The sequence below is a fragment of the Lynx canadensis genome, chromosome A2 (genome assembly GCF_007474595.2).
Source record: "Lynx canadensis isolate LIC74 chromosome A2, mLynCan4.pri.v2, whole genome shotgun sequence".
NCBI classification, from domain to species: Eukaryota; Metazoa; Chordata; class Mammalia; order Carnivora; family Felidae; genus Lynx; species Lynx canadensis.
The window spans coordinates 117204841-117276929 of NC_044304.2; the positions used below are offsets into that span (position 1 = coordinate 117204841).

The 72089-nt window shown below is 42.9% G+C and overlaps 1 long non-coding RNA gene across 1 annotated transcript; it reads right to left on the reverse strand.

The window, feature by feature from the left end:
* Positions 1-20003: 20003 nt before the first annotated feature.
* Positions 20004-49461, reverse strand: LOC115500575. Its single transcript, XR_004343335.1, has 3 exons — positions 49409-49461; positions 36966-37086; positions 20004-20111 (listed from the first exon to the last, which is right to left on the reverse strand). It is a non-coding gene; the product is annotated as an uncharacterized LOC115500575 (long non-coding RNA).
* Between the last annotated feature and the right edge of the window lie 22628 nt (positions 49462-72089).

Here is a 72089-nt window from a genome sequence, read left to right on the forward strand (position 1 = left end):
TGCCCCAGATGGAAAACACGTGGCAAGGAAAAGAATGCAGGTTTTAGAGGTGTACTAATATGGCATATGTGGCCATTCCAACTTAAACTTCAGTCGTAATAGCCACATTTCAATAGCCACATGTGGCTTGTGTCTGCCATACTGAACAGCGCAAATACAGAACATTTCCATCATTGCAGAAGGTTCTAATGGACAGCTCTGCTCTACAGTCAAAGAGCCCACTACCATGAACTTGAACTTCACTCAATATCCTTATCTGAAAAATTAGGGAACTAATAATATCTGTCTCACAGGAATGTTAGGAGAATCCAAAGTATATAAAAGTTCTTTGGAAGCTATAAAACAAATGTTAGCTATTTTGATGATGATGATGATGATGGATGATGATGATGAATGACTTCTACATAGGAAGCCTTCATATAGTTAGAAATCATAAGCAATCTCATGCTTCACTCAGAGTACACAAGTCCAAGTCATGAAGGGTTTTTCTGCCTCCAAATTTATGCTCTCTCTTTCTTCTTCTAAGTTTCTCCTTTACTTCATGACTAAGGACAAAGAACTAGACAATGTTTAAGTGAAAAGGTCCTAGAATCCTATTTGAATACTAATGAGGTATGAATACTAAGCTTAAAAAAAAAACACCCATCAAACATAATTTGTAGTATACAACTTATTTAGTGTTTCCCAAGCTAATGTCGCCAATCCCAAGGAGCCTTTGGAAGTCTAAGGAATGAGCAGAGCAGGGCAGATTAGGGGAAGGGTGCATGGCAGGTAAGGTGGTGTCAGAGCGACTGCCATTACCACAAAAGTTTTCCCAGAAGTTATATGGTTTCCAAGATAAGGCTACCTCGGCCAGTTGACATATAAAGCGTCGGTTTTGTCTGAAATGATATTAATTCAATCCAATAATTTTTGGTGGAACCATAATTTTTTGGTGGAGCCATTGCCATTTTTGGAGATCAAAAACAGTCAAACGCTAACAATTCTAGACGTTCAACCTAGTACTATCTCAATTTGACCCATAACACAGGGGCCAGGAGTTCAGATTTCAATCAACAGACACAACAGGGTTTGAATCTCATTCTGCCACTGAATAATTGTGTTTTTCTGGGAAATTAATAGAATAATGGGAAAAACAAATGCAATTTGCAGATCAAATCTTTCGAAACACTGGGTTGATGAGAAAAGAAAATAATGAAATGCTTTCAGTTGGCTGAAAGTTTGAGACCACAGATATATAACCTTCTCAAGGTAGGGCTATTAATTGGCTACATACCACCTAGTTCAGGCAACTTTAATCGTGTAGAACAGAGAGTAATAGAGATAAGTAAGCAAAAGAGATCTCCTTAAAACAAGAGCAACTTATTAGGGTGCCCGCGTGGCTCAGTGGTTGAGCATTCAACTCTTAGTTTTGGCTCAGGTCATGATCCCAGGGTCATGAGATCGAGCCCAGCACAAGGCTCTGCACTGAGTGTGGAGCCTGCTTACGTTCTTCTCTCTCCATCTACCCCTCCCCTCTGCTTGTGCTCTCACTCTCTTTCTGTCTTTAAAAAAGAGAGAGAGAGAGAGAGAGAGAGAGACTTATCAAAAGCCCTTGCCCCTCCTACCTCAAGCATGATAAAAAGCACCTTCAAGTTTGTCTAAGGCAATTGCACATGAAAAGCTACACCGATGGCAGAAAGACAAGGTATTAAGTGCAAAAGCCAGCAGAGAGATAAACAAAGCAACAGAACTGTCAAGAGGCTCTTGGTCTTGACCTTCTTCATGATCTGACCATATTAGGACATTGCTTCACCATATTATAATAATTTTAATATTATTGAGAAAGCAGAAATGTGTATTGTACTGTCAGGGTATTTCTAAGTAAAAAACAAATCCCTGCACTAAAACTATGGTGCAGATAAGGGTGACCCAATACCTTCTGTGGACCAGGAAGGCCGGAGGATAGGGGCTGCCTCCAGAAACACTTGCCCATCACAGGCACGCGTGATGCCTGGGAGCAGGTCTGTGTCGGCACCGAAAGAGAGGAAAACCAAACCAGGTTGTTCAGACCAAGGCAGAGAGAGAACAGTGGCTAAGACATAGGATCTAAAGTACCAGAAGGAGAAGTTGGAGAACAAGGAATCTGAGAGAAAAAAAAAAAAAAAAAAAAAAAAACCAGAGCAGACAACCAATAAAAGGGCTAGATGAAATGATGAAATGTACATACCTGGGGTGGGTTTAACACAAATGGGCAAACAAACAGGATCCCTTTGAAGGGACAAAAAGGGATGAACTTCTTTGAGCAGAAAAACTCCCAGATAGGAATGCCTCATCTCAAGTCACGGTAACTAAATTCTAGCTCATTACTGGAAATGAAGAAAACGGTTTTAATTTTAAACAATAGCCTAATAGGTCCTCGGACCAGCTGTTTCTGTGATAAAAGAACACCGGATCCAGATCCACACAAACCAGAGTCACTTGGCTCACCGTTTATTAGCTTTGTGCCCAAGGGCACGTGTCTGCATCTCTGTGAACTTCAGTTTCTCATCTTTAAAACAGGAGCAATCATACCACCTTCCCAGCATTGTGGTAAAGACCATACGAAGCCACACGTCCTGGGAAGTGCTGGGGTCGTACTTGGTATTTAGTAGGTACATAAGTAAGGTTTACTCAGTAAACGTTGGATCTCTTCTCTTCTCCACAGCGACGGTGATTTATTAGCAACTGGAACAACGATGTATAGATTTTCTCCGTTACATGTGTGCTTAGTCAGTTATTCCCCTTTTGTACCTGCTGGCCATACATCCCTTCCTAAGAAGGCTGCTCTGTTTACTCTTCCAAAGCAATGTGAATTGCAACCTTCACTTTGAGACTTACTTCGAATGAATATCGGAGCCTTATTTTGGGTCTCAGTGTTGATAGCATCCTTCAGAAGGATGTCAACACCAGAAAGATTTTATTGTCAGCTGACAGTGGCAGGGGAAAGAAATCACAAAAAGCAAGAGTCACCTCCCCCCACACCTGCCAAAGAAACACAAAGCCCAGAGCTGCAGCCCTCAGTCTCCCAGCGTGAGCAGCTGCTCTGGGGCCCAGCACTTCCCCCGGCTGCTTCTTCACCCTCCAGTGCAGCCCCTGATGGGTCGCCTCCTGCCTTTGGTCTCCACACTTATCAGGAGCAGACATCTGCAACCATGTCTTCAGGGACCACCCAGAGGGCAGCCAGAGAACCCTGGGGCTCCCCGCGAATTTGCAGAAAGGTCAAGAGTCACTTGTCAGCCAACCAGCTCCCTGAAAGCATCTCAGGGAGACCCGGTGGAAGGTCATCTTAAGATAGTGACAGGGCACAGCTTGAGGGGGGGAAAGAAGAATTTCTTTTTTAAGTAGCAAAAAGTATGTCTGTTTCTGGCTCAGCTTAGACTCTGGAGTCTGATTTTTATTTCCATGGCATTTCCTTGGCTTTTCCAATTCATGTCTAAATCACAGAATGTGTCCATTGTGCACTTCTGGCCTTGCATATATGTGCCACGAAGCACAACGCCGCAGACGCATTTTCTCACTTCATTAAACGTTGCTTTAAAATGGCATCCAAATGTCCGCTCTTCCCATCACGTCTAGAGGAGGTTGTGTTACCTTCCCCCCACTCCCCCACCAGTGAGAACAGAGGGAACGCCTAAGTCACAAGCTGCGGTGTTGAATATTTTTCAAGTTTGCATGTCCGACTTTGTAGGCTGATTATCAGGACAGCCGTGCCACTGCAAGCGATGGCCCTCGTGGGCCTGGGCCAGGGCCATTGGCCTTGCAAATCTCCAGCCTCCACTGCAGCAGCTGAAACTGGCCTAAGCCCCAGGGAGCCCTTTCCACTTCAGTGGGTGAGGTGCTGACTCCACCTCCCACAGGCAGGCCAGGACTCATTCTGCTGACTTAAGAAGATGCCACGTAAATTAGAACTCATGTAACCATATGGTTCAAAGCTGCAGGTCATATTTTATACACAAATGACTATGACAGGCGGTATTTTTGTGCTGACAAGTTGTATTTCATCGATGTTTACTTAAAATTCATGCTATCATTAAAAGCTGAGCAATAGAACTTTATCATCTATTGATGCAAAAATTTGACTGAGTTTTCTTACTTAGAAAAAGAAAAAGAAAAAGAAAAAATTCACCTGGGGAAGCTTTCACTTCTTCCTTAACTCTTAGCCGGTGTTTGAAGGTATGGTGGTTTAGATGTTCCACAGGGGTTTGGAAGGAGTTCTGGAGCCCTGGCTTCCAGAGTGACCAATGTTGAGTGTGTTAAACAGTTATTTTACTTGGATCCCCAAGTAAGTGCTTTAGTTTACCAACCACCCAATGCTGTGTGACCTCTTAGATACAGAGCCAACTGACTCCAACTTTCTTGCGTCTACCTCCTCTAACATGGTAAGTAAGAGAATCTCCAATACCGTGATCCGTAATCTCTAAGGGCCTAAAAGTTGATAAAGAAAACAATAAACAAAATACTAGCTAGATCATTCCATGGCCTCTGGTCCTTTGAAGACAAACCTTAGGAAAATATCTCTCAAGCTTACTAGAAGTCTGATTAAACTCACAACTCAGTAAGCCCTAGAGATTCTGTGGCTATATTAGGATTGCAAGAACTCAGAGACTTTCAGCACAAATCTTGAAACCAGACTGAAATACCTAAGTCTATATCTGTATCTATATCTATAGATAATTGTATCATTCTTTTCTTTCATTCTATTACTATGAGGTATCATAATGATTGGTTTGTATATATTGAGCCATTCTTACATCCCAGGGATAAATCCTACTTGGTCAAGGTGAATGACTCTTTTAATGCGCTGCTGAATTTGGTTTGCTAGGATTTTGCTGAGACTTTTTCCTCTATATTCATCAGAGATATTGGCCTGTAGTAGTGTCCTTTTCTGGTTTTAGTATCAGGATAATACTGACCTTATAAATGAGTTTGGGAGGGTTCCCTCCTCTTTAATTTTTTGGTAGTACTGGAGAAGGATTGGTGTTATTTCTTTTTCAAATGTTTGGTAAAATTCATCAGTGAGACCATCTGGTCCTGGGCTTTTCTTTTTTGGGAGACTCTGATCTCTGATTCAATCTCCTTGCTAACGATTGGTTTGCTCAGATTTTCTCTTTATTCCTGACTCAGTCTTGGTAAGTTTATGTTTCTAAGAACTTTTTGATTTCTTCTAGATTGTGCAGTTTGTTGTTACATAGTTGTTCATAGAAGCATCTTAATGATGCTTTGAATGTCTGTGGTATCAGTTGTCTCCTTTTTCATTTATAATTTTGTTGATTTGGGTCTTTTCTCTTTTTTCCTTGATTGGTCTAGCTAAGGGTTTGTCAATTTTGTTTATGTTTTCAAAGAACTGACTCTTAGTTTGGTTCATTTTTTTCCCTTGTTTTTTCTGTTCTCCATTTTATTTATTTCTGCTCTAATTTTTATTAATTTTTCTTTTTCTTAGGCTCAATTTATTTCTTAAGGTATAGATCTAGGTTGTGTATTGGGGATCTTTCTTGCTTCTTAAAGTAGGTATTCATTCCTGTGAACCTCACTCTTAGAACTGCTTTGGCTACATCCCACAAGTTCTGGTACATTGTGTTTCCATTTTTTGTTTGTCTTAAGAAACTTTTTTATTTCCCCTTTAATTTTTTATTTGACCCTCTGATTGTTCAGGAGAATGTTGTTTAATTTCCATGTGAACATACATTTTTCAGTTTTTCTTTTATTGATGTTTAGTTTCATGCTGTTGTGGCCAAGAAAAGCTATTTGGTATTTCAGTCTCCTTGAATTTGCTAAGACTTGTTTTATGGCCTAACATATGGTCTATCCTAGAAAACGTTCCATGTTAGCTTGAAAAGAATGTGTATTCTGCTGTTGTTGGGTAGAATGTTCTGGATGTGCCTGTTAGGTACATTGGCCTATAACATTGTTCAAATCCACTGTATTTTTATTGATTCTGTCTGGGTGATCTATGCATGCATTGTTGAAAAAGGGGTATTAATGTCTCCAACTATTATTGTATTACTGTTTGTTTCTCCTTTTAGCTCTGCTAGTGTTTGCTTTATATATTTAGGTGCTCCTATTTCAAATGCATAAATGTTTACAATTGTCGTATCTTCTTGATGTATTGGCCTCTTAATTATTATAAAAGGACCTTCTTTGTCTCTTTCTATCATCTTTCTATCATTTTAAATTTAAAGTCTATTTTATCTGATATAAATATAGCTACACTGCTTTTTTTTTTCTTTTGTCACCATTTGCTTGAAATGACTTTTTCTACCCATTCACTCTCATTCTATGTGTGTCTTTAAGGCTAAAGTGAGTCTCTTATAGGCAATGTATTGTTGGATCTTGTTTTTTAATCCATTCAGCCATTCTATGTCTTTTGAATGGAGAATTTAATCCATTTGCATTTAAAGTAATTATTGACAGGTAAGGTCTTACTATTTCCATTTTGCTAATTGTTCTCTGGTTGCTCTATAGACCTGTTATTCTTTGTTTCTTACCCTGCTGTCTTTTTCGTGTTTTGTGTCTTTGATATAAGTATGCTTTGAAACTTTTATCATGTTCTTTTGTGTAATTACTACAAGATTTTCCCTTATGGGTATCATGAGGCAAACATAAGCTATCTTAAAGTTATAACGCTCTATATTACACTAACAACTTAACTTGAATAGGATTCAGATACTTCATGTGTTTACTTCTCCCCCTCACATTTCAGGTTATTGCTGTTACAATGTACATGTTTTTTATATTGTGTAACTGGTAAGAGATCATTGTATTCATGTTTATTTTTGCTACGTTCATTTTTTTTTAACTTTTAAACTACATTTGTGAGTTATGCACCTCATTACCATATGTCAGAATCTAACTATGACTATATATTTACCATTACCAATGATACGTATGCTACCTTTTGAGTTTTTATGTTGTTAATTAGTGTTCTTTTACTTCCACTCAAATAACTCCCTTTAGAATTTCTTATAAGGCAGGTCTGGTGGTAACAAACTCCCTCAGCTTTTGTTTGTTCAGAAAAGTCTTTATCCCTCCTTTGTTTCTGAAGGACAGCTTCAATGGGTATAGAATGCCTTGGTTGACAGTTCTTTCCTTTCAATATTTTGAATATGGCATCCCATTTTCTTCTGACCTGAAAAGTTTCTGTTGAAAAATCTGCTGTCTTTCAGGGGTTCCCTTGTGTGTAACTTCTCTCTTTTCTCTTGCTGTTCTCAAAATTCTTTCTATGTCTTTGAGTTTTGACAATTTAATTATAATGTGTCTCAGTGTAGCCCAATTCAGATTCAATCTACTTGGGATCCTTTGGGTCTCATGGATCTGCATGTCCATTTCTCTCCCCAGGTTTAGGATGTTTCAGCCACTATTGCTTAAATATGCTTTCTGTTCCTTTCTCTTTTTCTTTTTCTTCTCGTTCTGGAATTCCCATACTGTAAATACTATTTCTTTTCATCGTGTCCCAGAATATTCATAGGCTTTCTTCAATGTTTTCTTTTGTTTCGTTTTGCTCCTCTGACTAGGTAATTTTCAATGTCCTCATTTTCAGGTTGCTGATCCTTCTGCATGTTTGAGCCTACTTGTGAAATTTCTCACTTTAGTTACTGTATTTTTTAACTCTAGGATTTCTATTTGTTTAATGGTTGCTATTTTCTTGTCAAATCTCATTTGGTTCATGCATTGTTTTTCAAATTCTTTTTAGTTGTCTGTGTTCTCCTATAGTTCTCTAAACCTTCTTAAGAGGATTATTCTGAATTCCTTGTCTGACTATCTATAGATATCCTTTTCTTTAGGGTCAGTTATTAGAGCTTTATTAGTTTCCTTTGATGGTGTCATAGTTACCCGACTTTTTTGTGATCCTTGATTCTTTATGTTGATATCTGTTCATTTGAGTAATGGAGCTACTCTTAGACACTTTACAAGTTTGCTTTGGGAGAGAGAGCTCTTCACCAGTCAGCCCAGTTTGGGTTTCTTGGTATGTTTTCTGGTAATGTCATTGGACAAGTGGGGCCTTCTGTTATGGTCTATTTGGGGGGCAAGGCAACTGTTCAAGCTCTAAGGATAGGGATAGGGATGGGGGTTTATCCACTGGCTGAGGGCAGTTAGATGAGTTTTCCTACCCAAGTGAGGCTGTAGGATGCATTCTGAAGTTGCCTGGATTCACTGGTCAGGCATACTAGATGGTTGGGACTGGGTATTATATTCAGTAGTAGATGTGGCTATAAATTAGTTTCCTTCCCCCAGCAGAGCAGCAGACTGGAGCCCAAGACCTATACAGCTCATTGTTTGAGGTCCTGAATCAATCTTGAGTGTGCACTGAATTCCCTAGTCAGGTGAGGCCACCAGTTTTGCTCTGCAGACAGGGGAAGCCACAGGTTGTGCTCTCTGTTGAAGTGCCACTGCACACAGGCCACTGAATGGGCTCTGCAGGTTCCCCTGCGCTCTACCTAGGTTCCCTGTTTAGACAAGATAAAGACTGTGTTCAACAATGAGTGAAGCTATGAATTAGATTCTTTGCCTGGGTGCAACGGGAGAAGCAGCTCTAAAATCACTAATGCTCTTCACTGTCTTAACTCAAGCCAACCCACACCCCAAGTTCCTTGGCTGAACAGGACCACTGGCTTTGCTCTGCAAACTATCAGCTATCTCTGCCCTTCTCTCAACTTGAGTACCACTGGGTCGTACAGCTTGCGGGCATTTTCACAGCGCTTCTTGTCAGATAGGGCCAGAAAGCACTCATCACAGTAGGCATGGCTGTGTTTCAGCCCCCAGCCTGGGTACTCCAGGCTACTCTCAATTTCCCAAACGGCCTTTCCAGTTGGGGAGGGAAAGAGCTACCCTCCAATTTGGCTATGAATTAATCCCCCTATCTGTGCTTAGCGTGGGAAGACTCCACCCTTGGTACTGACTTTACTCTGGCGGTGATCAGCTTTGCTTGCCCACCTTTTAGCTGGGCCACACAATTTCCACCAGTTGTCCCCAGCCCTTCTGGTCAGATGGAGCTGGAAGGCACTCATAATAGTGGACGGGGCTGTGACTCAGCACCTTGCCCGGCTATGAGCAAATGGGGCTTCAGGCCTGGCAAAATTCCTCGTGTGAGGATCCAAATCAAGCAGATCTACACTCCACCAAGTTCCCTGGTCCGTGCGAGCTGCCAGCTTGGTTCTGCAGGTGACCAAAACCACTGGTGGTGTTACTACTTGAGCACTGCAGACGTGAACCCAGTCTGCAGAGACCCATGTGCTCGCTGTTGCAAGTCCCTCCCCGCCTTCTCTGCCACAGCCAGATTCCCAGTGGCCAGGCCCTGCAGATTGCAGGGTAGTCCCCACAGTAGGAGATCAAGTCAAGGGTTTCCTCAAAGCAACCCACAATGCTGAGGGAGGTTGGTTGTCCTCCACTGCTGGGTTCTCTTTTCCCAGAGGAGGAACCAAACATTCAGGGGTACCTCTCTGTGTAGAGCTGTGTGGTCCTGGGGGAGGGGCAATGTGGTCAATGAGAAGCCTCTCTTCTTAACTTTCTAATGCCATCTGTCTTGATCTCTGTAAGGTGCTTCAGCCTTACCCCCATGTTCTAGGATTCTCCCAGCAGTGTCTTCTTCATGAATAGGAATTAGTTGTTCTTGGGATGGGGAGCAAAGTCAGGAATAATTCATGCCACCATCTTGGTAATGTCGCTCCAGCACTTTTCTGATTCATGATTAAATTGATAGAAAGTATTCTGACCGGGGCACCTGGGTGGCTCAGCTGGTTGAGCATCCAACTGCAGCTCAGGTCATGATCTCACAGTTTGTGAGTTCGAGCCCTGCGTCAGGCTCTGTGCTGACAGCTCAGAGCCTGGAGCCTGCTTCGGATTCTGTGTCTCCCTCTCTCTGCTCTTCCCCTGCTCACATGCTGTCTCTCTCTCAAAAATAAATAAAGATTACCAAAAAATATTCATTAATAAAAAAAAGAAAGTATTCTGACCAACCTACTAAAATTATAGTCACATTTAGTTACATATTTTTTAAATGGCTTTTCTTAAAAATAATGCAATTTCTTTTAAATTAGGACTACTGTGAACATTCCAGGCACATACTTGCCAAACCTAAAGCCCTTCCAGAACATTGGGAAGCTCTGCCCCTGTGGTCTAAGGGGCATTTCTGGAAGTTCAGGGAGAGCAGATCACCTCTGTCCAGCCAGGCAGGGTTGGATTTGAATCCTGACCGCACCTCTGACTTTCTTTAAACAACTCCAAAATGCCTCCAAAGCTCAATTTCCTTGCTCATAAAATGGGATGGAATACACAATGCCTGACGCACTTATTAAATGTTTATTTCTTCCTTCTATATCCAGGTGAAAAAACACCTGTGCCCCCCAAAACATTGAGACTGTCCAGAGAGTAGCTGTTGGGGAGTGGGAAAAGTGTGCTGCCACTGAAGTTTGATTTTGTTTCCCTCCCATGCTCCTCCCTCTCGGCATCACCTCTTTTCCCCAGGTGCTTGTCTTTCAAGTCTTCACTGACAGTGGCTTAGGAACTGACTCATCCCACGTGCGTTTTAATGACAGACTCTGCAAAATCTTAAAGCCTTTAGAGATTGAAGGGAATAATTTTTTTAATGAACATGTGTCATTCTATTTTAAAAGTAATATGTGATTACTACCAAAAAAAAAAAAAAAAGACAAATGCAGAAAAGTACAAAGCAGAAGAATTACCTGTCAGCCTGCTACCCAAAGACAAGCACCATTAATATTTTGTTGTTATATTTTGTTATATATATATATATATATTGTTGTATATATATAATATTTTGTATTAATATTTTCTTTTCATCTTTTCTGTATGCCTATTTATTGTAACCTTTATGTGTGTTATATATAATATTTTGTATTAATATTTTCTTTTCATCTTTTCTGTATGCCTATTTATTGTAACCTTTATGTGTGTGTGTGTGTGTGTGTGTGTGTGTGTAAAAAGATGATTACATTGCTGTTTTTAGTTTTAACTTAGAATACATAGATAACTTTGTATCTTTCTTTTCTTCAACATTATAACCCAGGAGGCATTCTCCATATTATTATAAATTTCTCATAAATAATAACTCTTAATGGCTACAAAATAAGGGATACATTTTTTTAGACAGGGAGGGCACAAGTGAGTGAGAGGCAGAGAGAGAGAGAGAAAGAGAAGCGGGGCTCACCTGAAGTGGTGCTCACGTTCACCCCAAGCTGGGCAAGAGCTCACCCAATATGGGTCTCAAACTCACAAACCATGAGATCATGACCTGAGCTGATGCTTAACAACGGAGCCACCCAGGCAGGCCCCCAATAAGACATACTTTTTAAGGGTAAAATCCCCAACTGTATTAGGTCCTGTGGGAGATAAATGTATAAAACTAAACTAAATGTAGATTCTCTGAGGATGGTGATTTTGTCTCTTTTTATTCTCTGCAGATAAATATGTGGAGTCCCAGAGGCCGCGTGTGGAGTCCTAGAGGGCTCTGGGACTCCCTCTGCAAACCAGACTATCCCCTGATTTGCTATGAACTCATTCTTCATAATGACAGACAAGCAACTCTCTCTGGCTTCTTCTATGATCTGTTGCTAAGGCACAAGTAAGAGTAAACACATGAGTCATAAAAATAGAAATAGGGTTTTTTAAAGCACCTGTTTCCTATTTAACACCCTCATAAGCATGTTTTGAAAACTATAGGGAAATCTGAGAATGCTTCAGATTTTCTTAGCATTTTTTAGGAATTAGAAATGCAAGTTATAACAAAGTCATCTATGTGATTGTCTGATCCTCGCATACGTAAAAGTGTTGGAAACTGTACAAACAGATTAGATCTCATTTAAAGCAAAAATAAATCCTAAAAGGTACATCAGTTTGTTTAGTCAACAGCTGATGCCCAAGAAAACAAGGCAAGACTTCGCCCCGCCCCGGTAGCATTTGAGTAAAGTTCTGGCAATGGTCGTATCTAGTTAAAGCTTTAAGGTTTTATCACCAAGCACAAGGTCCCACACAAGGTTCCACACAAGGATCAGTGGTTCCACACAAGGAACGGAAACTGACTCATGGAAAATTTCTAATAAAAATTGGGCAGAGCTGAAAGGATGCTTTGTGAAGTGCGTATACCTAATAGAAGGAGTCCATGAGAGAAAGTCTATTTTTGCTCACCTAAGGGCCACCATTGAACCTACCTTTGTGTTCTCCTGAGCAAGTCTTTGTATAGTGATTCATGTACTCTCATACTTCTTTTCTGCCTCTCTAAAACCTTAAGATATGTACCCCTACACATGTCCACAGACCTGATGTATGAGACAAATTTGATTTTGAAAACAAATATCAAGTGGACAAGAACAATGTTTAAGTTGTACATTATCACTACTGTTTAGTCTCTTACATCAGCTCTGGCAGAGGCAGCCCAAGGAAATGAGGGAAGGACTGAACTACCACATTCTTTCTTCTCTCCCCAACCACAGCCAAGACTATAGGCAACAGAGGAAGGTTCTGAGGCTACAGCAAAGGTGGGGAAGAGACTGGGAGGCGGATCCCCCCAGGGAAGGCTAAAGGAAGGGGGGAGCTTTGATGGGATCAAGAAAGGAGATACAGAACTTTCTAGATTCAAAGAATTTTTAATTATGTGAAAGGATGTTTATGCAAGAGAATGATCTCTTTTTTCTCTATTTCTTCCAGGGTAGGTCAAAAGAAAATGGGCTTAAGCTGTAGCAGAGTAGGTTTAGGTAAGACAGGAGAAGGAATTTCCTGAATGTGGAGGTCGTTAAAAACTGGAATGAGTTACTAAGGGAGTCGGTGGACACTGTTCCTCTGGGGAACATTTAAAAATAAGATAAATTTTCATCTGTCAGGGAGGGTTTAGAAGTAATCCAACCAGAAGGCCTCTCAAAGCATTTTCCAGCCCTACAACCTGAAGGCCAAATTCCCTCCGATTTTATTTCTACAGTTAACTAGATGGGCGATGGACGCCTGGAGCACAGCTCAGGATTTCAGATGCGGTAACTGGAGGCGATTACTTTTACTTCTATAATAAGACACCACTTTGCATAAAAGACTAAGGTCATAATCCTTCCTGGAAGCCGCATCAAGAAAAACATTCCGAACTCAAAACCTGGCAAATGACTGCATAGACACCTTCACTCTCATCCTCCCAAATGCAAAACACCACGCTCTCCTCTCTGCCTTTTTGTTCCCTTAGGTCTGTGGGGCTCACCTTTCCAGTTTTTAAGTTTATCTTTCCCAGACGGTTATTCCAAATACTCCGTTTTACAACTAGTCAGTTTCTCCAAACAGTCTTTCAAAACCTAACCAAATATTTTCCCTGCAATTATTTGGCTAAGTTTCAATCTTAGATATAGCAAGCTAAAAAACAAGGTTTGGAAAAAGTGTAGTCAGGCACATTCTTCTCTTGTCCTTTTCTCTTGAGTTGGAATCAAGCCATGGGTTTGGGGCGGGGGGCGGGATTTCCACCCACCCTCCGTCCTGGAGGACCCACTGCCCTGATGCTCTCTCTCTTGTAATTTACCAGCTTTGTTTGAGCTCCGGGGCTTTCCTTTCTTTTACATGCTTCAAGTCGTCTTTGTTGCCTGGCGAAGCAGGAATGTTCAAAGGAATTGATAACCGAACCCTCCTCCAGATGCCCCGCACCTCCTTTTCATTCTTTCCCTTTTTTTCCCTTTAGCTTCTCCCGCCTCCTGCTCACCCTTCACACCGAGACATTTGTCAGAAGGTCCCTCTGCGTTCTCCAACCCCTTTGTCCAGCATGAACTCTCTGAATTCAAGTGGAAAGAGAAGGAATTTGGCCTAGGTAAGAAAAGGAGAGGCTGGCCAAGGATAAAGGGAAGCACGAGGGGGTTCAGCTGCCCTGAACCCTGGGCTAGATGCTGTCTAACAGTTCTCTCTTAGGCAGGGAGAGAAAACTCCTCCAAGAACTCAGTTTGGCACATCTCCTGGCAGGATTTGGGCAAAAAGAGATAAATGATGTCCAAGGGAGACAACTTGGATTTATTCATTGACAGTGAGTTAAAGTAGATCATATAACTAACACTCTTCATGAGACCATCACCTGTCTACAATTTTGCTCCTGGTTCTAAATTAGAGTGGCCAAATAATAATGACAAAAATTGTTAAATCATCATTATTATGACTTCCATAGAAGCTTCACAGAGAACTTTAAGTCTTGAAGGGGATAACGTGAAGAGGGGGTTCATCTCAGTCTTTATACAAGAGTAAAAGAGGTGTATTCTCTTCTTGTACAAATGGGGAAAACCAGGAACAGAGTGACGACATAATTGACCCAGGGTGGCCAAACAAAGCACAAGGTTCTGTGCACCCATATGTAATATATCCTTGACCAGGATGCCCTGTTAGGATGAAATCTACTTGTATAGCTAAACAGGTAGTAAGGTTTAAAAAAAAAATAAAAAACACGTGCACAAAAAAATATTAAATTGAGTTTATGAGTAACATCTTCCAAATAATAAAATACATCACTACCTAGGTAACACAGCGAGAGAAGTTTACTGACAGTCTGTCTTCTTGGCAATAGTTGGTTCATCCAGGTCTACAGCCCCAAGTTTGTATCCAGGTTTATCTAGAGAGTCGACCAGAACCCCAGGCCCCTTCAGGCCACTCAGAGTCCAACTCTCCTTCATCAAAAGAGAATGAGGGATGGAAATGGAGATAGAGAGAGGGATAGCGATACAGATAGGAAAGTCAGAAAAGATCATTTGCATTGGTTTTACCTCCAGGGACCTACATACTCTTCACCAGAGACAAACTTTCCTTGGGTATTGCACATTGGACGGTTAACCCAGCCCTTAAGTGATAGTCCTGTCCTCCATGGAACAACCCCTGGCCTAAACGTATCCTTGCTCTCTGAAGTGTTGAGAGAGGAATATAAGCATAATTCCTCTCTTTCAGCCCACCATATCCTTACTCTGATTCAACCAACCACCATGCTTGCTAGCAGATGAAAATCTTTATTTTCGCACATGTCCTGAGCCTTCACCTTAATTCCTGAAGACAACCGGCTGGTTCTGCCTTGGTCCCTCTCCTTCCCTAGACAGGAAGAACCCACAAGCCCAGGTCACAGAAATGTGCCAGCATGGTTACCAAGGTTCTGCGAAGGCTTGGGATACCACCGGGTGCCAGATCCTCCACTCAATGTGGCTGGTTCCACTATGAAGAAACAAATCATCCCTTTGAACAAAAAGCTCCAAAACTTGGAGGGAAGAGAACACAAAAGCTGCAGATCTCTGTAAATTACGTATTATCTGCGCCTAGAATGCCCAGAGGGGTCATGAATTTGGAGATCTCAACAAGAACAACAAGCCAATATCTGACACCTTCTGTTCCTAAAACTCATTACAGCTCTGGGAATGAAAGTATAGGGAGACAAAAACAAACAAACAAACAGTGAATAAATTATTTACAAGAGGAAAAGCCTTCATTTTCTTCTTGAGTGTTTCCCAATAGCTTCAAAACCGATAGAGAAAGACAAGTCTTGCCTCCTAAACTGTCTCCTGAATTCAAATTATCTCTGGTCTGGGATTGAAAGGACTCTTCGTGCCTTCGTGAATTGGCCTGAAAAATACCGAGTCCCCCAATCTTAAGCCTTTCTTCTCTTTCTAAAATGTCATAAGGAAAAGCAATAAGAAAATTTAAATCACATATCCTCTAAGAAAGAGATGTCTGGGGACACCTGGTCGGTTAAGTGTCTGACTTTCGCTCAGGTCACGATCTCACCATTCGTGGGTTCGAGCCCCGCGTCGAGCTCTGTGCTGACAGCTCAGAGCCTGGAGCCTGCTTCGGGTTCTGCATCTCCCTCTCTCTCTGCCCCTCCCCCACTCATTCTCTCTCTCTGTCTCTCTCTCTGTCTCTCTCTCTCTCAAAAATAAATAAACATAAAAAAAAGAGAGATGTCTTTTTCTTAAAATCAGCCTTTCAAATTATTGAAAAGTCTGTTCTTTATGTTGAATTGGGAAAATGTGCTGATGCTTCTGTGATACCTAAAATCTGACTAGTGCTCTCACACTTTATTCAGAGAAGATTCTGCAGCACTTTGCTCCTCTGGACAGCAGAGCATCTCCATCGCGCTGGACTGAACTGAGCTTGGGGGTGGAAGGGACAAATTTAGAGTGGATCTAATCCCTTCGCCGTGAACCCCTCAAGACATGAGGCTCATCTTGATAGCCAACATCTCACTCCTAGTAAGCACTCAATAGAGCCTCGCTAACTCAATTAACAAATAAATGAACAATCATGTCTAAATCACTAAGATTTTCTCCCTCTTTCCCCCTCCCCACCCTCCATATCAGTCTTTCCCGAGAATCACTCCTTGCCCATGTTCTTCTCCAAAGACATTTTAGTAAAAGGAATGTACCATATTCTGAGAGTCTTACACATTCTGTTTCTTATTTCATCTGAGAAAGAATTTACTGAAGAGTCCTCCCCACCACATGTGGATTGAATTTCCAGTCTCTTCTCCCCATTTCCACCTTTCTTTTATTTCTGTCTCCATCAGAGCACGGCACTCAATATGCTGCAGAAATAATTTTCTGCTGAATGAAGTTCGGCCATAAGTCAAGGGCAGATTTATTAAGGCCCCCGCATAGCCTGTTCCCCCAGCTTACTGTCGACATGACAGTTTAAATCTTTGATCACTCTTGCGCGTAACCCCTTCCCTGCTGGACGATCCAGACCTGAGATGAGCACCCCGCTCCAGCACATGGGCTGTGTTGAACATGATTCTGAGCCCATGCAGACAGGACATCTTCGACAAGACCGGGGAGTGTCCGGTGCTTTCGGGGACGGTCAAGGTATTCCCACATACGCACTGGTTTTTCAACCTGCCTCTGTTCCCAGAAGACAGTTTATCGTCACCACGGCCGTGCCTTGTCTTCCACTTCTTCCTTACAGCGAGGAAACACCACTGCAGTTGGGTCACTGGAGAGCTATTTCATCCAGCAGATTGGCTGGGTGTTCCGTGAGAGACGGCTGTTATTTCTGTTTGCTTTTGGTTTCTGTTTCTAGTGATTTTTACCTTTCTGTGACAGTATACCAAACCTCTGGCCCCACATAAAACAGTCTTTAAAAACCCCTTGAATCAGTCAGGTAGTGGGGTTTTATGTATTGATTACCTTTTTTTAAGTGTTTACTTATTTTGAGAGAGAGAGAGCAGGACTAGAGGAGAAGCAGAGAGAGGGAGAGAGAGAGAATCCCAAGCAGCTTCGTGCTATCATCACAGAGCCCAAAGATGCAGGACTCGATCTCACAAACCACGAGACCATGACCTGAACTGAAATCAAGAGTTGGATGCATTAAGGAAGACACTGGTTGTGATGAGCACTGAGTGTTATACATAGGGGATGATTCACTGGAATCTACTCCTGAAATCATTATTGCACTATATGCTAACTAACTTGGATGTAAATTAAAAAATAAATAAAATAAAATAAAACTCAAAAAATAAATAAATAATAAAAATAATAATAGGGCGCCTGGGTGGCTCAGTCGGTTAAGCGTCTGACTTCAACTCAGGTCATGACCTCGCAGTTCGTGGTCCTAGCCCCGCATCGGGCTTTGTGCTGACAGCTCGGAGCCTGGAGTCTGCTTTGAATTCTGTATCTCCCTCTCTCTCTCTGCCCCTCCTCCACTTGTACTCTGCCTCTCTCTCCCAAAAATAAATAAACATTAAAAAAAAGTTTTCAAAAAATAGTAGTAATAATAATAATAAAAGAGTTGGATGCTTAACCAACTGAACCACCCCGGCACCCCAATGATTACTTTTAAATGTTGTTTGATGTCCCTGTGTATTACATGTGGGCACTTTGGTTATCAACACACACACACACACACTTTCCCTTCACAAAACAGTGCTGGAAGCTGGTGCTAAGAATATTAAACCGCTTGCACAAATTGGAAGGCTCCTGGAAAGGGTTCTTCCATCCATGCTATTTCAGGTCACCAGGGTGCACATTCCCTTGTTGCAGATTCTTTGGTCTACATTTGCCCCATTGATTCCTTGCAAACAAATGATTGCTATTGTTGCTCCTCCCACTGAGGAGCAGTTTACATGTATCATAGTCTTCTCCATACGTCACGCCATTAGATTCTCGCCATAATTTCTACCAGTGTAGGTTTTGGTCTTATCTTACGTGAGGAACCCTGACTTATTCAAAGTGATGCCCTAATGTAGGTAGCAGACTAAGCCCTTATACTCAGATCCTCTTTGGAGACACAATCTTTTTTACAAGTAACCCCATAAAAAATCACCAAAACACTGAGAAGCTTGTGGAAAGTGTTGTTGGCAAAATACCCACCACCACCCCCCGCCGCCTTTTTTTAGTGTAAGTACTAATTCAGAATATACAGAAACACATTTAAAAAAAAGAAAAAAAATGACCCTAACCCCCTAAAGATAACCATCTACCATTTGGGTATATCTCCTCCCAGGCATGTTCCTCTAAACAGGGAACAGAGTATGTTCCTTTAAAGTTGCAATTACTTCTAGAAAAATATTAGAAACCAGCCATAGAGTGCCATCGTTAGAGAAGAGCTGGCCAGAAGCGCTAAGAGAGGTCATAGATATTCTGTTCTTGTTTAGATAAACACAGGTTTCTGCCCACACCCTGTTGTTGCCACAGACACTTGAAGAAAAATAAGAATACATTTTCCTTTCGGCAGAAGATTAACTGAACATCCACCGACTGCAGTGTCGGTGTGGTCCTCGGGGCCTCACAAACTCTGGTCTCAAGAAGAAAAAGAAAACAATACAGAAAGTACACAAAGAGCTGAAGAGGGCAAAATTTGCAGGAACCGGCTCAGCGCTGTCAGGAAAAATAACAAAATATTAATCAAATTTCCAGGAAGTTGGGTGTTTGTGGAAGATCCTAAGTGCTTCTTACCGGGGGTGACCCACATAAGACAATGTGCTCCTGTTGGGATGTCATATTTGCCCTACAGAAACAGCCAAGATCCCACACTGTCTCCTCACAGGAGCTCGTAGATTTGTCCAAGGGGGCTGCCTTTTTCTCCTGGCAAAGCTCTCAGTTGTCACCTAACACCTGCCAATTGTACAAGGTCATCCACCCGGGATATTTTCATTATCTGCTAGATAAGCTCGGGGAGCTCTTACTTACAGAGAAATATATGTGTTCCCCGCCCAATCGCATCCATCCATCTCCTGCTTGGATCCTTCTACTTGGGCATAGCCATGGTTTCAGGCAGGCATTTATCTTGGAGTTTTTGAGAAAATTGGCCTTATCTGCTAATGCTGCAAGCATTTTTTTTTTAAATCTACCTGCTTTAATCTGCAGTTGTAATAATATAGGTGTGCCATTTTTCAAGTGTTTTTATCTTCAAGCATTGCAAAACAAATGTGATTTCTGATAAATTCTTATTTATGAAAAAAAATGGCTATACATGATATGCTTAGAAGTCCACTTTCTCAACATTTCCCCCCAAACATTTTAAACACCACAGGCAGAGTATGACAGCCACAGTGGGACAATGGGGATAACTGACAGGTTTTGAGCATGTGTGGGGGTTTTTTTGCCTGTGCCCCAAAGTTTCTGAGCCTTCGGGAGCTTGCAGAGACAATGACTCTGGCTTAATAACTGTGAAATGCTATTGAACTAGCAATAAAATATATTCTCTACCACGGAACAATATGATACTTACAACAGCCAGCCTTCCTGCCAATCACAGGACATTCACAAAAAAGTGACTCGAGCTCCTTTAGCAACGGGAAGGGCCCCGTGTGAAATGTGTGTACACGAGCATGAGGCTTTGGCAAAGCCACAGGAGCTCTGAGGCCGCACAGCACAGTTTGGGTTACACTCAACTGTTGTGTTTATGTACACGTAGAAGAAGAACATCTCTCTTATTTACAAAAGATAAACCCAAACATCAGGGTTGCATGCTAGTGACTATGGCCTTTCCCACATGCATTTTTACTTTCAGCCCATCGTACATATATTAGAGTACTTACTCTATAGGTCCGCTAAGGCATTCCCAGGCTTCCTTATACTGACAGACCGGTTTGGCAAAATAGCAGGTTATTTCACATGAAGGTGACTTTTTTAAGTAAAAGGAGGAAACAGGACCTAAAATAAAGAAAAAAAGAAGAGAATGCTGTTTACTCAAAGCTGAGAAGGACTCCCTTCCTAGGAAGAAGTCCTCAGGCCCCAGTGAGTCAGCAAAGGAAAGCTAACCAAATGGCCGCTCGGAGAAGGGTAAGAACCGTGCTCTCCGTGGGTGATTCTTTTCCTACGTGAGATCAGCAGCCAGCCTGATTTGGGCAAATTGCAAGGCTCTGGCTCTGTCTTAAGTACACATTATGTGCAGGAGAATTGATGGACAAACATCCTGAAACTGAGGTATTTAGAATCAGCCGTCACACCAGACTGCTGCACCGTGTCTAGAAATCTACAGCCAGAAATATGGACATAAAAATGCATCTCAAATGCCACATCGTGGGACAACCCAGTCACGTGTGGGTTAAAGTCATAGCAAAATTTGCATTATTCGTTGGCTGTGTCCCATTGTTATTCTTCAGCCTCTGCTTGATGTAAATTGGGGATTTGAGCCAGCACAGATAAGAGTTTAAGTTGGTTCTTTCCCAGACAAAAGGGACAAAAGGCGAAAATTCTCATGCAGACAGGGTGAATCGGCACAGAGATGACTGAAAAGGCATCTTGTGTTCAGCATTTTCCTTGATCCTTGACTCTTTTGGGCTGACGAGTGACAGTTCCAAAGGGATTCAAAGAGAGAAGTTGCGACAGGAGGGGTTCTAGGAAGTGTGATGTCAGAGTTCTTCTTTCAGTTTGACACTATCTACATCCTTCTCAGATTGTACGAGACACATTTCACTGATAAAGATGAAATCTTAAAAAAAAAAAAAGCCAACACTAGACTTTTTCAATAGTTTCTAGGGTGAGGCCAACACTTTAGCAATGGTTTCTTAGTAAGTTGTGTGTCCCTCACTGGCTGTGGTCTCCCTGAGAACAGGGACCTTGTATTCTCCACCTTTAATTCCCCCACAGCCTCTAGCACAAAGCCTGTGCATAGTAGGTCCTCACAATCAATGTTAACTGACAATGGGGTTCTACTTGCTCAGTAAACGAAATCTGCTAGCAGTTTAACCACACGAAGCTGCTTCTTTTATAGGACAAAACATGATCATATATTGGAAGTTTCATAGGATTAAACCCAATACTATCCCTATATTATTAGCTACTTTCCACATACATTATTCCTACTATTCCACATACATTTCCTAAGAGGCGCTGTGTGCCCTCCACTGTAGCCACACTTAACTCCACTTACAAGTGAGGAAAGAGGTATGTAGATCAGTTAAGAGATTGCCAAAGCCAAGCCATTAGTTGAGGAATAGCTAAACCTTGTATGTACTATTGGCCCCTAAACCCTATATGTTAGTCAGGCACCTTTCCATCAAAAGTGAATGAAACCCAATGTAAACAACCTTACACGGAGGAGTAGATTTAGTGGCTCATAAACTAGGAAGTTAAAGGGTGGGGTTTTTTCAGGCACGGGAACTCAAATAATAACAATGTCCTTTTTTTCTTTCTCTCTCTCTTTCCATCTCTTTGTTCTGCTTACCTCTCTTCGTTTGTATATTGTATACTGGCCTCGTTCTCTTATCACAGGCTTTCTCTACACACAAAAGCAAGAGGCCCTAAATCTGTCCCAGTGCCCACATACCAGCTCCCATGGAAAGATATGATTGACCTTAGGCCGTATGCCCAAGGCTGGGTCCAATCCCTGTGAGAGAAAGATTGGATTTGGCCGAAGCCTAGGTCATGGGTCTACTCCCAGGGTCAGCATCATGGACTGAATATCTGCATACCCCCAAAACTCATATCTTGAAACCCGCCTCCCAGTGTGGCAGTGTTGGGGGGGGAAGCCTTTGGAAGGTAATTAGGATGAGAGGAGTTTGTGAAGACAGAGCCCTCCTGAATGAGGTCAGTACCCTTATAAAGATCACAAAAGAGCTTGCTCGTCTCTGTTCTCTGCCATGTGAGGATACAAGTCGGCAGTCTACAACCTGGAGAGGGTTCTCACTAGAACCCAACTGCGCTGGCACCTGATTCCAGACTTCCCGCCTCCAGAACTGTGAGAAATAAATTTTTGTTGCCTTAAAGCCATTCAGTCTATGACACTGTGTTACAGCAGCACTAACTGCCTAAGGCAGCCAGGGATGAGGCTCTATTATTAACAAACAATCCAGTGGAAACACCTAGGATAGAGACGAAGAAATTTCCCAGCGGAAGGAGAAGAGAGGCAGACAAAACTACGATGTCCAGTATTGTCTCGCTCATTCGTCCTCAAGTGCCCCCACCATCCTGCCCGTGAGCTCCAAAACACTTCATTTGCTGATTAACGAACTAGGTCCTTATTACAAAGTTGGTATTCATGAGGCTGAAAGACCAGCTCACCACTTACTCTAATTTGGACAGTGCCACCCTCCCCACTCCTCCTGCCCCCCTAAGAACAGGATGGATCCATAGCTTGCTTCCTGTTGGGAGGAAGGGGCTACAGACTATCCTGTGACCAGGTCAGACCTGGTCAGGGTTCAAACTCAAGCGCCCCTTACTTTACCCCAAACCAAACAAAGCTGTGTATGGGCCCCAGTCCAAACCTACCACACCGAGGCGAACCTGCAAGAGGTGAGAGCTAGAGGGCAAGCCACATTCCATTTCTAGAATGAGCCAAAAACCACAGGCACTTCCGAATTCGTTTGGGGAGGACCAAGGTTATCAGAAAACGACGTTAAGGTAGTCTGGTTCTGCAGATGTTCTTGTTTCATGGCAATATGTACCCAGCGATTTATTGATAGGAAAGAAAATAAGTGATTAAAGGCCTATAGAGGTGTTCAATGAATATTTGTTGAATTGAACTGGATTAAATTCAGCGTGGTCTGGTCTTTCGATTAAACAGGCCAGCAGGCCACGCCTGGCAGGTTTAGCTGTCTTTCTGAAAGGCGAGTGGCAGATCTGGTTGCAGTTAGGAGGCAGCGGGCACAGTGTCCTGGCAGAAGTCGCGTGTGCTTTGCAGCCCAAAGGGTGTGACTTCATCCACTATGCAAGATGGTCTGAGAACACCCCAGGGCGGGCCAAGGAAGGGGTTTTGGCTTTCAAGAATACCCTTACTAAGCAACCACGCTCTGCTGTGTGCCCTGTTACGAGATCTTCTCTAGTTTCAAGACTATTTTCTTAACAGAGGGTGCCACTTTAATATCCTGCCGTGGCACTAAACAGTATAGATCAAGGGCAGCCTGGGGGAGAACCAAGACAGGTTTAATGACCAGGGTCAAACATCTTGAAAGAACATGGTCTCAAGGGCCGGGCCCAGCACTTCTGAGACTGCACAGTGAGAAGAACACACAGGGATCCAGAGAACAAGGTGCCATCCTGTGGCTCCTCAGAAGTTTTCAGCCGCTTCTAGGGAACGCTACGCTGCACAGGGGATTCACTGAGCATGACTCTGGGGGAATGGCTGTCCCTTCAGGGTTGTCTGCTCACAAGGGAGTTTTCCCCAGAAGCTTTTTCAAAACCACTTCCTGGGGCACCTGGCTGGCTCAGTGGGTTAAGTGTCCAACTTCGGCTCAGGTCACGATCTTGGAGTTATCGAGTTCGAGCCCTGCATCAGGCTCTGTGGTGACAGCTCAGAGTCTGGAGCCTGCTTCAGATTCTGTGTCTCCCTCTCTCTCTGCCCCTCCCTCACTTGCATTCTCTCTCTCTCTCTCTCTCTCTCTCTCTCTCTCTGTCTTTCTCTCTCTCAAAAATAATTTAAAAAATAAAAAAAAAATTTTTTTAAAAACCACTTTCTCACAAGAAATTCACTGACGCCATTTTGGAGCTGTTTTATACACCAACAGAACAGTTGGAGGAATGGATAGTGGTCAATGGTCAGGCCAGTGCCTGTTGTTGATGAAGAATGCTAGCCCTCGGAGAGCAGGGCACCCAGGCTTCCAGTTTGGGAATGAATAAGTCATGGGGAGGGAAAAAAACACTGTTCTCATTGGTGGAAACCACGTCTTGAGTGATTAATGCCGGCTGCACACAGTGGAACCAAACAATAACAAGTAACAGCACTTACGCAGCACTTAGGACGTGCCAGGCACAGTTCTAGAGGCTTTCCACACGTGAACTCATTTAGTTACACAAAAGCCCTGTGAAGTGCATGCCATTATCACCCCTGTTTAATAGATGAGGATCACACACGGTAACTGGCAGTACCCGTGTTTGAAAGCACACGGTTTGTCACCAGAGGTCATTCCCTTAATTGCTGTAAACACCGCCCCCAAACAGGGGTCTTTGTGGTGTAAGTAGGATAAGCATAGAGAATGTAGGTGGAGTGCGTCTAGCATATATTATTACTGTTACACCATAATATAATGTCTAATCAACATATTACAATTAATAAACATTACTAAAATTATTATTTTCAAATAATCGATGATAAAGATGATCTGATTTGACTAGAAGTCACATAAGAACTGGGGCGCCTGGGCGGCTCAGTCAGTTAAACGTCTGACTCCTGATTTCGGCTCAGGTCACAATCATGGTTCATGAGTTTGAGCCCCACATTGGGCTCTGCACTGACAGTGTGAATGAAGCCGGCTTGAGATTCTCTCTCTCTCTCTCTCTCTCTCTCTCTCTCTCTCTCTTTCTCCTTCTCTCCCTCTCTCTGCCCCTCCCCTGCTCATCCTCTCTCTCTCAAAATAAATAAAACTTAAAAAAAAGAAAGAAAGAAAAAAGAAAGAGAAAGAAGAAAGAAAGAAAGAAAGAAAGAAAGAAAGAAAGAAATCATGTAAGAACTGATAACAAAGGAACTGGACGAGCGGTGGCCAACTTTCTGAGTCTGTTGCCAATCCCGAGTCACTGATGTACTGATTTGCAAACTTGCGTCTCACTTCCCCAGGCTCTGCCCATGGAGACAGCTCCTCAGGCTTTTTGGTAATCTGGTTTTGACATCTTCAGATGAAACTCGAAGAGCACGTTATTGCAATTCACACTAAAGTTGCTGAATATTAAAATAGCGGGACTTTTCAACCACCTTCAAATGCGGCTTCCAGTTGCTTCCATGTACAACTCTAGGAAGGAAACTGTGTCATCACGAATGAAAACTTAGCCGGATGTAGGTTTCATAAGAATCATTAAATGTGAAGGCTGAGAAATGTTATGGTCAATATGTGACTGCTCTGTCCAGCCACCAACAAACCGCAGGACGGGCTCCATTTGCAAGTGAGGGGACAGGAGATTTGGGTCCTATGTGGGCACCACCAGTCCAACGCTGAGAGTGTCACCACGCTGCCCCAGGGCATGACTTACCAACAGGCTCTGCCTGTCTCCATCCACAGCTGTAGACATGGCCCGGGAAGGATGAGAAACTGCTCCTCACTGGGCTTTCACTGAACTTGGGGACTGACAGAGAAACAAGTAGGATTGGGGTTTATTTTTGTTTATTTGTTCGTCTGTGTGTTTATTTGCGTTTTAGCCAGAGCAGCTTTCTGACTGCCACCTACAGAGAATTTGGAGGGACGAGGGCTTTATCTAGAGGTTTCTCTTTCCCACTAGAGCACACACTGCCATTTCAAGAAGCATTTCTATCAGCTGTAGGGGTTTGCTTGCAAGTTTTTGTGTAGCCATTAATGTTAAAAACAGAAGCCACGGTATCCGTTGGCATTTCAGGCATAAAGGAAAACTGTTTCCCTTGTGAAGAAGGCCCCTGTGTTTCCAGCAGTGCCCCAGATGCAATGTTTGTTTTAGGTGGAGGGAAAGGAAGGCAGGCAGAAAGGGAGCCGAGAAATGGCTTTTTTTCTAAGAGTGGCAGATCATTAATAATCGGTGAAGGATGAACTCGAGAAGCCTCAGTGCACATATTTCTAGGGCTGAAGTTGAAGACTTCATTAATATTCTAGAGGAAGATTGCTCCCGTGAAGTTTCCTCTGGGCCTCCGATCTAACTCAGCACCATGTAAACAGCAGAGGAGCAATAGATTCTGAGATTAGCTTCCAGAACTTTATCAGTGGACTCGGGAGAAGTGGGGTTCTCCACCCTAATGCAGAAATAAGCTGGTTTGCTTTGCTGTTAATCAGTTCGGGTTTCGCCTGTTTTGAGTCTCCAGGCTTATATATTGTAGGAAAATGCTGAACATCCATTTCTTTGGCAAATGTTTAGCTCCGGTAACATAAAGTGTGCCACATTTGTTTTAACCATGTTTAGAACTACTTCAACATGACAGTTTATCAGCCCAGGCCAGAGACCTTTCACATCTTACTTTAATTCGTCGAAAATCGGCTTACCCCTAGAGGCCCGAATGCACGGATAGAAGAAAACACAGCCTCTCTGTTTTGGCTAGAGAGGGATGGAAGGAGAGAAGAGGGTGGGGGGATTTCTCATCACATAATGAACACACACAAGTATCAACAATGGCCCCAGGGATGGCTAGGAGGTGGACACCCCGATACCTGGCTCTGGGCATGGGGTGAAAAGGGGGAAAAGAGGAGAGACATCATTTTCTGCTCATTCTGTGTATCTTGGGAGTTGTGCATTGGGAGGTGGAAGATGGCATATGGAAGAAAAGACAACCGGGGAATGGGGAGAAATTCCTTTGTTTTGTGCAAGGTCTCCCAAAGAGAGGGAAAAAAACAAGCAAGTAATAAATAATATGCCCACGTGTACCCCTGAGCCAAAACAACCCTCAGAGTTGAGACACTGCGGATCTCCTGTCCCGCCGACCCCTCCGCCATGAGCAAGCCACTTGTCCGGGTCGGTGGGTGGCTTTCCTGCCCTAACACTCAGGCCTTTAGCCTTTGTAGAAATATCTGCACTGGTACTTTGTAGCATTCTGATAAGAACAAGCCCTGTTTGTTTAAATATTAACTTCCCCACCGCTTCTGCCCCATTTCCATTCTACCCTTGTCTTCCAACTTTTTTTTTTTAATCCCTTAAAGGAAATGTCACTGAAACATAAGGAATAGATCATTAGTATGTCTAACGGTAGACATTTTTTATTATGGAAAGCTCTGAATCCATACTGAACAAAAGCAACTGTTCAGAGCTCTCAAAGAAAAAAAAAATTGCCCAGCAATTTTAAGTTAATGGGCAAGATTAATGGATTGTCATATAATGTGAAGGGAAAGTATTAGAAAAAAACGAAAGTGGCTCTGCAAAATTGGTTTGGAATTGGAGTCTACGTGAAGGCCCTTCAGTTGGAGGATTACTGTCTGCAGGGCTCGCGGCTAAGCGGGATATTAATTTGAAAGCCATGCCTTGTACCGATACCCAGCACTTAGTGGTTGGTTTTATGTTAAAAATGCTTAGTCTGAAGCCTGTGCTGAAAGTTTGCCCAAACATCTCATAGTTGATTGCAAACCCGAGTGCCTGGGGGCTCTGAGCCCACACCTCAAGAATGTGGGTGATTGGGTGACATTTTGGCTCCACACCTGGATTTGTCAAGGCCTCTTAACGGCTGCTGGGAATGTGCCCTGCCTGGGGCCCACTGCCCTCCCCCATCACCCCTCTGACAGATTAAAACACAACAGGGTCTGTTGCCTGACTGACACATTCCTCTCCTGTCTGCCTCTGAAAGGACTTTATTTAACAGTCCTGGAGTCGGGCTTTTGACTGACAGATTGTGAAGGGTAAAAGTCATTCGGTTCCATTAAGCCCTGTAACTGCTCGGGAACAAAACACCTTTAAAAAAAAGTGTCGGGGGGAGGGGAAAATAGAGCTGTGGAGAGTGGGGGCATGAGCTTTAGGGAGAAAAAAAGGGGATTCTTTTCAGGTTCAAAAACAATCCTTCTCTTTGCCTCTGTCTATCAATTAGGGCGGCATTCCCAGAGGGAATACAGGCCTGGCCTCATTGGTGTCATTCAGCCGCCAATCTCCTGACAGGGACACCAAAGGGCCTCATGTAGCGCTGCGGAAACTGTCTGTCAGGCCATCAGCAGCTGCTATGACGACATCACCTCTGTTTTTCTAGGACTATTATAGAGAAAGGGGGGGGTGGGCAGGGGGCTCACCCATCAGAGTCTAAGTCTCAGCTCCAAATTTCTGTTCATATTTTCCTTTTACAACCCCCCGCATCTCTTCAACCCCAGGGTGAATTGCTTCACAAAAACAACATCATTTCCTTGCCTGGCTGGGCTACGGGGTAAATAACTTGCCAGCCAAGGACACGGTCTTAGGTGTCAAAGAGGGGTTCTACTTCTGGGAAAACTGAAGTCCTGACTGAATACATTCAATGACTGGTTCACACGAGCCCAAAGAAATGCTATTTGTGGTGGAAGGTGGACCCACCACCGAAAGGCCGGCATAGGCAGAGCTGTGTGAAAAGCCCTTGGCCCCACAAAGGGCTTTCTGCCAAGCCTTAGCCTTGTTTAGGTTCCTGTGGCTTTCGTTCCCCCTTGAGTTTTGCTTGGAGCCCAAAGGCTCAAATGGAGTTCAAAACCCTAAGCCAAACTCAGCTCCAAGCAACCACTTCCCACTTTTGTTTTTCTGCCTTGCTCTCTCCTTTCCTCAAGGCCAGACACACACACAAGCTAACTTGGGTTCGCCCCCAAAGACTCTTCGGCCTCAGCCGATCACCCCGAAGACCCAAAACGACAAAGAAGGGGTGCGTTTACCTGAGATTCCTGGCTTCGCTGGCAAAAATTGCCTTATTGCCTCTTACCCCCTCCTCTCCTCTCTCTACCCTCTCTGGATTCTGCCTCAAACAAGGGAGGTAAATCCGAGCCATGATGGCCTCCTACAAAGATACGTGGTTGTCTTTCCGTGTCCTGTGATGGCAGCATTTGTGACTGCTAGCATTTTCCTGGTAGCCTTTGCACATTACAGGGAGCTACATGCAAATGGTAATGGCAGCACTTTGGACCAAACTGAGTGCTGGAGAGAGCCACTGCCAAGCCCCAAGGCTGGCTGGTCTTTCTGTTGCAATACTTCTATGGCGCTTCAGGGACAGGGATTACAGGGCTTCCCACTTTCACATAAACCGTACACGATGTTTAGCCAAATCCTGTAAGAACATGTACATAAAGCCCTCTCTGTGCTGCCAGGGCCATGATATCTATCTCTTTTCTATCTCTTATTTCCTCCTTCATTCTGAAGGCTCTGCAGGGGTCCCATACTTCCTGAACATAAACCCCATCTGGAGTGGCTGAAGTCCATCCACGCAGCAATACCCTGGTCTCAGGCATCCAGATGCTGGGTCTCGGAATATGTGCCACCTACATGAAGACTGTGCCTGGGGATATTTGGAATGAACTAGATTTTTGGCACTGGGGCTCTATGCAGAGGAGCAAGTGGGCAGCATGATAAGAGAGAAAGAGATGACTTGATTGTCATCTTCCTGCTCTATGGCCTCAGGAAGACACACTCAGGAGCCAGCCCTTTGCCATCTGTACCAACAGAAGTTGCAGCAGTCATGGGAGGCACTAAGGGTTCACTAACGAATGAACATTTCCAAACTGCTTTGCAGGTCTTTGGTTGCGATCTCTGCACATTTTCATCGCGGAAGCTGAGAGGAAACCAACCTAAGGGATTGGGCAGATAGGCAGGGATGCACGCAAAGAGCTCTAACTTCCTGGCGGGGGGCGGAGGGGGGGGGGAGAGTGCCACCGATAAAAGACTTCAGTTACTATCTAAAAAGATACAGGGAGCATTTCGCTCAGGATGGATTACTTCAAAATGTCACTTGGAGTAGCCCCGAGTGAGCAGATGCTTGGAGCTCCTGGGTGCTGAATGGCAAGCTGGGTTCCCATCCAGGGGCTCCACGTCACCCTCCAAAGCGCCATAACCCCATCCCTCCTCCTCATGATTTTTCACAAGGATTTCAGATCCAGTGTTGTGAGATGCTCACACTTCTGGCCTTACCACAGACCATGGGTTCCAAATGTTTCTCAGTGGAAGGCCCAATAGTATGAGATCTGAATATCAAATCATTTGTGTTGGAAAGACAACCATCTTTGTTTACTCCTTTCTCAACGAATTCTTGACTGCACCCAACCAAGAGGTTGACATAGCCCTCTCTGGCCCCACATTCCACCATCTATTATATCAGGGACTGTGTCTCTCCCGTTTTTTCTTTGCAGTGTGCTAGCAGGACTTAAATGGTCCGTTGGGTCCTCGATGACAGTAAGGCTTCCTTCCTGGCATATAATAGCCATTGGGTACTATCTTTGTGGATTGTATATTCTTATAGTAACTTCCACTGACCGGTTACATTGGGAATAACCTTAAACCAAACCTGCTACAGTTCAAATTCAATGGAATAAGTGGTTGCTACCATTTAGACTCTATATAAGTTTAGACAATTCACTCTTACTTATGTGCGAGGATACCCCCACTGTGAACCAGCCTACGCTTGTCAGATTCTTATAAAAGAGCAATAAAATCTGTCCTAAACACCACTCTTCTGTCTTTCATTTTCTCTCCCATGCAAACCAAGAGACTCGGTAAGAGGCACTCAACATAATAATACCTAACTTCTTCCCTACTCACCAACTCAGGAAAATGCTGAGCCAGATACATAGATGTTTACTTAGCAGGTTGCCTTGTGCTAAGAGTTCTGTCTTTCTGTCTCTCTCCACAGTGGGACAGGAACTGAGGATTTGAATGACCACCTGTAATCCCCACTGGAACAAATCCTGTGAGGATGGCTCTAACATGTTCCTTGGAATGTTACGAATTTCTAAAACATCATATATACCCATATTCAAAGGTAAATTTCATTACTTTTAAAATGATCCACGATTTTCTATTAGCCACATTCACAGCCCTCATGACAAAACAGCAATAAGTTGGAAGGAATTGAGATACAGAATGAGTCGGAAAAAACAAAAATAATTGACTAAGAAAAGAAATCCAATATATCAGCCTTAAATTTAAATATGAGAAGTATATTCTTGGCACTGCACAGAAGCATTTTGGAAAAGCTCATTTGAAAAAATGAATGAATTGATCTGTTAAAAGTACAGAGACAGCTGACTCTCAGATCCTTAAACAGTAATAAGGCTAAATTTTTCCAAGACCCTGAACCTCAACAGTGATCTTAGACCAGGGATTAAAGATACACAGGCACATTAATCTTTGCTTCACTTTCCCAGACCTCATGGATTATAATGAATTTACTAGAATAATCATTATCTAGGAGAACACTGGCTTTTTAAAAGGGAACTTAACTAAGAAAAGTAAAGTCATTCTAAAGATAAAATTAACTCTGGTTGGGAGTAATGAGCACTGAGTGCCTTCTTCATAGCAGTGGACTATAAATTTAATCCAAATATGTAAGATTTCCCTCGTTTCTTTCATACAGTTGACTAGCTTTGAAAAATATCGTGCCCTTTAATTTTCAAACACTTGTTTTGCTCTTAAATATACAAGGAGAAGGAATGGAAGGAGATAACGGAACAAAGGAAGAGGTAAGAGAGTAACATGGCTCAGCTTGTTACTAAGGTTAATAATGATGCATCCCTGATATGAGCATTCATCATTAGCTCAGCTGAGAGCTGAACAAGCCATGGAGCCCAAAAGCGGGATTGAAACAGCACAGAAATGAACCAGCCACAGATGATTTTTCTCAAGATGCTGGTGTCCAGTTAATTCTTAAACTAAGTAATGAGAAAAAGTTGATCTTATTCCAAAATGAAGTTGAGTATCATGGTGCTTCCACAGCCAGAAAGAGCTAATCGTCAAACAAATTCTGTCCCATGATCTTTTTTCTCTAACGTTTAACATTTATTACGGCTTATGCATTTAGAAACTGAAGCAGTTCATGTGAAAGAACTGTTTAACCTTTTGTGAGAAAACAAATTCTCACAAAGCGCAACGCCCTGGAAAAATATGTGCTTAATTGGGACCAAAAGCCTAGCATTGTTGTATATTGGAAATGAATGTGTTTCATTGAATTTCATGGTATTTTTATTATAATTTGAGAGGCAATAATAGATATTAAAGATTCTTTGGCAGAAGATCTTTGTTTGAAAATGTTCCAAGGTTCAAAGCTCAGTTTTCTTGCTCTGCACCATTTGCTTCTCTGTCAAGTAGTGTTGACAAGTTCACAACACCAAATAGCCAATTGTTGTTCCTTTCTGGAACCTCCTTATCTTTCTTGGGAAACAGAGAGCTTTTTGAAATTTCCAAGTTTCTTCTAAGACTCCGGAGATGAAAGAATCAAGAGAGAAGAATCTGGCTCATCTTGGTTTCCATTTGTTCCATACACTTGATCAGAACGTGATAAATTCTCAGATTTCCATGAGAACTGATCAACACATCACCTATCATTTCAGCAAAGGTTGACAGGTGAGATGTTAAAAGATATCACGCCTTTAGGGCACCTGGTGGCTCAGTCAGGTAGGAATCCAACTGTTGATTTCGGTTCTGATCATGATCTCTCAGTTCATGCAGTTGAGCCCCACATCAGGCTCTGTGCTGGCAGAGCTCTGTGCTGGCTCTGTGCTGGGATTCTCTCTCTTCCTCTCTCTTTGTCCGTCAGTGTTCTCTCTCTCAAAAAAATAAATAAATATAAGATGTCATGCCTTTCTTTCTAACAGTCTCTCCCACAAGGACACCATGGCTTAGGCCCTGTCCTTCTTCGTAATTCCCAACTACATCATGTGAATGCTATTTCATATTGGTCTTTCCAGGAAAAAATATAGCTGTGGCCTTTCTCTGAATGCCTGATCAAGATTTTCTATGAAGTCTTCATCGTTTTCCCTCTTTGTTCCAGGACCCAAGCTACAGAAAAAATCAAAATCCAAGCTGGGAGCCAATCAAAAACCAAAAACCATCGTTTTCCAAACTGATAGGTTTGGAAACATTGAGCAAAGTAAAACTTTTCTTCAGTTCTTTTAGATGCACATTCATTAAAGCCAAGAGTTTTTCTGCTTTAAGTACTTGAAGTATGTATATAATTGGCTGTTGTTCTAGAACAGTCACCACTCATGCAGTTTTAAACGGGTGTCAGAAAGCACTATCGTGCTCTTACTGTTGGTGTGTCATTGACAATTTGGGCTGCCTGTGTGCATGAGTGTCTTTCCTGCTGGATTGATGCGTTGTCTTTGCAGGTGAATGTATGCTGTGCTGACTGTAGTGCCATGATGAAGCACCTGCATTCTGAGCATCAGATCCTCAACTGTGCTTGAAAAATACTTGGGGGGTGGGGCACCTGGGTGGCTCAGTCAGTTAAGTGTCTGACTTCAGCTCAGGTCATGATCTCAAGGTCCGTGAGTTTGAGCCCCGCGTCAGGCGGTGGGCCGACAGCTCAGAACCTGGAGCCTGCTTCACATTCTCTGTCTCCCTCGCTCTCTGCCCCTCCACCACTCGTGCTCTGCCTCTCACTCTCTCTCTCTCTTTCTCTCAAAAATAAATAAACATTTTTTAAAAACTACTTAAAAATACTTGAGGGACAACTGTGTGGCTCTGTCAGTTAAGCCTCCGACTCTTGATTTCAGCTCAGTTCGTGATCTCACTGTTTGTCTGGTCGAGTCCCGCCCTGGGCTCTGTGCTGACAGCACGGAGCCTGCTTGGGATTCTGTCTCCTTTTCTCGCTTCCCCTCCCTCACTTGCTCTCTGTATCTTTCTCAAAATAAATTAAAGTAAACTTAATTTTTTTTAATGAAAATACTTGAAAGAGAGTAGGATCCCCAACACAACACAATTATGAATTTAAAAAATTTCTATATAAATCAGGGCAACTCAAGCACCCACTCCTTACCCTAAATATTAGCCACCACACAGAGGAAAGTTCAGGAACCATAACATCTTCCTTTTAGGTTTGGACTGGAGCTTATCCTATCACCAGAATTTTTTTCTTGTAATTGATTCCTCTTTATTACTGGTTTTCTATAAGTATTTGAGTATAATTTCAGATCTTTTTTAAAAAGCTCATTTTAAGCAAACTCGTAACAATGGCAAAGAGTCACTTTGAAATCAGTAAGACACCAGAGCACAAAATATACACGTACTAATTAACCTTACCTTCATGTTTATACTACGTCTGTAGCCAAGTCTGAAATGTTTTATGTATCATGACATTTCCCCTCCTGTGAAGAGTCTATTATCTTTGCTGAAACTTTATTTTCATCTCCATTAGTTAAAAAGCAAATGAATTTGGCCCAAAATGCAAAATATTTTAAGAAATGGGGGTGCCTGGTTAGCTCAGTCGGTTAAGTGTCCAACTCCGGCTCAGGTCATGATCTCACGGTTTGGGGGTTCGAGCCCCACATCAGGCTCTGTGCTGACAGCTCGGAGCCTGGAGCCTGCTTCGGATTCTGTGTCTCCCTCTCTCTCTGCCCCTCCCCTGCTTGCACGTGCAAAAAATAAACATTAATAACGAATGTAAAAAATAAACATTAAAAACAAATGTAAAAAAGAAATGGGAATCAGCTGTTTAAAAATACATACACACCACCATCAGGAGCACTTATAACAACACAATGGCAAGATTGGGGTAGCATGTCTTTGGCTGTTTCCAGAGTCCCAATGTGAAGTGGAGACATTGAGTTCAATTATGTAGCTATTTTGGTTTGGTTTGCCTAGCTTGAATGATTGGGATATTTGTCCCAATTATTCCCTAACACTTTGTACATGCAGATGTAGGCTTACCTTGTGATTGGGTGCAGAACCTTCAATGGGGAGATGGGAAACTCAGATTCTGTGTTTAAGTGGCCCAATGATTAAGCCTGTAATGTTGACCAAGTTACATCCACTGCATGCCTCAGTTTATTCATCTTACAAATAGGCAAAGAGGGAGAAACCCCATTTTATTAAAGCCAATCAAGATGACTGGACTTAAAACCCTCTTCTGCAGCTTTGAGAGTAAATGGGACATAAACACGAAATAATGTGTTAGACCAGGTTTCCTAGTAAACAGAGCCAGAAGCAGGAATTAAGTTCTGTTGCTTTCTTTGGCAGGTATAGCCTCGGGGCAACAGAAGTGAAAGGAAAGAGAAGCGAGGCAGGGAAGGATAAAAAGCAAGGCCAAGCGATGCTTCACCGTGGGCCTCAAAGAATCTGGAGCAGGAGGAGGGAGAGGAAATGTTTTTACCAATTTCCTGTCTATCTCCTGTTTGCCATTGGTCAATGAGTGCACCATGGGGAGTTAACACCCCGCACTTCCCGGTTGAACCATCTAGTCCCTATGACACAGCCCATGGCCTGCAGGGCAGCATTCCATCGGAGCCAGGATGTCACAGAGAACCAGAGAGGTGGGTGTGTGACAGCATGGCGTCAGGCTGCAGAATGATGTCAGCCCTCAGCGAGTGAAAGCCACAGGAGGGACTCAGCAGAGAGAGCGGCTGAGAGCCTGGAGGCAAAGCCCAGAGAATCTGAAGATATTCGTGAGATGTGTCCAGTACAAATGCATTTAGCCAAGTTGAATCCCTACTATAACTACAGGTTTGGCATACCTATAAGTTAGGAAGAACTACCAAAGTGCCAATCACTTTGCCAAAGAACATGGCGTTGGTTAAAACCAAGGCCGTTGACGTTTCCGACTTTGAACAGCAAAGTTAAAATACGTTCTTAAATACACTGTTTAAATGGAAGGGACACGATGCCAAAAGCATAGATGATTTTAAGCCTTTCCAGAAGCCACCATGTCACCAATATCAAGGGTGTGAAAACCTCACACTAAGAATTAGCCCAGCTGTTCCCATAGCTAGAAATTCACGATAGTCACCATGTACGAGTCTCTGCTTCCCTGGTCATGGGTAGGAATGCCCTAGGAAGCAGGGCAGAAGCAAAATTCATGGGCACTGTCTTTCTATTAAAGAGCTCACATTTGAGTTGGGAGGGCAGGAGATATTTATTTTTCTTCGTATGCTCAGCTTCTGTTCTTCCTCCTTCCTTTTTTTTTTTTAATGTTTATTTTTGAGACAGAGCATGAGCAGGGGAGGGGCAGAGAGAGAGAGACAGACGGACACAATCTGAAGAAGTTCCAGGCTCTGAGCTATCAGCACAGAGACCGACGCAGGACTTGAACCTGTCAACTGTGCGATCATGACCTGAGCCGAATTCGGACGCTCAACCCACTGAGCCACCCAGGCACCCCAGTTCTTCCTCCTTTCTAACAATGGTGCCCTAGATATTGTTTGAGCACCCACCTTCCCCCTCACTCCTTGCAGTTTAGGTAGGACTGACCCCATCCCCAGCTTCAGGGCATGTGCCCCACAGCTGGCCCGTTAGAGCCACATGACTTGTTCAGGAGTGGTTCACAGCCAACATGAGCCAATTTAGCAGACAAACGTGTCTTCTTTTTTCTTCTGGATTTGGAGCTGGGGAGATCTATTTGTAGGGCTGCTGGCAGCCATTTGGCCTCACCAGACAAAGCACGCCTGAGTAACAGAGCCAGCTCAATGGAAGGCAAAACTGAGAAACGGAGAAAGACTGGATCTCAAGAGCATTGTTAAAGCCTCTGGATCCAGCTGAACTCTTTGGTTACTGAGCCAATCAAGTCGCCTTTTTGCTTAAAGTAGTGTGAGTTGAGTTTTCTGTTACTTACAGCTGAAGAATCTGAACGCACAGGGAGACAGACTCGTGAGTAATCATGATGCAATGTGATCAATCCTCACATGAAGAGAGAAACTAAATAAATGCTTGGGGAGCCCTGGACAGAAAGTACAGCTTCTTTGGATCTCTATTAGTAAAATGACTGGGTCTGCATAGATAACCTTTAAAGCCCTCCAGTCCTGACCCCATCCCAACACTCTATGGCTCCTGAGGGCCTCCCTTCGGTGTCCAGGACTGCTACACAGGGCGTAAGCACACTCATGACCATCCATTTACTTTTCTCCACATTCTAGAATGTTCCATCAGATTATCAACACAGTGGGTCACAGTTTGTAAATGTAAACCCATAGCCAATTAGTGGAAGAGGAGGTGAGCCTGCCAATCGATAATCATCAGACCACCTCAGACACTTCCAAAACTTACCTCATGACATTCCTGGATCCTTAGGTAAATCCTTAGACTTGAGGCTTAAGAAAATGAATCACACATGTGTCTTCCTCTCTGATGTGATGTGCAATGGTCTGGGTGAAGCATCGTAGCTGTTCTATATAAATACAAGAAGGATTTGAATACATAAGATGATGAGCAAGGTAGGAGGGAGAATAAGAATCAGAGAAAGTTCCAGGAGTCGTCATCATTCTGGCAGTGGACTACTTTCTGGGGTTCCTTTCCTGTAGCGCCTACAATAGTTTATTACAAGTAAACACAGAGTTAATCCAGAAAATGGCTTAGTCTCCTTCCCTGAACATGCAGATCCTTTAGCCAGAGACGGGGGCGGGGGGGCTCGTCCACACACCAGGTGTCATCTGGACAAAGGGGGTTTCTGCTCTCCTCGCTCTCCAGGCTAATTGCACATTTCAGACGCAGTGGAAATAAAAACCCGTCATCCAGTCATCCACTGCTGCTGTCAACGCCAGCACTGCAGTTCTCAACAGAGGCAACTGGCTCCCGGCCATCCACATATTCCCACCTCTCACTTGCGGTCATCATTCTGGTCATTAGATCGCAACAATAGTAGCCAGATAACCACAGTCAGAACAGAGAGAGAGCATTCTTTAATGCATTCCCAGTATGGACCTCCCCAGTGTGGCTGGTCACACTGAAGAAAAATCATGCAATTATTTGTACCACCACCTCTGTGTGTGTGTGTGTGTGTGTGTGTGTGTGTGTGTGTGTGTGTCAGAGAGACAGACAGAGAGAGAGAGAGAGAGAGAGGATGGGGCAGGGGCAGTACCTACTAGTAGCCAGGTATTATGTTAGGTACTTTGCATGCATTATCTTGTTTTGTTTTCACAATCATCCTGCCACATAAAAGCTCTATGGTCTCTATTTTACATAGAAACTGAGGCTCAGAGATATTTGCTAACTTGCCCAAGGTCACACAGCTAACAAGCAGTGGGAACTGGCCTCAAACCTAGAGGCGCATTCTTACCCATTACGCTCAGCTACCTCCCCTAGCTTTTGTTCTTTTCCCAGAGGTGATGTGATTCAATCCCACAACCCGCCCAGTTTGGGGGGTTTTTTTGGCCTCACAGAATTTCTTCCATGACCCCACTCCCAGTTTGTTCTGCTCCCAAATCCCGAGATGGAAAAGTTACCAGATGAGACAGTATACTTGTAACTAAAATATCAATGTCATTCCCGGAGTGCTGCTGGGAATATACAAAAGTGCTCTGTGTTTATCAGTAAGCAGATAGTACATACGTGAACTCAACCTCTGACAATGTATGCGCATATGTATTTGGGTAGATCCGACACATGAGATCCTCTCAAAAAAGATCTTGAGAGAACTTTTATCCATCCAACACATTTTTATTGCCTATCTCCCACGTGACACTGGGACAATACTAAATGACTAGTTTGATCTTTGCATTTCTGGGGCAGACACGTAAGCAGGTGCAAATAGAGGGAAGAACAGACAAACTTCACAAATGTGCTGCCAGCCAAATCCTTTGACTGCCATGTGGAAAGACCAGAAATATAGGGAAAAGTTTTGAAGGAAGTAACATTTTAATTATGCCTTGAAGGCTAAGAAGAATTTTGACAAGTGTAGAAGGGGAAGAAGAAATTCCAGGGGACACTGGGGGTAAAGAAAATAAGGTGGTAAGCTGAAGTCAGATCTTCACCAGAGAAAATAGTCTAATCTGATCAGTAGGTAAGAGGCCATTCGGGACTCTTGAGAGGAGCTTGACAGACAGAAGGGGCCAAACCATACAGGACCTTTACAGAAGACAGGGGGTGTTTTTTGTACACCCGCCACCCATATTGCCTTTAGACAGCTGCTCCTCCTTCACTACATGTGGTCCCAGTGGGTCTGTCATCACTGAGACCAGGCATCCACAGTCATGGGGTGGGCACATGGCTCGGGAGGACCTAATCAGAGCCGGCATGAATGACTGGTCTAGGGCTGGACACAAGATCCTAGTAGGGTCAATCAGGGCTTCCCTGGCTTCACACGATAACAGAAAAAAGAAGTGCTTCTTTCTTCCTATGTTGAAAGATTATCAGTTTGCATGTGGGCGGCCATCTTCCCCACTTTCTGAACAGACTGTGCCTGTAGAGTGAAGCCATGACAATGAGGGACCTGAAGCCAGGAGGTGACAGACAGAGACAGGGCCCAGAAGACGTTGATTGAGCCCCTGCACCCACCTCTGTCTGAGGCTCTAGATCCATCCTTAGACTCCTCAGTCACATGAGCCATTAACTGATCTCCCTTGAGCTAGTTTGAGCCAAGAGTCCTGACCGGTTCGGCTACGAATGTTATACTAAGGAGTTTGGGCTTCCTGAGGTAGGGCTGGGAAGACACTGAAAAGCCTCTCCTCTCCAATGCTTAGAGAACAGACTTGTACTGCAGACGGAAAGTCTATGGAGAGATTAAACAACCTTTCAGGGGTCAGAGGCAACATCCACAGAACCTTCTAACTCATTATGCAAATGAAAGCAGTTAAACCCTTTCCACAGCCACTGTAGAATAACACACTTTGCTACCAAAAGCTACCCAAAGAGCCACACTAAATGATAAACCTGAGTTAGAGCTGCACATTACTCCCAGTATCGTCAGCAAAATCTGGATAGTAGACGTCTCACCCCACAGGGTGACAATATCTCAAGAGGAGCAGGTGACTTGTAAGGTCAAGGAACAGGGCCTGAAACAGCATTACTGTAACAAATGTGAAGGGTCCGGTTACCTCCCTCTCTGAAACCCAAGACGTTTGAAGGAAAAGAGGTGCTGAAATATCTGCCGCTGGCAGTGACACCTGAGAACACGGGTGACCGCCCCTGCCCCCACCCCGCGCATGCAAGGGCAGGGATCGGGCCTTTTGCTGCAAATAGCTTTGAACCTTCTGCTTACCTCCAGCCCTCGCTTCTATCTCTGAGAAAAAAAGAAAACCACTTTGCTCTTAGCCCAGGCCGAGTGTATCAGGTTACTGTCACTTTGGCAGGTCCCTGTCACAAGATGAACCCTGACCAAATAGGAGCTACTCAGGGCTGGGAAAAGCCTCAAGTGGGCACTTGATCTTCCAGTGCCTCTGGATAAGAGAACATATAAGCCCAGGAATGTGCTTCCTCCGACCTGGAAGGCTCTGCCTCTGGGGCAGTTTCTTACCAGGCTGACTTAACATAGCAACAGGGTGGCGGGGGTGGTGGGGGGGGGGTGGGTGCCAGGGTGGCTCAGGTGGTTAGGCATCCGACTTCAGCTCAGGTCATGATCTCACAGTCCGTGAGTTCGGGCTCCACATAGGACTCTGTGCTGACAGCTCAGAGCCCGGAGCCTGCTTCGGATTCTGTGTCTCCCCTTCTCTCTGCCCCTCCCATGCTCATGCTGTGTCTCTCAATAATAAATAAATGTTAAAAAAAATTTTTAACATAGCAACAAGGAGACGAAGTGTGGACAAAGGGGGTGGCATCGCCTGTCGTCACCCTCTGCCCATACCAACTCCTCCTCCCACTGCCCTTATAGGACACAGAACGAAAAGCCTGGGAGAAGCAGGATGTCAGCCAGTGGCCACTCAGCCTAGGAGTGCTTAGCAGCATGTGTGTACAAAGGAGGCCGGGGCAGGGGGAGGCGGCACGGAGATCCCAGGACCCACCACGGCTGGGGCTTAGAAGACTCAAAGCAAACTCTTCCGGCCATCACCCCACTGTATGTGACTAATTCCCAGACACTCATTTTTCACATTTCAACAACTCTGAAATAGGAATGTATCTGTAATCAATGGTGTGGCATACTTGAAAATTGTTAGCTTTTCCTTTCTTGGGGATTTCAGAAATAATGGTGTGTTTTACAGCTGATGTTTTTCTAGGTTCAAAAAAATAACGATATGCAAGACCACCTGCTCACAGTGTTAAACTAAAACTCCCAGTCTATTCCCCAGAGACATTTTATAATCCAAAAGACCCACTGCAGCAGTGAGAGCAGGAGTCACAAAAACCAGAAGGGACCCTGGTGCTGCAAGAGAGGCAAATGATCTACGCCACTCAGTGTCCTCAGAAGTTGTAATGTATAAAAGAAGGTATGAGCTACAAATCACTCACATTTGGAAAATGGCAGATTGATGCCTCCTATAAGAAGTCATCAGCTCCGATAAGCATTTCTCATCTTGATGCCTGAGTTGAGGGCACATGGTGGCAGGGGTGATAAAGTGATTGGGATGCTGGTAATATGATGATGACAATGATAAGACCTAACATTTAGATAGACCTTTATAGTTCTCAGAACATTTTCCTGCGCATTACATGACCTCATGACCTCAGCTGGTATCACCACCCTTTTTTTTAAGTTTATTTCTTTATTTTGAGATTTATATATAGATATAGATATATAGATAGATAGATAAGTATAGATAGGTATAGATAGATATAGATATAGATATAGATATAGATATAGATATATACAGAGAGAGAGAGAGAGAGAACAGGGGAGGGGCAGAGAGAGAGGGAGAGAAAGAATCCCAAGCAGGCTCTGTGCTGTCAGCGCAGAGCCCAACATAGGGCTCGATCCCATGAACCATGAGATCATGACCTGAGCCATAATTAAGAACCAGACACTTAACCAACTGAGCCACCCAGGCACCCCTCTTCCCCCTTTCTATAGATGAGGACACTGAAGTATAAGACATGGGTGTCTCACCCAAAGTAGCATGGTTAGTCAATAGTTAGTCAATGGTGGAGATTTTACCAGACTTCTCAGCAATACAATCTTTCCTTATGACCCTTCAACTACTCCACCAGGAACGAGGGAAAGATTGGGCCTGAGGCAGACCTTTCTCCAATCCTTTCGAGCTCACAAAGTAGAAATGAGTGTGATAAGTTTACTTTTTTACCAACATTCCAGAAAAGAAAATGTTGGTTAAGGAGAGTTGAAAGGACAAACTCGTGTTTTAAAGTCCTTGTTTAAAATGATGTGTATAAATAAACAATTAAATAAACAAATCTATGTGTATATTAACACTGAGATTTGAAATTTTTGTATAATAAATTATGTTTGCCTCAAAGGCACTTTTGTTAAAGTGGTACAAATTTGGAAAATAATAAAAGGTTCAAAATGTTGAAAAGTAGTTACACAATCAATTAGCCCCCAGTTAAGGAGTGCCTTTAGCAAGCAATACACACACACACACACACACACACACACACACACAGAGAGAGAGAGAGAGAGAGAAAGAGAAAGAGAGAGAGAGAGAGAGAGAGAGAGAGACAGGCTGTGATGGAACTCTTCCCTCATGGGAGCAGACAACGCAATTACAATGCAATTAGGGGGACAAGGCAAGCATTAAAAGATATATCAACACACAATAGTAAGTGACCAGCCCAAATAGGGGAAAGAGGACTATGGCTGGGATTGTCAAAGCAGGCTACCTGGCGAAAGAAGGACTTGAGATAGGCTTAAAGGATGTCAGGATTTGGCTCAGCTGGGAGGAGGGAGAGCTGGCATTCCTGTGTCCAGTGAACAGGTGAAGAAACAAACAAAATGTTATCTAGGGCTTGGCATATAGCAGGGTGCTCACTGAGGGTCACTGAGGGGAAATGGAAATGAACAGCCGTTTCTCTAGAAAAAGTACAAGCCCGGCTAGAAAAGTGGAATATAAATAGAGTCTTATAAATAGAGTCTTAAGAGTCTTAGGAGAGAGTTCCAAGGAAAGGTTATAAAGTTCTTTAAAAACAAGACTAAGGCATTTGAATTTCAACCTATAAATAATGAGGAGCCACTGAAGGTTTTTGAGCAGCACAAAGGGTGGTAGGAGTAGACTTTACACAGATACCTGCAGCACGTCAGTGATGGACCCCCTAGAAAATTTCCATGTAAAACAGTGGGAGGGGATCGTTGAGATAGAGACCTTATCTAAAGTGGATCCTGAGATGGGTACAGCTGACTTCTGTGATGGCCCAACCGCTTGGTCCTCAAGGACACACGACAGAGTTTAGGCTGTCAGTGGGCATACAGGCAGAAATGTCCCACAGCAGTGGAACTCAGGTCTCTCACTCAGGAGAAAGGCACAAACTACATTTATATATAAATAGATGGAGACGGAAATAAATGCGGATGTTAGTTTTCCACGTTGATTAATAAATTTCAACACCTAGTTTCATATACGTGTGTATATCTGCATCAGTAGACGATGCATAGATGAATGGTAGACAGACAGATATGTTTGGCATTTGTGCTTCTGATTCTCTCTCCTCTCATTCTCTAGCCTTTCTCTCCTCCCTCTTCTACAATCCAGCACCACATGTCACTGAGATAAGTCCTGAGGCTGACTTTTTCAGATAATGACAATGTGCCTTTCCAGCAACGGAAAAACTGCAATATTGCCTTGCTTCTGATCTGCAAGAGTACTGAAGATAGAAACACCTGCTGGAACCATGATTGGCACAACTCATTCATTTGACAAGTATTTCTTGAGCACCTCCCAGGTGCTGGCATGGTGCTTGGTGCTGGGGGTACAGCTGTAAATAGGACCTTCTTCATTCATTCACTTAACAAGTGTTTCTCAAACACATTCTATGTATAAAGCTCTGTGCAAAGAGCTGTGTTGGTCGTCGTTCCTTACTTCAAACGATCACAGCCTCGCAAGAAAGAAAATAAACCCCTACTGGCAATATCAATATACATGAAGTCATCACCTTGCAGGGAGTACATTCACGACTCTGGTCTCAAATAAAGTGTTCCACTCCATACACCCGCGGGGGAAGTAAGGTCTGGGGAGGAAATGAAACCTTTATAACTGTCCTGAGCATGTGGGATTAACAAGTGCTCTTGTAAAAGCAAATGCCAACTGCGAAGCTGCCTATTGGCCTGTTGCCTCCTCAAAGGCATTTATGTTTATTTATTTATTTGTTTATTTATTTGCTAGATTTATCACATTTGCAGGCTGTGCCATTTGGCCTCAGGGTCAAATAAATCTCTTTTAAAACCTTAACATCATTCTTAAGCATTGTGTACCCCTGCCTGCCCCTGACGGACCTTTCTAAAGGCTTTACAAGAACAGAATTAAATCCATTTTACAAATAAATACACTGGGAACAATAGAGCTTAAATGCATCACAGAAGGCAAAAATAAACTCCAGGAAAAATCTGGAGGTAAGGCGAAAATGTCCTACCGCCCCTTTTTGAATCCTCAAAGTTAAAAAAAAAAAAAAATGGTGGTGGGTAGAATTTTACCTCTCTTCTTCTTGGCACATGTCCCGGTGTAGAAGGCATTTTCTCCGTGAGGATTTGTCACAAGGTCCAGGAAGACAGCCAAGAATCATAACAAAGTGTGGAATGGAATGGAATGGAATGGAAATACATTTTTAAGAAAGCTGGCCATGTCATTTGAAAATTCAGCCGAGGCAGATTCAACTCCCAAGGTCTAAGGCTGTCTCTGGGAGACAGTTAAACAGGAAAGAATAACTGACTGCTTGAGACTCTGATTCACATTATTATTCTACTAACATCGCTAATATTGTGTTAAATTATCCTTTCATTTATTCATCAAACATTTATCCAGCACTAGGTACTCAGCACAGAATTAGCTGCCATGGAACACCCACAGAAAAAATAAGGCAGGTCTCTGGTTTTAAGGAGTATTCATGCAAATTAAAAATCACAGAGTAATAAATCCTAGAAAAGTTGCCATCACAGCCTGAGGAAGGTGCTCCATATGAGCAGATGACTGTTACATTGTCACATAACCTCAGTCTACCATTTTCTCATTTTTTTCTCCTATGCCCTTGAATATAGCAAGACATACTCATTCTACTACAGAAACAATTTGCTTTTTCTACAAGGTGTTGACTTATTTGGGGTAAATTGGTGTATTTAGAAAGACATGGTGATATTTGCTATTGAAAACGTGTGGTTTTTTGTTGTTGTTCCCATTATTACCTTAAACCACAATTTTAGATTAACCAACGGACCCCCAGCCCCACCTCCATTGGGTAAGGGAGCTTCTACCCTACAATTTGTACCGCAATAACTAAAAAAGACCAGAAGCCAAGCCTTAAATATTTACGATTCTCTACCCTCACCCTGCTCACCCCCCTAAAAACAGGACTGATTAGTAGGAGTTCAATAAATACTTTAATAGATTAGATAAACAGTTGCAGGATCTTGTCATCTTATAGCCAACATCTCCTCTAAAATTTCTAATCAAAATGTAGCAAGATTTCTATACAATTGACATTGTGAAGCTAACCTTACTTCATCATCCATTTGTAATGTACCTTTTTTTTTTTTTTTTAAAGAGTGTTGACGAAAGTTGTATTTTCTTGGACAAGCCAGTGTGCCTCTCTGAACTGCAGTTTCCTTCTCTGCACTCCCCACACGGGCTGGTTTTAAGGCTCTAATTGGATAATGTATCCAAAAGCACCCTATAAACTATCAAGGATATGAAAGAGTAGCAATCTAGGAAAGCTGATCTATATTTAAATATAACAGTAATTTGGGGCGGCTGGGTGGCTCAGTCGGTTGGGCGTCTGACTTCGGCTCAGGTCATGATCTCACGGTCTGTGAGTTCGAGCCCCATGTCGGGCTCTGTGCTGACAGCTCAGAGCCTGGAGCCTGTTTCAGATTCTGTGTCTCCCTCTCTCTCTCCGACCCTCCCCCGTTCATAGTGTGTCTCTCTCTGTCTCAAAAATAAACGTTAAAAATAAAAAATTTAAATATAACAGTAATTTAAAATTTCTATTCACCATTAGTGTCTTCTTATCTTTTCATAACAAAAATTTGTATTAGTGTAATTGTATTGTTGGCTTAATAAATGTTAGCTACTGTTCAACTACATTTTGTGTCAACTAAGTCTGATAAACTTGCCTAAAGACCTAACAAATGACATGGTCATTTCTATGGAACTATGCAATCTGTGGTCCAAACAACGGACTTAAGAATGAATTTTTAAAACATCACCCATTTACAAGTAGGAATTATGCAGTAAATAGCGTTCTGAAACTGACAAATTAAAAAAAAAAAAACTTATGAGAATAATTTCAAGAGCAGAATGGCACATTCTGCCAAAGTCAAAAACCACATATTCCATGGACATATCAAATTGTAACCGTGATTTTAACAATTTAGCAGGTTTAGGAAGAACAAACTGCAGACATTTTCTTTCTGATTCTTACAGAATCCTTTTAACCAGAATGGCAAATTCCTGTTGGGGGCGGGGGGGGGGGGGGAGGGCGGGGGGGTGGAGGGAGGATCACCAGAGCAGTCACCAGTGAAAGATCCAATGTCAACCCCAAGACATGACTATTCAGCTATGGAATGAGCTTTCTCCAAAAGTATTTGAAATCCTCTATCCAAGAAAAAAAACCTAGACAAGAATTATTGAATTCCGTAAAGCTCACAGAACTCCTAACTTAATGGAACAATCTTGTCTTGCCAAAATGAACAGTCCTGTTCATTGCCTGCCCCCAGGGACCTTCCAGCCTCCTACCTCACCAGCCCACCCCATAAATGCTTGGCCTCACCCCCTAGTAAATGCCCAACAATCCCCGGAGACACTATGGGAGCGCAAGACACGTTTTTCAGACATGCTATTCCTGACTCCCGTCTCTGCGGCCTCCTGTGAATTGTTCAAGATCCAAGTTCACCTCCTTCCTTCCCCACATATTCCAGAGACAGTTGCTCCTTCCTTGGGCCTTTTACCATGTCAGGCACTGACTGCTTGTGTGATGATTCCCTTCTGCTTGCTTGTCTACTGACTCTAAGACCAGAAGAGCAGAAATCTCTTCAGGCACTCTTCTGAATGCTTTAACATCTATTAACTAAGTTAATACTCATATTATGTCCTATGACAATGATGCCTACTTTCACTAACCCCACTTCACAGGTGAGGGGACTGAGGCTTGGAAAAGTTAAGTAGCTTGCTCACGGCTCACACCCATACATGGCAGAGCTGAGATTTGAATGCAAGGTCTGTGTTCTTCTTCACTACGCTATCCTGGCTCCCAAAAACTGCACAGAGCAGAAGCATAAAGGTTCAGAAGCTGGCCTAAAATTTGACAAGAATCGCCTTTCCTCACAAGGAAGACTATATCCAAAGGCAGTCCGAGCACTTCCTTGGGTGCAGCCTAGCTTCGGAGCTGCTCCAAACAGAAGGGGTAGGAAAATTCTCATTTTGTGGCTAATTGAATTAGTGCCTCCCTCTCAAACGTAATGAAATTCAAAGCCATTTTATTAGTCCTCTTGGGACTCTTTGCAAAAATTCTTCCTCCGCTGTATTAGATTAGACGCCCTGTATAAAATAAGGTCAGAATCTTCCAGGATATTTCTTTGTTGCTCCTGCCTACACCAGGGCACACACGGGTCCCTCAGTTTAGTCTCCCAGGTTCCCTTCAAAACACCCCAGGAAGAGATCAGAATATCTTCTAAACACAAGAATCAAGCTGACGCTCATCTACCAGCACCTACCTCATCATGCCCCAGGGGCTAGTACTATGTGTTTCTGGATGCACCATTGAAACCATTCGCTAACACAGCTCAGGGTGACAGAGGTGGCCCATTTTATTTTTTTTTCAACGTTTATTTATTTTGGGGACAGAGAGAGACAGAGCATGAACGGGGGAGGGGCAGAGAGAGAGGGAGACACAGAATCGGAAACAGGCTCCAGGCTCTGAGCCATCAGCCCAGAGCCCGACGCGGGGCTCGAACTCACAGACCGCGAGATCGTGACCTGGCTGAAGTCGGACGCTTAACCGACTGCGCCACCCAGGCGCCCCAAGGTGGCCCATTTTAAAACAAATTACCTTTGCCCCTGACCACCCCATAGATATGAACAGCCTTTGAAAAACTTGGCTGTGTCCTAAAAGGTCTTTTGAGGACACCATGGTGTCCTCTTTATTAAGCATACGACCTGGACAGAAGGTCAAGGCTTCCTACCCTCCCGTGGATTTGTCTACACATCCTCAGGCTGGAGAGAAACCAAAGAAGGGCGTTTCCTGACTGCAAATTGGTCTTTTCAAAAAAATATTCCTAATGATGACTACGTTTCTGGGGTGCTTATTCTCCGTGTCTGGCCCTGTGCTGAGCACTGATAATCTAGGGAGTGAACATTGAATGCTGATTCTCAATATAATGCAAAAATTGGGCTCTAGAACCGGGCTGCATGGATTTGAACCTACAGCCCACATTTTTACTACACTACACTAAGAATCAGCATTCAATGTTCATCTGGAAAATGGGTTTAATAAAGGAGCCTAACTTATACAGTTGATGCAAATGTCTCATGTGTTCATATATGCAAAGTTCTTAAATCAGTGCCTGTGGAAGGGTTAGTGATTTGTCTTTCTCCCCAACATCAGTTTCTCCTCTCTCTCAATGTCCTGGTTAAAGCAATTCGCCCTGATTAGTCAAGCTGATGTTCCTCAACTTTTTTTTTCCATGTATCAAGTTCACTAATAAGTTTTCTGTCTTAACCAAGTACATGCACAAATACATATAAAACCTTAAAAAAGGTTTCATGAAACACTGTTCATGTTTATCATATGCTACACGCTCTGAGATTCTCTATTCACTACTGTCCTATTTTGTTTCTTTTTTCTGTGGCTTCAAGATAGCCACAATCCACTAAATTTATTTCATGACTTACCAATAGGTTGCTGCAGATGGTCTAGGAAGACAAAGCAAAACACTGATCTAAGGTAACCATCATTCATTAAATTCTAACACCACCCCTATGAGGTAAGTACTATCTAGTTCATTCAACAAAGGCGGGAACTCAGGCACAGAAAGATTAAGGAACTTACATAAGGTCTCACAACTTTCCAGCAATTCACACAGGCACCTATGATGATTGCCCCTGGTTAAGGAGCAGGCACTGGCCTAAGTTAGCTCAACTGAAGTGAATATGGATAAAGTCATGTGGACATTGACATCCATGCTACAGCGGAAGTGGAACAGGTCCGAGGAGAGTTGACACTGTGAACAGCAGGCTAGAAACCAGAAGAGAGATGCCCCTTGATGAGATGGCTCCACTTGGAAGCTAGTCTACTCTAAAGTGCCTCTGTTACAAGCTAAGGAGTTCCCCATTTGGTCAGTTTGGGTTGGGTTTTCTGCTACTTGCGGACAAAAGTATCTACATATCTTAACTGATATGTTGCCTTATTATACCCCAATATCATCACTATTTTGCAGAAAAAGAAGCTCAAAAAATTTACCAGGGGAGTCCTACTAGTAAAAGGCGGAGCCAAGATTCAAACCAAGGTCTAACTTCAAGACACTATACCAAACAGCTCACAGTAGATGGTGTGCTAAATTATAAAGGACAAAATCAGGGGGGTGGGTTATAATATACGTTGCCTTTTTCCAAGAAAAGTCATCATCACCTGCACCCCCCCCCACCACCACCCAAGCACGCTGCCTGCACGCTCCCAAATGCTCTTACCTCCTTTTCACTTTATCTCACAGCTATTTATGCTCCCATCTTAGGTTTTCCAGGAGACTCTAAGCTCTTAAAGGACAGAGTTCATGGGATGCAGCTTTATAGCTCCGTGCCTGTGTGTTGAAATCACATAAGAAATACACAAGGAACTGATTGTCCTTAAATCACTCTTTGTCCCACTTAGAAGTAACAGGGAGTGGGGAAGAAACGCTGCAATATTTAGTGGCAAGTTTTACACAGATTTCACCCAACACGACTCGGTCTTAGGTGTGTGCTACGTGCTGCTCCTTTTAACTGTCTCTATCAGAAGGGCAAAAGGCGAAAGCAAGATGGGCAGGATCATTTTCAAAACAGATAAACTATTGGCACTGCCCCTGACGCCAGGACCAGACCTGCTAAATCTGGCCCCTGTGAGTTTTCAGGTCTGATCTAATCCTACCCTTAAAGCCAAACTCGCATCCACTTTGGACTATGGCCTGGCTCTGAGTGCATTTTGAATCCCAGGACTGATGGCTTTGCCAACATTTTATGTGTTCCCTGGGAAACTCCTGGAGCACCACTGTGTTCAAGAGGCAAACAGCTTTGACCATGGCGTTCACCACTCACAGTCCTTCAGTGGCTTCCCCGCCTACCAGATCCAGTGGAAACTGGAATGCTTGGGGGTGCTCCACAATACAACACACGTTTTCAATCTTAACCTATAGATTTCCTCTGGCCTTGGCCAACTGGCTTAGTCACAGTCGCCCCAGACTTGCCCCACACTGGCTTACTTCCTGGTCACTGTGTGCGTCACGTCCATACTGGTGCCCCTGCCTACATGCCTTTGCAGCCTCCCTGTCTGTCATGATCACATCTTTTCCGGAAGGCCCAGTTCCCAGACCACCTCTCTCATGGAGTCTCTACCCATGCTAGACGTACTGTCTTCCCATTTGGAACCCTCATAGCATTTTTCTTGTACCTCTCTTAGAGAAAATATTACAATTATTAGGGGACTGGCTTCTGGCCACCAATTATAATGTAATATTTATTATTATTACTAACGTTTACTGAGGTTTGCAAATGTCAAGCATTGTCTTAAGTGCTCTATATACATTAGCTCATTTAACCCTAGCTATACCCTATGAAGGAAGTAAAAATAGAGATAATAGTAGCCTATTTTTTCAGGTTATTATGAGGATTGAATGACAAATACATGCTCTTACAACTGAGCTTCTTGTGAGCCTGGCACACAGTAAATGCTCAATATGTGTTTATTACATCATCATCAACATCATCACCACTGTCAAACCCATTTTACAGCTGAGGAAACTGAGTCTTAAAGTGGTTTGCATATAATTACTCGACTAGTAAAACCTGGAACTTGCATACTGTGTTAATCACTGCATTTTAATATTAAGTCCCTTTAGGGTTGGCATTCGACGAACACATCTTTTTTCCTGTTCAGAGTTTAGCACAGAACCTTACCGAGTTGGCCTATAAGTATATGCTGAAATGAATAGATTACATCTGAAACCATCAAGAATTTCATGATCTTGCTAAGGGGTTTCCATTGGTAGCCACTGAATACTGTATTTTCCTGGATAAGGCAAAAACTCGCATACCTGCTATATACACTTTTCTGAATGTAGACTGACTTCTTATTCTCCAATCCTTGCCAGTGAAGCGCTTTCCTTCGGCTCTTAAAAACACCCTCTTCCAATGCAGGAAGTTAACAAAGACTGCTATTTCTACAGTTTTAATGTGAGCAGAACATGTTGCAAAGACCCCGCGTGCCGAAGCCATCCCTCCCGGAGCCCCGTCACAGGAGGTAAAAGGATGTTAACAGCATTATCCACGCCGACGCTTCTCTCCTATCACCTTCATCTCTGATTTTCAGTCCAGGCTGCTCAGGTTTGTTTATGTCGCCATAAATTAAAGGACACGCTTTTTACACGCCCTGAATCCGTGTCATTCCAGATGACAGAGTAAGGGAAAAATGGTTTCCCATAACCCTCTCGAATGTCCTGGTATGAAGTTGCACCAAGGAGCGTGCTTCCCAGCCGGGCCTCCCGATACCTGGACGGGAGCGTGGCCGCCTGAAAGGAACAAGCCACCCGCAGCAGCTGCCCCCTGGGCCGTAGCGGGATCGCTTTCACCCACGCATGAGCTGAAGCTTCTCGCCCCAGGCGAGGGCTAACCATGAAAATCGCTCAGATGTGTGGCTCCTCGACTGGACCACAATGTTTCAATTTGTTTCACCAACACTTGCAAAGTGACCTATGGCTTCACCCAAAGCCCCGGATAGTCCCGCTGTGCAGAGCGCCTCCCCCCGCTCCCCCCCACCGAAATCAACTACAAGTGCTGAATCTTGACTAGCCAGGGTCCCCCCCGCCCATCCTGACTTGGCCCCTGCTGTGCTGAAACCGGGGCAGACCCCAGGCTCTCAGCCACAGGAGGCTGACGGCAGATACTGAGCTGCCCACCTGAGAGGAGAGGCAGAAGGTGAGTGCCGGAGGGTGAAGAAACCCCTCCCCGACCACTCACAGAGCCCTGCGTTTTTCACACACGAAAGACTGCAGAAGTAACAGGCGTATGACACGCGCACATTCACGCTCACCTACCTTTCCACACTCATTGCATGGGACACCTCGTCGTCATCACGGCAATCTGAGGTCCCGCAGAGATGAGAACGCTGAGCCTCAGAAAGTTTCAGAATTACGTGCCTAAGGTTATTCAGCCAGTTAGCGGCAGAATCAAGACTCAAATGACAGTGATATCACTGGACTAAGACCTATGTTATATTTTTTTTTAATGTTTATTTATTTTTAAGAGAGAAAGAGCTCAAGCGGGGGAGGGGCAGAGAGAGAGAGGGAGACACAGAATCCCAAGCAGGCTCCAGGATCTGAGCTGTCAGCACAGAGCCCAACACGGGGTTGAACTCATGAACCGTGAGTTCATGACCTCAAAAGAAGTCAGATGCTTAACCCACGAAGCCACCCAGATGCCCCATGGACCAGGACCTATTTTATGTGCAAGGAGAAGACAGTGACTCTGGCAGTAGTCCTCAACACTGGTCACATGTGTGTCACCAGAGATCTTATAGAAATAACAGTCCTCTGGCCCACCAAAGGGACAACTGCATCCTAATGACAGGGGCAAGGGTCCAAACACGACTGTTGTTACTAGTCAGCATTCTCCACAGAAACCAGTAGGATGCATATACATAAAGAGAGAGATTTATTTTAAGGAACCGTTTCATGTGATTATGGAGGCTGGCAAATCCAGTATCTGCAGGGTAAGTGGTCAGGCCGGAAACCCAGAAAGCCAGTGCTGCACTGGAAGTCCAAACGGTGCCTGCCGACAGAATTCCCTCTCGCTTGGGAGAGTTCAGTCCTCTGTTTGATTCAGGCCATCACCTGATTGGATGAGGCCCACCCACATTATGGGAAGAGTCCACTTTGATCAAATTAAGTGTCAAATTCATCCAGAAACACCTTCACAGAAACACCCAGAATGATGTTCAATCAAATACCTGGGCACTGTGGCACAGCTAAGTTGACACATAAAGGTAACCGTCATGGGTCATTTTACAGCTTCGCAGATGCTTCTCCTGTCTAGCCGGGGTGAAGAACCACTTACCTTCCATTCCACATATCCACCACTGCCTACAGTCTCTTCAAAACCAAAGACTGCCTAGCCTTTAACAAATTGCCCAGGACAGAAAAAGATAAGGTATTTTATGTCTATACCAGGGAAACTACTTTCAGAGAAAGTAGCAAGGTGATTTCTGTAGGTACACATGTAGGTGTAGCCAAGAAGTACAATCACACATTTTCTAGAAGATAGCTACATCAATCCCATCTTCCACAGACCACTTTGACCATGGGTGCCAAATGGTTTCTGGTGAACGGCCGACATTCGTTCTACTTATTCTCTTCTCAAGCCCTTTCAAAGCAGAATTCCGTATCTTACAAGGAGGGCTGAATTTTGAAAACTTAAGAAAAGCCAGAAGAAAATGGTTCATTTGCACCTGACCTATGGCTTGACAAGAGGTACCAGAGGCTTGTGTTAAAAGGCAATAAGCCTTCTCCCCCCCCCCCCCCCGCCCCTGCTTGTTGGCTGAGAAATTTGAGAAGATGAAACATAATGCAGCAGAGGCATCAAGAGGCGGGATGCCTGTCTAGTCTGGCTTAGTTTTAAATATCAAAACTTTAGTATTTTTTATGACACATTGTTTTGAAAATATTTAGATGCATTTTATATGTGTTTAATTAACAAACTCAGAATTAGGTGAGTACTTACCTGTGTATCAGACCAACAAAATCATTTGCTGGAGGTTGGGACTATAGGGCCAGGAGTCCCAGGGAACAGAGGGGCATCTCCTGGGAACTTGGTCCTGTTCAAGAGGTGCCACACCCCTCTCAGCTGGTCCCCAGGAACTCGAGGGCCGCCGCTGAGTCCAGGCCCAGGGATAACTGCTGAGTGGGCAGAGGTGGCCTTTGCCCCCTCCCCTCTCTGCAGATTTCCTTTTCTTTCCATCCCCTCTTCTGGCTCAGTCTTCTTTCTGCTCACTTCAGATTTTAACAAAGCTGATCTCAGTTGAAATCTCATGAGCCTCTTGTTAGCTGCAGTTTGACCAGTTGCCTCTGCCTATAATAGTGTTATTTTTTTACTTCGGTGTCGGAGTGTTGGCTTTCCGCTGGCTAATATAGGTTGGCTTTGACTGGGATAACTTGGCTTTATTCATTTACCTCATTTCCCAGCAGGCAGTTTTCCAGCATGTTCTTTTCAAGGCAATAACCAAGTGCAAGAACACAAGTGGAAATAAGCAAGTATCCTTTTCAAGCCCTTGTTTGCATTATGTGTGCTAATGTCCAATTTTCACAAATAAGTCATATGGCTAGGCCCCTTGTAGGGCACTATAAGGTTACAGAAAAAGGACAGCTAATGCAATCAATCATAGCACTGGTTCCAGTTTGGGACTAGGGCAGTAAAGGTCACCTAAGAAAGCCCTTATCATTTGTTCCGGTCCACCCAGAAGTCTATCTTGTTCAAGCATAGCCTATCCATCCATCCATTCAAACTTTTATGGGGATTGACTCTAGGCTAAGAGCTTTATAGGATACAGAAATAAGAAAGGCCAGAGTTCTACCAAGGAGATTAGGATACCCAAAGGCATGCCAGCATAGTGAGGACCTTGAGAAAGGCCAAAAAAGAACCAATAAATTGTTACAGGGCTGAGATTGTTACAGGTTGAGATCCCAATCTCTGCAGGGGGAATATAAGCCCATAGTGTGTTTTTCAGCAATCCAAGGTGAAATGAGGCAAAGAAAAAAAAAAAAAAGGACAGCACAACAGATTTCTTTGTAAAGTTAAATTTGTTGTATTTAAAAAGCCTTTGTTTATTCTGGAAACGTGTTCTTCCTACCTTTGAAATTAAAATATTAACTTTTATAAAATTAAATAACAATAGTTTTGGTTGTGCATTTTAAAATATCCTTACTTAGTAACATAAAAGTTGTCCATCTAAAACCTACCCTCTCCAAAACCTCACATTGTTTCCTTCTCTGTTTTTATTTTGCCTTCACCCCAACAGTCAGGGCAGTGAGAGCACTGTGAGCTGTGTCACTCCAGGGAGGAGTCCTTTGAGATGGACCTCAAGGTGGGCTGGATTCCAGCACGTGGAAATGACTGTGGTGTGAGTGGAATCTGCAGAGAAAGCAAGGAAGGAAGAAGGAAGCCTGGGTCATTCTATCCACAGTCTAGAATCAGGTTTATCTGAACGCCCTTGAGCAGCCTGGAGCTGCTAGACGACAGAGCTCCTGCCCTTCACCTTGAAACCCACCTTCCCATCCCTCACCAGGCCCAGTCTGGGCCCGGCTGCAGTTGGCTCTTGAACACTCTCTTTTCCCAGCCACACATTTTTTTTTTTAATTATTTATTTATTTGAGGGGAGAGCACAAGCGGGGGAGGGGCAGACAGAGAGGGGCAGAGGATCCGAAGCGGGCTCTGCGCTGACAGGCTGACAGCAAGGAGCCCGATGTGGGGCTCGAACTCACAAGCTGCAAGATCATGACCTGAGCCAAAGTCAGACACTCATCCGACTGAGCCACCCACCTGCCCCTCCCAGCCACACCGTTTGAAGTGTTCTCCCCTTTGCCTGAAGGTTAGGTGACAATTTTTCCTCTATTCCTCTTCTATCTGCCAGTAGACCCTTCCGGAAACCAACCTTCCACACACCTACTTCCCAGGTGATTCTCCTACAAGACAGTCAAGTTGATAGGATGAGGGCAGAGCTAATTTTTCCTGTCTTGAATCATCCTCCCTCAAGCACCCTCCCAGGTTTGTCTCATCATGAGCCACCCAGGCAGGCATCCTTGACACAAAGACCACATTCTCATCTCAACTTAGCCAGCATAATTATATTAATTATTAATATGAGTATTATTAATTCAGTAATCATTAATTCAAAGTCACAGGTAAAGAGCTCTTTAAACCCAGAGTAGTCTAACTCTAAAGCTGACGTGCTCCTCCATCCTCCCTACACACACACACACACACACTCTCTCTCTCTCTCTCTCTCTCTCTCTTTCTCTCTCTCAGAACCTCCATGATGTTCTCAATGCCAAAAATACTATTGAAGCAGTAAAATAGGCCCCACCCAACGTCCTACCCAACACCCAGCCCTCATAGCCCAGGCTGAAACATCACATAGGAATCATAGAATTGGATCGTTTTCTTTCGAGCTTGAATTTTGAGGCGTGTTTAGGTAGTGTTGCCTCTGTCCATCCAGAACAAGGCTTTTAATACCTTGTGGTAGTTTAATCTTTGGAGCAATACAGCTCAGAGTTACCATCAAGTGGGCCCTGTGTGAAGTCGAGGGCATTTGATGGAATCCAAGGATAGAGAATTCCATTGTCTCCGTTCCCCATGTGCTGTCTCAGGGCTCAAACTTCAGGATTGCACAGTGAATGGAATAATGACATTAGCCAAAAATAACAGCTATACCACACATGTGAAATCGAGTGCTGATGCATCATAAGATTTTGAACACAAATCCAGGATAAGGTTAATATAACATTCTTTTTTAAAAGTCACCAAAAGAAAGCATTTTCAGTACAAAGACTTCCATCTGCATAACATTTTACATTTCTCAGCATGCTTTCAGCTCATTTGATGTCAATGAAGCAATATTTTCTCCATTTTATAGATGAGAGAGCCAGGGGTGGGGGAGAATTAACTGGTCTGTATAGTTATAAGGACTGTCAGTAATGTATATGAGACCGGAATTCAGGACAAGTACTTCTGTGACCAAGTCTACTCGGATTAGCACAATTAAACTAGTTTTGCTGGCTCGTTTTGTTCTGTTGGAGAATCCAGGTTAGCTAACTAAATTATCTGGAACTCAAGGTGGTTTACAAATGGAACAGTTGCCTATAGCAAATACAGGTGACATAGACGGAGTCACCCAGTTGGCTCAACCAGTAAAGAGGCCTGAACTGCAGAAATGGAAAAGAAAACCTAACCTACTCATTCAAATATTTGGATATTCTTTCATGACTGGGCAACCTCATGACCACACGTGTTCTGACCCCCATCAGACGGAACGGTATCCCAGCCAGGGGCATAATGAAAGCCCTATGGGCAGTGGGAACTCCAGAATCCTATATAGGAGGAGCCTCACGAGGACGGACCTCTGGGTGAAAGATGTTTGGGTGATAGGCACAGTTTTTTTTCTCTTGGATTATATGTTACAGATCAGAAAAAAAAAATTTTTTTTTAAGTAGCTTTCAGTTACCTTTGCAACTTAAATTGTACGTGACGGAGAAGACTAGAACCTGCAGGAATGATGATGGTGACAGTTGCAGTAGTTAACAGTGGTAGTAGGGTGACTAATTCATTCCAACATGCTCGGGACTCTCTCTATTTTATTTTATTTTTTTAATTAATTAACTTTTACTTTATTTTATTATTTTAGAGAAAGAGAATGCAAGTGGGGGAGAGGGTCAAGGGGGGGGAGAGAGAGAGAAAATCTTAAGGAGGCGCTACGTTCAGCTTGGAGACCAGCATGGGGCTCAATCCCACAACCCTGGGATCATGACCTGAGCCGAAATCAAGAGTCAGACGCTCAGCGAGGAGCCACCCAGGTGCCCCTCCCTCAATTTGAAAACCAAAAGTCCCAGGTTCTCCTTGCAACCCATCTTGGCAAATTGAGAGAGTTGGCCACTCTTAAGTAATAAAATCGTCATCATCGTCATCATCATCATTATCATAGAGACTAGAGAAGAATCGGATGGGATTGTGAGGTACTTAAACTTCTAAGCTACCCATTCGGTGCCATCATTGACTGTCTGAAATAGGTTATGCAGTGCCAAGATGTCGGCATGCAAGGAAATTATCCTCAGTGTTGTCACCCATCCCCAAGAACCATGTTCCTTGTCCCCATCTGGATTTCTGGAATCAGCCTACTCAGGTGATCACCAGGCATCACTGCCAACCTATTGCAAAGTTTCATTGAGTCTCGTCCTCTCTCAGAAGCATCTGGTCCCCTCTGAGTAACAGGAACTCTTGGGCAATTCCAGGTAGTCATTTCCACTCTGGATTCTTGATTCTTCTCCAGGGCTGTCCCCAGGACCTCAAGATCTCCCTGCTTTCAGATTGCCCTAACCATAGGTGGAGTTTCTGCTGGCCCAAAAAGCACAAGGGGAAAAATAAACACTACCTGTGTCTGGAAGGGAAAAAGATATGGACTGAGAACTCTGAAGGAGATGGAACTAGAGACATATCTGAAGAAGGGGAAGGCTTTATACAGGAACAAGCAAAAAGAAAGGCGTCAAGGGAGAAAGACACGTGACCAAAAAGAGATAATGAACAAAGTATGTATCATGGGGACTCGTAGATAAACGTGCCTCAAGGAGAGAGCAAGGGAGGTGGGGTCCAAACTTTTGGTGGTAGAGAAAGAAATACCTATATCCTTCATTTAAGAGACTAGTTCTCATCTGAAGGCAGTTTTGCCCACCATGGAAAAACATTTGACAATGTCTGTAGACATTTGTGATTGTTACAAGCGAGAGTGGGGACACCTCTGGCAGCTGGTGGGTAGAGGCCAGAGACACTGTTAAATGCCCTACAATGCCCAGGATGGCTGCCCACAAGAAAGAATTATCCAGCCCCAATATCAAGAAGGCCAAACTTGAAAAAGCCTGTGGCAAATGGTGGGGAGACACCGGAGGTTTTGAGCAAGGAAGTTGGAGTTGATACCCCATAAATCTGAGACAAAGTTAGCCAGCACAGGAATACAAGAATATCTCACTTTACGCAATAGAGACCTAAAACAAACGAACAAACAAAAACTTTGTGGCAATCCAAGTTCTAGAAATTAAATTCTATTTTAAATGTATTGAAGCAATCCACTAGATAAATGGAGGTGAACACTCTTAAGAAGTGAAGAATCCTTTCCCAAAACAAGCACCATTCCTACCAGCATCCTTTCTGATATATGCAAAGAGCTGCACTTTAGAGCCTCTTCACATGGGGTACACCTAGTTACCTCTTTCAGACACAGGAGGGCAATGCAGGCTTCCCTCCCCAGGAATGGAGGATGAGAAGCCAGATTCTCTGACTCCTGCCCACCGTCTGACCCCAGAGCGGTTCCGTATTAGATCACTGATTAGTTCCAGGAGCAGTTTCTTTTTCTTCGTGATTCATCGGCTCTTAAAAGCAACCACTTCTTCACCCTGTCATTGGGACACTTAATCCAAAAATATTGAAATCAAGAGATATTTTCCATGCTGTTAACGTTGGAAGCAGAATATGATTCCTTTGAAAACTTCAAAAGTTCATTTTTGTTTCTTGGTGACTGCTTTCAAGTCTTCAAACAATGAAGGATTTCGTTTTCCTCTAGATAAAGCTTGTTTTTACCCAGTCTCAGTTTTCTTTCCTTTCCTTTAAAACCCCTCTACACAACTAAGTGCACCAAATATTTCTGAATATAATTTATGAGCTTTGGCTGTTTACTTCTTGCCAAAACTAAAAAGTATGTCTGCGTGTGGCCTGAGGAATCTCAGCTATGACAAAACTAAAACAGAGAAATGAGCATCTACTTCATATTTGAAAGGGGGGGATATCTTTTATTTCCTTTCCCGCACAAAGGAAAATAAATAAACTTCTGCAAGCACCTCGTCCTATCCGTCCTACCTCAGATGGCCATCGGTAAAAGCTTGTTGAAAGCATCAGGAGGGAAGATAGGCCAGACATCTGAAGGTGGAGGACCGTTGCTTGCTCAGCGGACAGGGCTGAAGGTCCTGGCCAACTTGACCTGTCCCTTGAAGCCTTTTTCAGCTGCCTGCCTTGAACTCTTAACCATGTGCGCCTTGGTGGGGTGGGGGGACCATCAATTCTCTAACGAGTTCCTGACCCGCCTGCAATCCTTCCCTTCCTTGCACACATCGCTTTAGAGTATCAAAACCCAACATCTGGAATTTGGCTTTTCACTGTCACAGGATGTCTCAAATGCTGGCTGGTGTTTCTAGAGTTACATAATTTCTCCTAAGGAGCTTTTTTTTTTTCTCACTTCAAAAAAAAAAAAAAGAGTGAGAGAAATTGTGGAGGAAATGCCTATGATATTAAAAAGTCATAAGTACTCATCTGTGATAACGAAAAAGCAGCGGCATTGGATGTACATAGATTCTGATAGTTACCCATGAACTCGAGGGAATGGAGCCTGGTGGAGCTGACCATAAACAGGCAGAAATGAAGAGTGTGGGGAAAAGAGGTAAATGCCTCATGATGTGCAAACATTGTGGTGATGATTTTAGCGTCTCAGGGAAGAATGAAGGAATCAGTGGTTGGAGGTACATCTGGTTGTCTCAGACCATCTCACCCAGCTAATCTTAACCAACCTTCAATCAATGGTTGACTTAACATGTTCAAGCCTCGCCACTGGACACCTCTTCCTACTGCCGGAGGGCCACCCTGGAGCCACATGCTATGCTGTTCAAGGAACAATCTGAGGGAACTGCAGGGGCCTGTCTGCAGCAGCCAGACCCCAGGCTGACCCACAGTGACTCATGGGGCAGACTCTGGCCCTTCACCCAACGTTCCACTGGCCCTGCTTTGAAATGAGCTTTGAAAACCACTCCTTGGCCTCTTAAAAGAGGCAGTTGACCCAGTGGTTGATTATTTTCTTGAAATGGCCCATTGAGCTGGATTTCCATGCTCCCTATTAAAGGAGAACTGGTAAATATAATCCAAGAATCATTATAAACAAGAGTTTCACTACCTCCCTCCACATCCCACACCCCAAAACTCTTACTGAAGCTCTTAAGCATCCTAATGCAGAAGATTCTAGAAAAACTAGATCCATTTTTCAATTGTCAAGTATTTTTAATCTCAAAAGGCATGTAGGTCCTCTGGCCAATGCAGGAATCTGAGCTGGCAACCACTGTGTGTGTGTGTGTGTTTGTGTGTGTGTGTGTGAGTGTGTGTGTGTGTGTGTGTGTGTGTGAGTGTGTATGTGTGCGTGTGTGGTGTTGGGTGTGTGTGGTGGCATTATTCTCACTAGAGTGGATGACCACTGAGTATTTCATCCTGTTCAAGGAGGCCAGTAATGGGAAACAGACTGGGTTGTGCTTCCCTGGAATGTCAAGACCTCTTTCCATTCAAGGTGCTTAAAAATAAGAAAGGTATCTAGGGGCACCTGGGTGGCGCAGTCGGTTAAGCGTCCGACTTCAGCCAGGTCACGATCTCGCGGTCCGTGAGTTCGAGCCCCGCGTCGGGCTCTGGGCTGATGGCTCAGAGCCTGGAGCCTGTTTCCGATTCGGTGTCTCCCTCTCTCTCTGCCCCTCCCCCGTTCATGCTCTGTCTCTCTCTGTCCCAAAAATAAATAAACGTTGAAAAAAATTTAAAAAAAAAAAATAAGAAAGGTATCTAAAGTCATCATAAAATTATCAAATTTAAAACTGAAAACTGTGTGTCTGGGGCTAGGAATTCAAGAAATAGCAGATGTTGTCCTTATCCTTAAGAAGTCTGTGTTCTAAGGGGAGATACAGATGATGAAATAGGCAATTATAGTCCAGGGTAATTAGTGTCTCAAGAGGAAGTTCAACAATCTCTGAGAATATATATAAGGGTCACCTAGCTCAGTTTGGGAGGTCAAACAAGGCATCATGGGAAAAAATGACATCTAAGCTGAGACCAGAATGACAAGGTAAGAGGTAACAAAGAAAAGAGATAGAACATCAAAAGAGAAGTAACATCATTCACAAAGCTCTACAAATTGAAGTACATGGCATTTGGCTAAAATATGAGTGATGAACAAAAATTGATTTTGTAAACCAGGATCAGCAAACTTTTTCATAAAAGACAGATAGTAAATATTTTAGGCTTTGTGGTCAGTACAGTCCTTGTCAGAACTACTCAATTCTGCTGCTGTATCAAGGACATACCTACAGACAATATGTAAATGAATTTGTTCCAATAAAACTTTATTTATAAGAACAGGCAGCAGGCTGGATATGGCTCGTGGCCTTACTTAGCTGGCATCTGAATCTTCACTCTTCTCAGTGTGATTCCCAAACGAGTAGCCTCAGCCTCACCCAGGAGCTTGTTAGAAATGTGGACCAGCTCATGGACCAGGACCATGAGTCCATGGTCTCAGGACCAGCTCATGACCTACTAACCTAGAATCTGCATTTTATGTTTGACAGCTCCCCAGGGGGTTTATAGGCACATTAAAATGGGAGAAGCACTTCTATAAGCCTTAAGGCCTTTGGACTCCATCTTTGCGGCACTCATATTTGCATGGTTGGAAGATGTGTCTGACTGTGGTATTGCAAGCACCAGAGAGTGAATGTCTCCTTAAATTTCATGCCCTAAGTGCCTACCTTGCCTCTCTGGGGTCCTGGCCCTAGTGAGGAAAATGGACAATAGAAGACAAGACTACACGATGGTTTCTCTCTTCACCCAGCCTCACCAAATCCAACTCCCACCACAAAAGGCTGGTCTTCAAAGGTTTTAGGGGTTTATCTTCATGAAGCTCTTAAAGGTTAACCCTTGGGGTGTATTTTTAAACCTCACTTGAAGCCAGTTTTCTAGGGACGTTTTCTCCAAACTAGAGCTGTATATCATGTTTCTTTACTCTCCATTATGTTAACATTTGTTCCTGTATAGATTCCAGAACACTTTAGGGGTCCAGTCTTCTGTACTCACCCTACCTCTAGAGGCGTTTTCTGGCCACATGGGTTTGATGTTAGCTTCCAGACCAGCACACAGGCAGCAGCTCTGAGCGTGAGCAGAATAAAGTCCCTTAATTGGGCAAGAGAGGGACTCTGGACCAGCTGTGCACACTCTGAGGGAAGACATCAATCAAAGAATACATCTCCCTCTCCTACCTTTTATTTATGCTTTAGAAAATTCAATTAAAGCAGAGCCTGGCATTCTCCTAATTTTTCAGCCACTTAACACATACAACAGAGTTGCTGGTCATGAATTTAAACACTCTCACACATTCTCATGCAGGCACACAAAATAAACACACACATGTCCTTTTTCTTCTTTGTCAAGTTAGGGACTTGGGTTGTGCCTGTGGACCCTGTAGCCAAAAAGACGATGGAAAGCTGGTTAGAAAATGTCACACAGCTGGCTTTGTCAATTTGTCCTGTCTTTTCCTCTGCCTCTGATGACTGAATGTCATTTACCTGCCTTCCCTTACTCATTTTGGCTTGTCCTTGGGGTTGGTTCACCCAGATTATGCTGATGTGAGCAAACTCTGAATAATGTTGCCTTGCTGTTTCACTGGCTTAAGGTTAGACTGGTGCTTTATAGTCCAACCTTCACTTTCTTTGCAGAGCCTTGGTAATGTATGGCCCCAGGAAAGACATCCATGGAAACCACTGGAACGATCCAGCTTGGACAATATGGAGCCTGGGCATTTTTTGGTGTCAATATCACTGTGCCACTCATGTCTGTAGATGTCCCTTTGCCAGGTCAACTGCTCTGCCACACGAGTGAAGGTGGTAGAACCCACACACACTTGTGCACCAGAGACCCAAGGGTATCTCCCCACATCTAGAACCAAATGAATGCTTTATCAGTCTTACCATTGTACTTGATACATGATAGAGTTCAACATTTCTTAAATGGGAATGTTTTTAACAGGATATATCTAAGGGCATAGTGGTTGGAATTGGGGTTCTAGAACAGCTAGAACTTCAGCATGAATGCCAGTTCTACTTACCAGCTATGTGACCTTGAATACATTGCCTAACCTTCTCTACGACTCGGTTTCCTCATATTTTAAGATGAGGGTAATGCTAATACTTGCCCCATAGGGTTATCATGCATGAAGGTTATATAAGCCTACACAGGAAGGCGTTAATAGATTGCCTGATTCATGGCAGCACAAATAAATGTCAGTCTTCATGCCTATGTTAGCCATGGCTTTGCTTGAGTTTTTGCTAATCCATGTGTGTTCCTCCCTTACAGCCCAGCTTAAAACTCACCTTCTCAGTTTGATAAAAATTACAATATATTGATTGTGCGAGCATGACCAATATCCACTTGACAAATAAGTTATGTAAATGGTATAATTATTTTTCCTTAAACACTATCCTTAGAGGATATCAACTCTGCTTCTCCTCTGGAGACTCACCTCTTTGCCTCCATGTGGTCCTGGTGAGACTGCCTATCCCAGCAACCAGCACAGCCCATGCTGTGCTCTCACCGTCTGTGGGAGCACATGACCAAAGTGAGCCAAAATGAGTCTTCCAGGAGAGGTGATTTGTGGATCCTGAAAAACAAAAGTTCCTCTTCCTCTGGGATTAAGAGCTGCATGGACAAGATAAGCTGGAGATGGTAGGTGGCTACCCTGAACACCTTTGAGAATGGAAGAAACTATAGATGGACGCCAACGCATAGAGCTGAGAGATGGCAAGAGAAAGAGAAAAATCTAACAATGCTTGATGAGCCTCTGGATCATGACATAACTGGAGACGACTCTGCCTCTACACTTGCCCCATTTGGGAGCCAGTAAAATGCCTCTTTGCTTAAGCAAGTTGGTACTATCTTTCTGTGCTTTGCAACCAGAGGAGCCCTGACTGAAACACTTTTAACTATATGAGTCATGTGTCCATTAAAGTAGGCCCAAACAGGGGCGTCTGGGTGGCTCAGTCGGTTAAGCATCTGACTTCAGCTCAGGTCACGATCTCGTGGTTTGTGAGTTCGAGCCCCGCGTCGGGCTCTGTGCTGACAGCTCAGAGCCTGGAGCCTGCTTCGGATTCTGTGTCTCCCTCTCTCTCCGGCCCTCCCCAACTTGTGCTCTGTCTCTCTCTGTCTATCAAAAATAAATAAAATGTAAAAAAAAAAAAAAAAGAAAAAGAAAAGTAGGCCCAAACAGGGAGGGGCACCTGGGTGGCTCAGTCAGTTGAGCATCCGACTCTTGATTTCAGCTCAAGTCATGGATCCCAGGGCCATGGGATCGAGTACCACCTCAGACTAAAAGAATTTACATTCAATTAGTTAGCATTATGTGAAACTGATAAGTTATTTTATTTTTTTCAACTCTATAATTTGATTCTTAATTTGAATTAAGGATGGTTTACTGAAAGAAATTGTTTTCTGTTTTTTATTTTAGGCACTCATAAGTAGAAGTTTAAATAGAAAGGCTATATGGTTCTTTAGTGAATACAATGGTAAATATTCAAAATAAAATTGAGTAGGATTTGCTGTCTATCTGTCTATAAAAAGTAAAATATTATATTTGGAAATATATATATTTACACACACACGTACACATACATGTAGCATATATATGTATATACCAAGAGACAAAGAGCAGGTGAATTTACTGAGTCCCTGCTATGTGCCAGGTACTACTCCAGTGTGATATGTGTGTTATTTCATTGAGTCTTTACAATAACTTCCCTTAGAGGTACACGTTGGTATCCCTGTATCACACATATGAAAACTGAGACTCAGAGAGGTTATGTCATTTTTTCAAGGTCACACGGCTGCTGCTAGGTGACAGAGCCTGGATTTAAACCCCAGCTCTCTAGTTCCAAAACCCATGATGTCTTTCCACACTGGCTACCTCAGAAACAATTGGCATTGTTACTGCTGCTTTCCCAATGTCCAGAACGAATAAATGTGACTACGTAAGTGCACTTTATAACACTTGTCTCCAGCACTGTGTTCTCAAACACAAAGCCCCATGTTAGCTAATCCCAGCACACGGCTGCTCCAAATGCCAGCATCTGCAGGGGAGGCCGCAGGAGAGGGGACCCCAGCTGGGAAGCCATCAGGACTCACCCACGGCCACCTTTGTGCCCCTCAGTGATTCGCAACCTTGCTCTGCAAAATAGATGAGGATCCCTGGAAGACAGCAACCATGCTATTGGATTCGAAAATAAGTGGCTCAAATATAAGCATATCATTTAAAAATAGTGAGTCAAAATATTTTTTAAATGATAAGATCATCAAGCACATTAGAACACCAGATATTTGGTGATACTAAGGAGATGATGGTATGTGTTTATGTTAAAAACAAGATTCCTTATTTATAGAGTCATAGTGAATTATTTAGAGATGAAATGACTCAGTGACTTGAACTTGCTTTGAAATAGTCTGAGAGTGGAAAGAGATAAAGCGGAGAGAGAAACAAGACTGGCCATGTGATGATAATGGTTGAAGCCAAGTGATGGATAAGGGGTTTCTCATACCGTTCTCTCAACTCTTGTGTCTGAGTCTTTTCTTAATAAAAGAAAAAAAAAAAGAAATATGGACATAAGAATCTATAGCTTGTAAAAAGTGGAAGAGGTTTGCCTCTGGAGAGGGAGCCAGGGGGCAGAAGGCAGGACTCCAGTATGGGGAAAGGTGAGATCAGACATTGCTCTCATTAAAGCCCTGTAGTATCATCGCCTTTTCCCATTTTGTAAATATATTCCCTTGAGAAAAATTAAAATTAAATTCTAAAGGAAATCAAGAAAGAAAGAGCCCATGTGGGTCAACCAGCCCTTCCCTGCTCCACAGAAGATATCACTAATCAGTTGCTGCCTAATCTCGCACCAACCCAGGAAGACCCTCTGGAATCTTCCATTTATCTTGCGAAAGATGAAGCCCATGCTGGGACTAGACCTTACTTAATGTGTATCTGCCTCGTGCTTTGCCTGTAACTTATTCTCACAGTTTAAACAGGCTTGTATTGACCCAGAATGCTTGTCCTCCATTACTCCAGGTCAAGTTGAACACCCTCCCAGAGATGCTAGGGCTCCCAGAAGCTCCCACCCAAGCCCTAAAATGACTCTTTATTCCTGATTTGCCCTCCACCAGCCTGAGCCGACGTTTCCATTTCTGCCCGAGTTCCTGCTGAGTCCCAACCACCAGCCCTCCTTCAGTCACTGGCAATAACATTTTCCTCTGATGTGCTTTACTGCAAATCTCAGAAAGTGATGAGTGCTAACAGATCCCAGTCCTGTGCAAAAGTAAAACACTAGAATTATATTTGGGTCGACTCCGGATGCGTGAGGGCCTTTTCCACGTTTGGACACAAGCTGGAGTGCCCGTCAGGTCTTTCCTGGTTGTCTTACAATTCTCCTGGGTTGAGTAACTGCATCAGCATCACCGAGGGTAACGGGCAGGGTCTAATATTGCTGTGAACGGGCGCTTGTTCGTTTTGTGAGAAAACTTTGCTGTTGTTCAACGGCAAAGAGCCGTGGACCCCAATCCTCTCTATTCCCGGCCTTATTCCAGTGCTGGGATCTTCTGCCAACCCCACACTCTGTGTCTAACATCAAAGCAAAAACTAGGGTCGTTCTTCAGTTTTTTCACTTAGGACACTAGGAGAGAAGGAGGAGGAAGAGCATGTGTTCATTTTCTCTATAGCCTGGCACAGTGCTACTAGCTTCCTACTCATTTCATCCTAAACATAAGTCCTGTGAATCAAGTTTTACAGATAAAAACATTGCGGCTTGGATAGCTTGTGACTTTGTCCTTGCCACGAAGCAAGAGAGTGCAAAACTAGGATTCAAATCCAGGTCTTTCTGAATTCAAAAATCTTTGTTCTTCCCCAGCGTGATGCTCCAAAGAGATCTGTGCTTGCTTGTTAACCCCTCACCGGTACCAAGCCCAGAGCCATAGACAATTTGGAGTCAGCATGTACACCCATCTGGAAATGTTCACCACGTAGAAATAGGTTTGGGGGAGATGTTTGAACCCATGGCTCAGCCAGTGTCAGGTCCCCCAAATTAGAAATTGCTAAGGAAGCAAATCTCCATATAAAAGATAATTACCATATACCCACCCTCCAGCATCTGTTATTCCACATTCACATTCACATTCCTCAGGATCTTCACACAGAACTTGGCCGGGGGTCTTAGTGTGTACTCTGTAGACTGGGAAAAGTGGTGTTTTTATGGCCTGACTTAAAAAAGAAATAGCACAGCGAAGAAATAAAAAATCCAACCAGAAGCCAACTATATAAACGACAGAGTTTGACTTGTCCTTCAAATATGGCACTAAATGTTTCACACAGGCCTCGGGCTCATCTTGAGATTGTCTAGCCTTTAGAAGCCCAAGTCCTAGGTTGACGTTCATTTTCAGCCGAAGTTCCAACCCACACCTTCAGGAAGTGCCATATACATATTCCCTAAGGGGAGGGCCAGCTTCTGCAGCTACATAAGGCAGCCCAGCCCACCTTCTTCAAAGCCAAATGGGCACCAGCTTCGAATCACCTCTCTAAGTAACTGATGGAACATGCAGATAATAGATCCGTAAAAAACATAGTTTAAAACGTGATTAACCAATTCGACCTAACTGGTGTACTTAGAATACTCAACCCAACATCTGGAGAATGCACAGTCTTTCCAAGTGCCTATGAAACATTTATCAAAATAAACCATAAACTAGACCAAAAGAAGTCTCAAGAAATTTCAAGATTGAAATAAAAATATTTTCTGTGATCATAGTAGCATTGCATGGGAAATCAATACCAGAAAAAGAAATAGCAAATCACCAAGTATTTGGAAATTAAGGAACACACTTTTAAATAACTCACAGATCATCAAAGAAATCAAAATGGAAATGAAAAAATATTTCGAGTCAAGTGAAAATACGGAATATCAAAACCTTTGGAATGCAGCTAAAGCAGTGCTTAAAGTGATATTTACAGAACTGAATGCGTATATTAAAAATATAAATGAATATATTAAGTATTTACATATATTTTAAGAGAAGAAAGGTTGACAGTTAATGAGATAAGCTTCCATCTTGAGAAACTTGGGGAGAAAACAGCAAATTAAATCCAAGAAAAATAGGAGAGTTATGATAAAAATAAGTGCATAAATCACTGATAAAATAAATATGTAATGGAGAAAAATCAACAAACCAAATAGTTGGTAGCTTGAAAAGATTAATAAAATTCATATAGTAAGACTATTTTTAAAAAGAGAGAAATCACAAATAACCAATTCTGGGGATTAAAAGAAGATATCAGGGGTACCTGGGTGGCTCAATCTGTTGAACGTCTGACTCTTGGTTTCAGCTCACATCATGATTTCATGGTTCATGAGATTGAGCCCCGCGTCGGCCTCAAGTGCAGAGCCTGCTTGGGATTGTCTCTCCCTCTCTTTCTGCCTCTTCTCCGCTTGCCAGCGTGCTCTCTCTCTCTCTCTTTCAAAATAAATAAATAAACTTTAAAAAGTAAATTAGAGGGGCGCCTGGGTGGTGCAGTCGGTTAAGCGTCCGACTTCAGCCAGGTCACGATCTCGCGGTCCGTGAGTTCGAGCCCCGCGTCAGGCTCTGGGCTGATGGCTCGGAGCCTGGAGCCTGTTTCCAATTCTGTGTCTCCCTCTCTCTCTGCCCCTCCCCCGTTCATGCTCTGTCTCTCTCTGTCCCAAAAATAAATAAACGTTGAAAAAAAAATTAAAAAAAAAAAGTAAATTAGTAATGTATTTATTTATGAATAAAATAATTTATTTTTGAATAAAAATAAAAAGAGGCTATCCCCACAAATCCTACAGATATTAAAAAGATAATAAGATGATATTATGAAGAACTTTATGAAAATAAATTTGAAAATGTGGTGAAATAAACAAATTCCAGAAAAACACAATTTACCAAAACTGACATAAGAATAATAGAAAATCTAAATATTCTTACATCAATTAAAGAAATTAAATCTATAATTTAAAGACTTCCCCCAAAATAAATCATATACTCAAATGGCTTCAGTTATAAATTCTTACACAAACCTTTCCAGAGAATATTTTTAAAAAGGCTTTTCTCAACTTTTTGATGAAGACCATAACACTGATATTAGAACCTGACCTAAGAAAATTACTGATGGAAAACTCCTAAGCAAGATATTAATGAATCATATCTAGCAATAGATTAAAAAGGTAATAAGTCATGACCAAATGGGATTTGCTCCAGGAATGCAAAGTTGATTTGACATTATAAAATAAAATAATTAATCACATTAACAGAATAAAGGAGAAAGAAATATTCTCATCTCAAATATAGTCATATTTCAAATATACTCACAGACATAGCATTTGATAAAATTCAACAACTGTTTATGCTTTAAAAAAAAAAAACTCTCAGCAAACTAGAAAGAGCAGAGAAAATCCTTAATCTGATAAAAGAATTTACAAAACTCTACATGCAACACTCTCATATTCCTCCTATTCAGTATTATACTAGAGGTCCTACCCAGTACAGTAAGACAAGAAAAAGAAATAAATGGTAAAAGAAATAAATGGTAAAATGATTGAAAAGGAAAAAGTAAAATATCAGTATTCATAGAAAATATGATTAAGTGTACAGAGAGAATCCAAATGAAACTTCAAACTATTACATTTATTAGGTTAATTTAGCAAGGTTGTCGGATACAAAAAATAATTGTATGTTTATGTAATACTGAAAACAATTAGAAAGTAAATTTTTTAAATGCCAAATACAATAGCACTAAAAATCATAAAATACCTGGGAATAAATCTAATAAAAAAATATGCATGATCTATACAGCAGAAACTACAAAGCATTGATGGTAATAATAGAAGATTTCAATAGATTAAGGGATAGACCATTTTCACAGATTAAAAGACTCAATATTGTTAGAATGTTGATCCTCCCTAATTAACTTATAAATTCAATGTGATCCCATTAAACATCTCAGCAGGATTTGTGTGGAAACTAGCAGGCTGATTCTAAAATGTACATAAAAATACAAAGGACTAGCCACAGAAATCTTAAAGATCAAATCTGGCAGACTTATGTCATTGGATAACAAAACTTAGAAAGCTACAGCAGTAAAAACAGTAATGGAAGCATAGGCATAGAGAAATGGACCAATGGGGAAAAAAAATAGAAAACCCAAAAATAGACCCATACATATACAGTTATCTGATCTACAATAAAAGTACCTTATAATTCAGTGAGGAATCTTTTCAATAAATGATTAAAAAAGTCAAATGGATCTGCATATAAAAAAAATGAATTTTGAGCCCCTACCTCACACTTTATACAAGAATTAATTCAATGCATATCATAGACTTAAATGTGAAAGTCAAAGCAATTAAGCTTCTAGAAGAAAATGTAAGAGAACATTATCATAACTTTGAAGTGGGCAAAGATTTCTTAAACAGAACACAAAAAGCATTGACTTCAAAAGTTTGAAAAACTGGACTTTCTTAATATTAAGAAATTCTGTTCATTATAACCCAACATTAAAAGACTATAGACTCAGAGAAGATTACTTATAATTCATATATCTGACAAACGACTAGTACCCAAAATATATAAAGAGCTCTTACAAATCAATAAGGAAAATGATAACCCAATGTTTTCAAAACTAAGCAAAAACCTTGAGCATTACAAAAGGATAGCCAAATGGCCAGTAAGCATATAAAAATTGCTCAACATTACTAGTCTTCAGAGAAATGCAAATTAAAACCACAATGAGATATTGGTACAAGACCACCAACAGAACTAAAATTAAAAGCACTTACAATGCCAAGTGTTGAAGATATGGAACATTTTTGGGTATATATTAGTAGAATCTCTTTGGAAAACTGTTTAGTAGTATCTACTAGATCTAAACATATGCCTGTTCTATGATCCAACAATTCCACTCTTGGGGATATATTAACAAAGAGAAAAAGGTATATGTGTCCACTCAAAGATACATACAAAAGGGGAACCTGGTGGCTCAGTCAATGGAGGATGTGACTCTTGATCTTGGGGTTGTGGGTTCCAGCCCCACGTTGAGTATAGAGATTACTTAAAAATAAATTTTTTTAAAAAGATATATACAAGAATATTTTTAGCACTTTAATGTGTAATAGCCACAAACTTAAAAAAAAAAACAAAATAGTTAAATAAATCACTGTGTACGTATACAATGGAATATTCCACAACGAACACACGCACATACACACACACACAAGAAAGCAGAGACACACAGAAAAACAAACAAAACAATAAAGTCCACTGTTACATTCAACAACCTGGATGATTCTCACGGATATATTGAGTGGAAAAAGTCAAACTTAAACGGGTATATGGCATTTGATCTCATTTATATGAAGTTTAAGAACAGGCAAAGCTAATATATGGTAAAGGATCCAGAACAGTGGTTACCTTTGGTGGGAACTTATGGCGCCGGGGGGCAGGGGGAGATGAGGGAACATTATGGAGTGCTAGAAATACTGTA